Source organism: Lacerta agilis, chromosome 1 (genome assembly GCF_009819535.1).
Source record: "Lacerta agilis isolate rLacAgi1 chromosome 1, rLacAgi1.pri, whole genome shotgun sequence".
Taxonomy (NCBI): domain Eukaryota; kingdom Metazoa; phylum Chordata; class Lepidosauria; order Squamata; family Lacertidae; genus Lacerta; species Lacerta agilis.
The window spans coordinates 84,090,520-84,161,419 of NC_046312.1; the positions used below are offsets into that span (position 1 = coordinate 84,090,520).

The following is a 70,900-nucleotide window of genomic DNA, read 5'->3' on the forward strand; positions in this document are numbered from 1 at the left end:
GCTTGCAGGTAACTGTGTCACATCCGTCACTGCCAAAGTGCTGTTTCCACATGAATCAGGTTTCTGTTCTGTGAGACGCTAGCCCAAGGGCAGCCAACATGGCACTTTCCAGATATAGTTGAACAACATCTCCCACCAGCAGATAGCATGTTCAATGGCCAGGTATGTTAGGAGTTGGAGTCCAACATTGAGGACTGGCAAAGTCCATCTGGCCTCCAGTGGGGTGCATACCGGGTGTACTTCAAATGATGAGGGACTACAACTCCCATCATCCCTGGTCAACCTGGCCCAACGGTCAAGGATAATGGGAATTGTAGTTCAGCAGCCACCACATTGGCTGCCTCACTGCTCTAGCCCATTTAGACTTAAGATGGAGACAGCTTTTATAGTATCAAATTCCTCTTCTCTTGGCTACCTTAGAGTTGCGGTGAGTTATCCTGCCTTTTGATTTTTGAACCAGCAGGCCTCTGTAGTTCTACCTGCTATTTCTGCTTCTCAGCAAAAAGCATTCCACACAAAAGGGTTGCCTCTCAGGGGCAGAAGCCTGTGCCTATGTGGAAGTTGTACATGCACTATTTTGTGTGATTGGATAAATTAACAACTGAAAATGCTAGAGCATAAAAGCATTGGAGTATACCTACTGCGAGATCAGACTAAATGGTAAGGAGATGAGCCCTGGCTATAGGGGCAAGCAACCTTGTTTTGCCTTGGTAATGGACTGGATGAGAGCAAACAGCTAAGACTGAAGCACTGTTGTGGGTGATTCCCTAGACTGGATGGATGGGAGGTTCTTGATGGGGTTACACTCCCTCTGAAGGAGCAGATACATACCTTGGGGGTAGTTCAGGGTCCTTTGCTGTCGCTTGAGGCTCAGGTGGCCTGAGTGACCCAGAAAGCCTTCCAACAACTTTGGCTGATGGCCCTACCCCTATGCCCCTATCTGGACAGGGATAGCCTAACACCTGTCATCTATGCTCTGGTAACCTATAGCAGTGTTTCCCAACCTTGGGCCTCCAGCTGTTTTTGGACTACAGCTCCCATCATGCCTAGCTAGCAAGGCCAGTGGTCAGGGATGATGGGAGTTGTAGGCCAAAAACAGCTGGAGGCCCAAGGTTGGGAAACACTGACCTATAGGTTAGTTTATTGCAATGCATTATATGTAGGGCTGCCTCTGAAGATGGTTTGGAAACTTCAGCTGGTGCAGAATTTGGCAACCAGGTTGCTCACTGGGGCAAAACAGGTTGAGCATATTACATCAATTCTGGCCCGACTGCATTGACTGCCAATTAGTTTCCAGGCCCAATTCTAAGTGCTGGTTTTCATCTATAAAGCCCTAAATGGCTGAAGATTGCAATACCTCAAGGACTGTCCCTCCCCACACAATGTGATCATAATCTGAGGCCTTTCTTTGTGTGCCTCCACAAGAGGCAAATAGGGTGTCAACATAAGAACAGGCGTTTTCTGTGGTAGCTCCCTGTTTGTGAAATGCTCTCCCCAGGGAAGGCCACCTGGAACCTAGGTGCCAGGCGAAAACGTTTCTCTTCAACCAGGCATTCAAGTGATTAACATTCTATAGCCTTTTAAATGTATTTGTGGGAGGGGAGTTAATGGTTTGCTTTTGTTTACGTTTTATTATGCAGTTTGTATTCTCATTTTGTATTTTTTTATTGTGATCTGCCCTGCCCTGGGATTTTCGGGTGAAGGGCGGGATACAAAATTAATTAATAATAACAGTAATAAGAATTGTGCCAATGGGTACATTTTTAAAGGAGGTGCTGCAGGTACCAGTCCCAAAATGGCTGCTGTAGGAGTGTGGCGAACAGAAAATGACTACCACATGACTAAGAGAACAGACAAGGAGGACCATAAATGGTACAGATAGCCCAGCCCCCCCCCCCCAATCATTGGGGGGGGGGGAGAAGAGAACACCAAAAGTGTGTACAATCTTGGTATCTAATGAAAAAAGGTTGAACAAGAAGCTCAAACAGTCTCTTGCATATTATGGATTTTTGAGATGGTGGTTGTTGTTGTTTAGTCATTTAGTCATGTCCGACTCTTTGTGACCCCATGGACCAGAGCACACCAGGTACTCCTGTTGAGATGTTTACTGAGACCTTTTTTGAGCTCCATAGGAGGAACTAGTTGGTGCACTGTCATCTGTGGGTTCTGTGTTGGTGACCACTGTTCTCATCACATTTTTGTGGGGCTATCATCTTAATTGCATCAGAAAAAGGCGTTATGTTTATGGAGGCTTTCAGAATGCCAAGGCATTCCTATTGTGGAAGAACTCTTAATGTTGGTGCTGATGTAGAAAAAGACAAGCTCATCTATAAGAATCTGATCACTTCCTACTTGGAGTTGATTTAGAGGATGATTCAAGTCTAGCCAACATCTTTCTATATAAAAGCAGAATTAGACTGTCAGAGCTCCTTGGCCAACACATACTTGACAGGCAGCCAGTGGTTCTTGAGCTGAGAATAGGAGTTGTTGGCATTCCTTCCATCTTGATGGCAGCAAGGAATCAGTGGGTAAGTCCTTTCTACTCCTTCCCTGAGGGCTGATAATCATAGGCACACACTGTACATCATTTGATGGCTTCTACCTAGCGGTGCAAACTGCCTCCATTGGAAAGTATTGTTAGATACTCTCTGGAAGGCTTTTCATGTGCGATGTCAGTTTCCCAGATGCATGTTGTCAAATGTTCGCTAAGCGATACAACATCCATATATACAAGCACCCTATTAGCTGCTAACTGGGTGGCGGTAACAGGAGGGCTACAACTAGGAGATGAGGAAGGGAAAATCAGATTGGGCAAGGGGAATAAATAGAGCAGGGTTTCCCCTTTCCAATATGCAATCTGCAAGGGAAAAGAGCAGGTGGTCCAATAGCTTAGCTTCTTCCTGTCTCTCTTGCTCAGTTAGAAAGAGATGCTGCCACAAGAGTCAACACCAGAATCCTTTCTCTCTTCTCTCGGTTATTGCCAAATCTTGTCAGGAGCATCCAGGAAAAGCTTGATCAGCTACCTTCTGATTCTGCTTTAAAGGTGGCTGGCAGACTGGACCTACTTCTGGGCCCAGATCAGGAGAGTTGCCCTTGAAGACAGGTGGAAAAATAAAGCCCTTTGGAAAGACTTGATGGTTGGCTGACGTTATTGAAAGAAATTCACTCTTTACTTTTGAATATAGTTAAGTCTGCCTTGGGGTAGTTCCCATTTGCAGCTGCCTATCCTGCCCTTTTTGCACAACGGAGGTAGATTTTAAAACTGAACCATACGAGTGGACAGATTTAGTTGGAGGGTCTGGGAACTGTGCAAATCACAATAGTTTAAATTATTTTTAAAAAAATAGCAGCAAAATGGTACAAAACTGTTGGGTTGGATTTTTGTTTTGAAATAAAATATAAATATATGTAGTAGTGCAAAGTAACTTTTCAGTCCAGTGCTGCGTAGGAACAAGAGAGGCAGGCGGATGGAGTGGGGTATGGCATCCATTCTTAAGAAAGCTCTTGTTCCCTTCCCTCCCCCCACATTCTCCAACCTAAATGGGGCAGAGAGGGAAGAGCTGTATTTGGAGACACAGTTGCTTTAGTCACTCTCTGTTGACAACTCCCTGATTCGGATATGGACAAATAGGGAGGCTGGTGGGATCCCCGTCCCATCCTTGGAAAGAAGGTGGATGTGGCGGTATCCTGCATGGGAGACAAAACAAAAAAAAAGCACCACGCACAGTGTTTGAAGCTGCCTTGTGTTGAGTTAGGCCAAGGGTAGCCAACCATGTTGTTGCGCTCCAGCTGCCATCAGCTCCAGCCAGCATGGCCAATGGCCAGGGACTGTGGGAGCTGTACTTCAACAACACCTGGAGAGTCCCATGCTTGCTATCCCTGAGTTAAACTACTGGTCCATCCAGCCCAGCTCTGCCTACTATAACCAGCAGAGCCCTGGTGGGATCCTAAGAACACACACAAACCAAGATGCCAGGGCTCATCTGCATGCATAGCCTGTGCTTTGCTGAGCTCTGAATAAATAATACAGGCAGAGACATGGGTGTAGCCAAGGGGGGATCGGGGGGGGGCAGCCACTGCCCCCCTCATCCACAAAAAGCATTGAAAGTACTTAATTGATTGAGGATCCTGGCTACACCCAGGGGCAGAGAGCACATTTGTCTCTAGAGTCAGCTTTTCCTGGCTGTCTCTCGAACTTCCTCTGGATAGTTACAAATTCTGGGTTTCTCCCATTCCGTTGAGTAGATTTGATGTTTTATATATTCTGCCTGCCCTACAGCAGATGCATTTATTTGGTTGATCGCAGCTACAGCCTGTAGAAGTATGCATTCTAACACCGATACAGGGCACAGTATTTCTCTTCTCCACTAGATGGAGGCAACATGAGCTCCCTCCCTCCCCCTACAAAGAAATAGATGTATGTATGCACACGGGATGGGAATGTAAAACTCTGCAGTGTGATCTAGGAGCAGCTACAAGTTTGGTAATAACTAATCCAAATACTGTACTAAGGAAGCAAATCCATTGATTCTGAGGATGGAATCATATACAAACCCCACCACCCCATGCTGCAAATTGAGTTGTACTTCTCATGGGGGAGAGTTAACTTGTGGGTTGTGATAAAACGTCAGGCCTGCTTTGGAATTAAAAGTTTAAAAAAAATAATCAGGGAGCAGCTGTACAGGTTTAAAAGAGCAGCAGCTTTAACTGCATTTCAATCAAACTGATTGACTGAATCCAGACTTACAATGCACTCCTAATTCCACTTACCTGGGTAAGCCTCACTGAACTCAGTGGGATTTACTTCTGAGAAGACATGGTTAGAAGGGCCCTGGTAATCATTCAGGGCTCCTCCACACTTCCACTTGTCTTGTGCCTGGAAAATGGGCCCAAGAGGCTTTGCCTTTGCCCCCAGTGCTTTCCCCGGAAAACCTGCTCTTTACTGCTGAATTGGAACAAATGGCAATTCAACGAAAACCCAATTGCTGTTTGGTTCCATTTAGCAGAAAACCACAGGTTTCTCCAGGGGAAAGTGGCAGCGCAAACGGAGGTGTGGATGAGCCCAGAGTCTGGATCTAATCCTATGTACTTTTGTGTTCTGCTGTGGTCATAATATCCATGTGCTGATTTACTGAGTTGTTACGGTCTCTGTTGCAGGGGGTAACTTAGTCTGCCTTCCTTATGGACACAAATAACTGTCTCTAGCTAACTGATCTGCCAGGGATGCATTTGTCTCTTGATCTTCGCAGCAAACTGGCACAAGGTAGCCACACCCCACAGGGCTAAAAGGGAGATGCTCACCTGCTTTGACACTAGTAAGAGGTAGAGTGTACTGTCCCACAAAGTCATTCCGAGATGCCTTGTCATAATCCTCCACCACAAAGCGCAGAAGTGCCAGCTCTGGTACCCAAACCTGGAACTGAAAGGCCTCATTCCATTGTGGGTTAAAACCTATCCAGGGATATTAAAGTGAAGAGAGGGTGTTGTCACAGCACATAATCTCTATGTGTCCCCCAGCCTCTCTCCGTCTTCAATTCCATAAAATCTCACACAACTTCCCTCTGCATTGCTGCTTCTGATATTCCTAAACTGCTCTGGTCAGTTTATCGTCTGATCTCAAAAACGCCTGCCCTCTTTGCATCACTTTTCTCCCACTCTGAATGGTCCAACTGGGCTTTTGGCGTTTTGAACGCCCCAGGAAAAAAGAGAGAAGATGCCTTTAAGTGGGAGGTTGCATATGCATATACTGTTGTGGGACCTTGGTGGAGAATTTTCCTTTTTGCAAAGTTCAACTTCCTTTTCAAAATGACTCTGCAAATTCCTAGCCTGCCAGGGTGCAGAGGAAAATATGAAAATGTAATGGAGAATAGACACATGTTAGTCATGAGCTGAAGCTTCACTTACGTCAATGGGACAAATCGGCTGCAACTCATTTTATTTGTTTTGTTTTAATGTATTTATGGACTGCTCTTTGGGTAAAACATTACAAATTGGCTAAAATAATCAATACAATACATACATAAGAACAGCACATACCAATCCACTTTTTTCAAAGAGGCTTAGTCATACAACTAACTTTTGCTGGATTGTGCCCAGTGTGGTAGGCCACAGACATGGAAACCCAAGGCTTCCAAAGGCGGCTTATATGCCCTACACTTGTACTTCTTTGGGGTTTCAAGTCCCCCTAATAAATCCTTCCTCTGATATCTGTTTCCACCTCTGCTGCTTCCTTGCACTTCACCACCCCAGCTCTTACCAAAAACAAAAATATCACAATTTAAAATCACGCCTGACATGCCTAGCATTTTAAGGACATTCATTCCTATGGAAGAATTTGGTTTTTAAAAATGTAGGATCTGAGTTTCCCTTGGCACAGATAACACCAGGATATTCATTCATTCATCCTTAAGTAATGAAGAATGAGTGGCATCCGTGTTGACACATGCATGAGGTCCACGTAAAAACCCACCTCAGCAGTTCTTTATAATAGCCAAGAGAATTGCCTCACCGTTATCATCAATATATTTGGTCTCTTGCTTGGCACTATCAGCAGGGATCCCATGAATCTCCACCCGCACTAGTGGATCGATGATGGAGCCTTCTTTGCTGTTGGGCATCTTGGGGAGTTGCTGCCCACTAATGATCTGGAAGAGAAGATTATGGTGAGCACAGAAGAGCAGTCAAGTCCACATGTGCGAACTGCAATGTTTCAGTAGCTACACCCTGCCACTCACACAGCTCAAAACAGTGACAAAGGAAGTTGGTCGCTATAGCATATAAGCCCAAAGACACAAAGGGCTTGGAACAACACTATGCCTGCTTGAAACAGTGGTTTTCGAACGTAATCTGCTCCGGAAGACCATTTGAGTTCTGAAACGTTCGAAAGCTGAAAACTCAATACAGAAGCCTCAAAACGGAAAACTCAATAGGGAAAACTCAAAACAGAAGCTGCGTGGCATGTTCGACTTCCAAAAAGTGCTCGAAAACCGAAGCATTTACTTCCGGGTTTATGGCGTATGAAAACCAAAACGTTCATCAAGGAGACGTTCGAAAACCGAGGTACCACTTTATCCCAAACTCAACTTTCCCAACAGAAGTTGATCTTTGACTCAACCAGGTATGGGGAAACTTTGGTCCTCCAGATATGGCTGACCTACAACACTCATCAGCCCCAAGAAGCATGGCCAGTGGCCATGTTAGTTCAGACACATGAGAGTCAAATATTCCCCACATCTGCAGTAGGATAGTAACACTGAGTAGCTATTAAAAGATAGCAGGGTAGATAGAGCCTCTCTCTAGGTTGGACGGAAATTTTCCAAGATGGGGGCCACATTTTCTCATGGACATCTGGAAGCTTCTTATTCCAATAAGTTATTCTCTAAAATCCTAAAAGTCCTGTTAGGTTAAGGTATGGGCAACAAGCTCACACAGTACCTTAATGGCTATGTTCAGGGGGCTACCATTCTCCCTGCTTTGGGGGTTCTCAGGACTGAAGGCTGTCTCTGGGTCTTTCATGAAGCTTGGCTTTAACACGTAGCCACAGCGGCCATTTTTACTGAAGAGCCCATCGCACAAGTCCATCTCTGTACCAGCCGTTTGAAAATTCAAGGCCACTGAGAGGAGGAGGAGGAGGGGGAGACAGGAATCTTTCAGACCAGCAGCAATTGGAGGCAAACGAGAGAGCAGTCTTCTAGCTCTTGCTAGCTTCTTCCATGCAAGGTATCTTAGAAATACAAATTAAAGCCCAAACTGCACATTGTGGAGAGAGGGCCATCAACCCACATCTCCCTAATAATGGGGGGGGGGGACACATGACATATCATTGTCTTAGTGTTTCCTTCCCTACACCCACTTTCGCTGGCTGCTGCTTATCCCATTTCTGGATCTCTATCTTCCCTCAGTTCCCGCCTTTCAAATCTGCATTTGCAAGCTTGAAGAAAGCTGAGGAAACCAACATTCAGAAGAGTTGGGGGGGGAACCCTTCCCCCATATAAGAACAGTCATGCTGTAAAGCCCAGTTTTGACCGCTAAGGCTTGGCAATAGCAGAATAATTAACAACTACTATTTATATAAAGCACCACTTTGAACACTGTAAAGCACATTGCATATTTATTTTACACCTTACCTTTCTGCCATCATAGAACCCAGTGTGGCATACATGTGGCTCCCAGACAGTCACCCCCAGACCTGCACTGTCATAATCTTATGTGCCTTCAGACGCTGGGATCAGGTTTACTCACTTACAATATCCAAGGGTGGAACTGCGTGCTACTTCAGCAAAACATGATCCTACACCTGTGTTCGCTGAGACACAAATGCAGGAGGGGACTTCCAGGAGAGGACCAGTGTAGTAGGAGTAGTTAACCCTTTCCTAGATTGCCATCTTGCAAAAAATACCCCCCTCTCCCCGCACCACACATGATAACTTGTCTCACTCCCACAAAGCAGGAGTCTGAGACTAGGCAAATGAAGGGGAGACGGTATTTATGGGAATAAGTGAATAAATAGAACCCTGTTGGCTCAAGCTAAAAGCCTGTTTAGTCAGCCTCCTGTTTCCCATAATGGTCAATCAGATGTGCAAGTGTGCGCTCTCTGTCTCTCTGCGTCTGTGTCTGCATCTCCCTCTCAGTTCCCCAGTGACTGCTAGTCAGAGGAAAGCTGCTGCTGATTCTCAGGTAGCAGTCAGACATTATGACTTACAGCCATCAATAGCCTTATCCCCCAGCAGTTTGTCTAATCTCCCTTTTAAAAGCTATCTAAAGCCCAATCTGCACTTAAAGCAGTATTGTGCCACTTTAGTCCTGGCTCCCCGCCCCCCCCCACAATCCTGCAGTCTGTTAAAGGTGCCAAGAGATGCTAGGCTAGGAGACTCATTCCCTTCACAATCCCCAGAGTTCCTGGGGAAGAGGGCCTGATGGTTAGTCCACTCTGGGAGCTGCAGCTCTGGAAAAAAAACACAAGGGTGACTTCCTCACCCACCCACCCCTTAAATCCTTCTGGCGCTGGCATACCCAGCTGGCACCCCACATTCCACATCGCCTGGGGGTTGTAATTGGAGGAGTCCGTCCGCAGACCGCTGGGGAAGATGCGTGTCAGCTGCCAGGCATTATGGCGGATGAAGTCATTTCCTGCAGGAGGTAGTTAGCACATCAGAAGTTTAGAAATCTGGTATTTGGTGAACCCTCTCTCCAGTTATTAGTGCTTGGAGAATGTGACCATCTGCAACTAAGTGGTGTGTGTGTCAGAGAAACAGTTTGCATCCAGTTTACCTAAAATGTAGACAGAGAACGTGGAATTTCTAGCTGGGAATTTCTAGTTGGAATTAGGGTGCACACCCCACCCCAATGTGTGCGTAGGTCTTCACAAACTGCTTTCTGGGCATTTGATGCAGAATTAGAGTGGCTTTGCTGGCTGCTTACAAGAGGTTGTTTGCTTCCACTATGCTGTGCTGGTATGTTCTCTGACCAATGGAAATTGAATTGGGGAGTGCTGCCTCTGACTTTCTCACTGCTTGGCAATCTGGGGCAAATCATTAACATCTTTGTGTATGTTGGGGACGAGTCAGAGGAGTCACAGGCCCATCAATGCACATTCCTAATGTCTTGCCTGCCGGCTGCCTCCATCCCCCCGGTTTCTCACCAGCCTCTCGGATGAGCTTGCGGGCCTTGGATTCAGCAAAGGAGGACATCTCGTAAGACTTGTAGTGGCTGCGGGAGTGCTGGAAGCTGTGAAAGGGCACGCTCTTGCAGTAGACAATGCAGTCAGAAAGCTCTTGGGAGAGGGACTGTTTGGCCTTCTGCAAAGAACGTGAGACCGACTTGTAAATGATGACCGTGTGTACTGCAGACACGGGAATAAGATTGAGTCCCACACCTGCTAAAAATAAAATCAAAATATCAGGCTTTGTGGGGGGGAAGGCTCCTTTTGCCTTTAACTGGTATGGGGCAGGTAGAGTTTTGGCCCCAGGAACTTTACCTGTCTTTTGTTAGAATGTTTGGGAGGAGGCAGGGAGCCCATGTGATTTGCATCCCTTGCATTTCAAATTTTTAAAAAGACTACCGGTAATTTAAAACCCTGCCTGGGAGCTAGGAGAGAGCTGCTAGTCAGAGAATACAACGGACCAGTGGTTTGACTCACATACAAAGGCAGTTTCACATATTCCTGCAATAGGAGAAGAGCCCCTTTTTGCTTCAGAGAAAGAGCCACCATCTCTAAATGGTTCAAAGGCTGTAGTGCAGTGTAAGCACGTTTGCCTTCTCTTCACATCAGGGTCTCGGGGTTTCCCAGTAGAATCAATGTAGCTCACATTCTATCAAAAATTCACCTGTATGTCTATCTTGTCATCAGTCACTCCTGCTTATGAAGGCAGGTGCCTCCCACCTGTCAGTATCTGGCAGGTGAGGTTCAAGCCCATATCGCTCTACGACGCTAGTGCAACAATTTTTTTAAAGCAAACAACCCCCGGACTTTTAGCAGTTTGGGAAATGATGGCGAAATGCATTGAAATTGGGGGATGAGCAAACGATTAATGGGAAGACATATCAACACTTGGCTGGCAAATTGTTGCATAACCTCCCCACAAACACATGACAATGAATGCTCAGTAAAGACTGGACGTAGCTTAACTGTTACGTAAGCTTTGTATAGGCAACTCTGGGATGGATGCTAAAAACATAGGTTGTCTGGTGGAACCCTGAGCTGCCACTACCTCTAAAGAGCCAACTAACCAGGGTTTCCATGTACCTTCTCTTTCTTCTTGTCTTCATTGCGCAGGACTTCTTCCTCTGCCTCTGGTCCCTCTTCCTCCTCCTCCTCCTCTTCCCGCTGAGGCGGCTCACCCAGATGCCCATTCAAAGAATCCTCCAGGTGTCCAATCTTCTTCCCTTTCAGGATGATCTTGCCCTTCAGCTCCTGCATGAAGACACAGGGTGGGTCATATCAGGGCAGACATGGTGGTGCTTTGAGTTCAGGCAATGGGGAAGGGCCTCTAGCAACATCAGCTCAGCCAGGCTGTCCTGTAAAACTCTGCCTTTCTCCACAAGTATGTCAGCCTCTTAAATATGCTCACAGCAAATATCCTGCTCAATTAAAGGTCCCCCAATGGACTTTCACTCAATATTTCACCATGACTTCAACTATCAACCACTAAGTGTCCCCAATACGTCTCCCTCCAGTACCTCTGCTTCTCCAGTGCAACTGCTCCTTTCCGCCTTTAATTCTCTTCTTGAAGTTCCGCTTAGTGGTTCTGACAAAAAATGCTTTAATTCCCACAATACTTCCTTTGGAACCCCCTCCAGTCCCTTCATCTGCCTTGACCTTCACCCCTCACCTCTGGCTCCTCCCCTTTCTATGGCCACCATTTTAATACTTCAGACTAATGAAAGAATTTGGGTCACCTGAGTGTTAACATAACAGTGCTAGGATTGCAATCAAGCTCTGTAAGCCCAGGTTAAGGAAAGACAATTGACAACACCATGCCCCCACCTCTGGTGAAGGCAACTGCACTGGGACACGTCCATCAATGGTGGTGGTGAGGAGCTGCTGTCCCAGAATCCCCTTCAGCTGCTGTGCCATGATGTCCTGCTGCTCTATGCTGCAGTGGTTCTCAAGAGACAGGATAATGGGGTATTTAGAAGCCTGGGAGAATGGAGACATAAGAAGTTAGAGACAGGGAATAGCCCTAAAGTGTGGGAGGTTGAAGGTGGAGTCTGGTGACATAAAGATGGGAATGGAGCTGTTTGAGGGATAGCGAGCCACCTTTTAAACTCATAATTCCTGGAGAGCAGACAAGTAGGATAGAGGGAAATGAAGCCACTGCTGGGATGTGGCAAAACTGTGGAACCACAGCCATTTGGAACAACAAGAAGGAAAGATGGTGTGCCCAATTTAAATCTAAAAAAGGGAGGAGTTTGGGGACAACTGCAAATAAAATTAGGCTCTCACAACTTTGATGTGCTGTCTGGAGGATGGAGGAATTTAATCAAAAGCAACACCTTGAATTTGGCTGGATAACAAATCAGCAGCCTTCACAATTCCACCCTACTGACCCCATTCCTTGTGGCAGATAAGTCCAACCTACCAGGAAGGCATATTTATCGAGGGTTGTCACAACTTCCCGGAAGGGGATCCTAGAGGTGAAGGTGTGGCCATGGTAGACAATGGGCTCCCCATTAGATCCGTCCCAACAGTCCACCTCTAGGCATCGGCAGCCCCGCTTCAGAGCCCTGCAGAGGAAGAGAAGGCAATTCACGAGCCCTTCCTAGCCTCTCAGTGTGTGAGCAAGCACCCTTTGCTGCTAGCTTGAAACATGGGGTGGGGGAATCACTTTTTACAATGCCAAATCCTTTGAGGCAAAAAGGCTCTCAGGTCATACTTTGCCTGTGCTCACCTGAAACCAGTATTGATTGCACCAGGCATTTCTCCACTTTGGAGGCATTTCCAAATGGCAATTCCCTGTGCTCTCAGCTCAGTGCTTGAATATTAAAGTGGAGGGGGTGAAGACCAAGGTAATATAAAAGGAGAGGTCTGAGTGGGTCCCTGAGTTACAGGGTGAAAGCCCAGCTTCCTTCCAACTTCATCACTGAAATGACAGGTGTACACACCAGCAAATCAAATGATATCAAATGCTGGGTCACCTACTAGTTTTCACTTCTTACCAGGGTTCAACTGGGGGGGGGGGGAATAATAATTAAGTGCTGCATGAATTTTCATGCATTTTATCAATTCATTAATCACATTATTATTTCAAAATGGGCACTTCTGAAAGTACAAAACTGCTCCAGGGATTGAAGGGTCTTGGTAACATTACAGGAATGGGTGGGGAAGCCAGTCAGCACTGTACACAGCTATATTCTACTTGAAACTTGCAGAACCATATTTCAGAGGAAATAATAAGTAGCATTTCCAGCTCAGCCCCTCTACTCTGTACACATTACATCTGTCTTCAATCTAAAGGCAGGAAGTAAACATTGTGGATAACATGAAAATGTGGGGTACCTATTTGTGAGCCCATAATTCACACTTTTCAAAACAATACACAAACTGAAACATAGTGCTTCTTTGAAATTCACATATCTCTGAATTTTGCAGTGTAGTTCTCCAACCATATAATGTGTACAAAAATGTAAAGTAAGCATAAAAACGCATATATTCATGAAAATAGCACACCGAGATGCATTATAGTAAGGAAAGTTGCTTTGCAAAAACTTAGATTAGGTAAAATTGCATACAAAATGTATATTGGAAGAAATCATCACTAAAATGCTGATAGATTTTCATGAAGACACTTAAAAAACAAACAAATGCAAACTGATGTGGAAATATGATGTGGAACTGAACTTAAAATTTAAAAAATTAGAAACGGAGAGAAATTGACAGATTCCTCTATCCTTAGATTTGCTGAACCAGGAAGTGAAGAAAGTGGGAAGCGTAAAACAGCTGTGGGGAACATCTGGCCCTCCAGATGTTGCTGAACTACAACTCTCTTCATCCCTGGACATTGGCTATACTTGCTGGGACTGATGGGAGTTATAGTTCAGCAACATCTGGAGAGCCAAAAATTCTACACACTTTGAGTAAAGCCAAGTGTGGCTGTTCTGCCCTCACAAGGGTCAGTTATGTAGTGATAGCAAACCTGTGTATTGGTATTAGGTAGAAGGAATGACAATGCTGCCCCTTTAAGAAAAGATAGTGCCTTTTATGGATTTTGACTTCTTGTAACCCTACCCTAGAAGGCCTGTGGCTTCCAACACACAAGCAATGGTTCTGGAAACTGGGCTCCAGGCCTGGTTCTGGAAGGCCCAGAATTGAATCCATACCACCAATGGCTGACATCTCTGGCATTCTGGTGCCTTTGTCATGTCATTACTTTACTGCGGTGGAACTGCTCTCTCAGGCGTAATAAGTGAGGAAAGTTTTTTTGGGGGAAGAGGTTGTAATGTTGAAGGAATCCAATCTATGCATGAGGTTCACCAGTGTCTGAAGCAATTCCAGTCAGTGTTTTATAAAAAGCTCAGGAGATCTGGGGACTAGGCCTTGAGATGTAGATTTCTAGTGGGCTTTTCTTCTGCTTAAACATGTATTTGAATTTGCTCAAGTGGTTTGGTCACCAACCTTTGTGTAAAGAGTACATCTTACAGAGGTCATAATTGTGAAAGGTATCTTCTGAGTCAACTGCCTTTTGATTGTGATTACCTGATATATCCTTCCACACTGCTTTGTCCTCTCAGCTGGTCCTCCATCAGGTATGTGTTGTGGGAGGAGGAGATGAAGTAATGACAGAGGGGCTGAGACATATCCTGAAAGACTGTCCTGTGCTCAGGGTTGAAGATGGAGCCATCAGGGGAGCAGAGGTACGTGAGGAACCCATCAATGCTCAGGATGTGGCGAGCCTTGGCTGTGGGAAGAGACAGCCAGTTGGAGAGAGAACAATATTGAGGAGGAATTAGCCTCCAAAAACAAACAAACAAAAGACACTGAACTGGACAAAGCTAGTGAAAGAGGAGCCTTTGGAGTGCTGGGGGAAAGCATCGGTTTCTATGGCAATAGGTGTCATGAAACTGATACAGGTGGTGATAAGTGCTTTGTGGAGATCTAGTGGGACAAGAGAGACACACAGACACCCTCTCCCCCTCAATGCCTGGGAGCTCCTATTCTGAGACAGGATTTGGCACTATTCGAGGGCCAACCTGTGCTAACCGTGGGCACTTGTCCAGGTTGTGGGCCCGCCAGCTCTCCCTCCTCCTCCTCCTCCACCCCCACCCCGCCAACCTGTCTCAGACGGCTCATATCTGTCAATCAGCTCCATGGCGAGCTCATCAATGCCAGCCCCCTCCATCTGCTCCTGTTGCAAGAAGTCCACAAACTCCAACAGTGTCATCTTTTTGCCATCCTCGGAGTACTCCTGGAACAACTCGAGCACCTCGTCCCGCTGAGTCAGTGCTTTGTAGAAGAGCACAAACTCCTCCCCCTCCAGTGTACCTGTCTCTGATTTGTCGGCCATCTGCAAGGAATGGAAGGGTCTCTGACCAAGGGGGTCCTTTGTGCAGAAAGGAGAACATTGCGATAAAAGCAATGGCAGAGCCAGCCAATGAGAGGCCTTCTAGATGGCTTTTACTACAATTCCAACCTGTCAGCTTGGCCAGTGGTTGAAGGATGGTGATGGGAGTTTGTAGTCTGCAACATCTGGAGGGCACCACATTGGCTACACAGGCATACAGGATCGGAGGTTTACTCATGAAGATTCTTGAGACACACTGCTGCTACTACTACTACTACAGCACTAAATGTGCCCTAGCTGATGTACATCATAGCCATGTGGTCCTTGCCCAAGGAGCTTTAAACTACCATAAAATGACTAGATGGAGGCAGGAGTAGTAAAGGGTCAGGGATTAAATGAAGAGTGTGGGTAGGATGGGGGGCAGCTTCTGGATCTGGGATGATCCACCACTGCTCTTGCCATAGTCCATTGTCAGCCCCCACTGGGATCAACAACATGATAGAGAGACTTGGGGATGCCACAAGATGTCTCTGCAGGTGACCTGCAGTGATTTCTGTTCTATATCACTGAGTTTGACTAGACAACAGACAACAGACAGAGATGGGCAAGGAGCCACAGCCAGGTGGATGATGCTTTGACGGAGAGATATCATGATACTGGACAACAGAACAGCCAGGTTTGGGGGCACAGCGTGTAAGCAAAGAAAAACAGAAGTGAATATATGTGCACTAGGGTGTAATCATGGGTGGAAATGAGGTGCTGTTATCTTTTGAAGAGCAAGCTCAGGGATCCCTCTATGTAACCCAGTATCGTAACTTCCCCACCCCAGCACCCAAATTTACCTGGAAGAGCCGGAAGGCATGGTCTTCATTCATAGCCACGTTCATCATCTTGAGCAAGTGCTGCACCTCCTTGAAATTCATACGTCCATCTTTGTCCTTATCAGCTTTCATGAACCAGTCACAGATCCATGTGCAGCCCAAGACATGGGTCAAGGAAAACAGTCTCATAGTGGCCGAGCAAAGCTAAGTCTTCAAAACTAGCGATAGCGCAAAAGCACACGCTAGTGTTGCCAAGTCAAGATGCTTCAAGAAACGTGTGTGTGTGGACTCCTCATCAGCCTAATCCCTAGAATTTGGCAACTATTAACAATTGCATCTTGTTGAGATGCACCAACATGGGTTTAATTTTCATAAGACTAAGACCTTCATTCAAAATGTTACCTATTTATTTGCCAGTTCATTTATGTATTATTCTCCATTTAAAATCACAGAGTAGTTCACAGCAGAAATCAATAAAATACAACAACTGGCACCACCTTCCCCCTCCCATACATTCTATTCAAAATCTGTTATTTGCAGTTTTGCATGGCTTCAAGTAGTGTTTATAAAAAGAGGAAGAGCCAGAACCAAAGCAGACTGGAACAATGGGCAGTTCAGGCAAGATATGGCTGGGTAGTAGTGAAGAAAGATTGGTTCATTGCAGGGAGAGGGACACGGTGTGACTGCAGAAGTAATGAATTGATAGGGAAGTACCACAGAAGAGATAGTGGAGACAGCTGAAGCTGTGAAGGAAAGGAGAGAAAGAGATCTAAGTGTCAGCAATTGAACAGTGGGTCAGACCTTCTGGCCCTCTAGTTCAGGATCATTTCCATGGGCTGACAACAGCTGTCCAGGATTTAAGGCAAGAGCATTTGCTAGTGCTACCTGGAGACACCAGAAATTGAACCCAGTATTTCTGTGTGCAAAGCTTGTGCTCTGCTACCAAGGTACAGTTGATATCAACCTCATATTTGATATGAATCCTGGGTCGTATGTCCAGTATTAGAGAACAAATACAAAGTTGAGCTCTTGAGGTTAACATTTACAGGCATGGAAATGGACAGTGAATAATTCAACGTAAGGATATTGATCCATCTTCTCCTTCTGGTCCATGTTAGTGACAATCTGCACAAGGCGCCGCAGGCCTTGGATCCAGCACTGAGCTTCCTCCGCTGAGCTAGCAATTAGGTCTAGATTGTTACGGCGCCCGTGGAAGACGACCGTGAAGCAGCATTCAGCTGGGAACTCCTCCGCTAGACTTTGCAGGACCTCCGACTGGTGTCCCTCACGCACGGTCTCCACATCACTCACTGAGACTTGGGAGAGAGGGATAACCGCCAAGAAACATCAGCCTTCATGCAAAGGTTAGAGCTTAAGGGACAGAATTAGACCCTTGCTTCTTAGGTTGGACCCCACACGAAACAGCACCAGCATCATTACCTAGCATTACCTATTCACCCAACTCTTTACTAGAGGTTATATCCAAAGCAGCACTACATGAAGATGCCATCAGCACAAGGATTTCAGCTTGTGCAGTGGAACCCTCTCCACTTCTTCTCCCCCGTGCATGCTCCCTAAATATGTTCTAGGGGTTTTCCCCAACCCTCTGGAACTGATTTTGTGGGGCGCAGGACCCACATTTGGGGAGTAATGGGGTGTGTCCTGTTGCACAAGTGGAAATCCTTGCACTGATGTAAATGGACTTAACCATCCAGGGGTCCTTTACCTTTACCTTAGTTGAATAACCCCCTAAGAGCATAGAAATCTGCACTATACTGAGTCAGATCATTGATCCATTTAGGCCTGTATTGTCTATATTGGCTCACCAGGATTTCAGACAGGGGTCTTTCCCAGTCCAATTTAGAGATGCTAGGGATTGAACCTAGGATTTTCTGTGTCAAAGGCAGATTTTCTATCACTGAGCTAGAAGCTCTTCCTATCCTGTCCTGAGCTACTGTGCTGTCACAGAATTTTGACCTCCGCAGATCACAGGGGAAGAGATGCAAAGACATTTTATTGGATCAATTAATGTTGGGACATAATGTACATCCAGCATAAACTGATGGCGGAAGACATCTCAAAGGCAGTTGTGGGCAAGATAGTTTCACCCAGTGGACCATTAGTCTGGGGAAGTTCCAACAGCACGGCGAGCATTCAGAGAAACTCCAAGAGAAAATTAAACATCTCTGTGGATGACAGAATGAAAACATCCAGTACTAGAACAGATTATGCAACAAACAGAGGGAGGATGCACAACTTCCAGCACTCAAGGCTAAATCCAAATATAGTATATTCTCTTCTGGCCAAACATATTTTTGTGACCAAGGCAGGAAATCTAAATTGCACCATATGCATAAAAACTTCAATTAAATTGGCTGGCAATTTGATGTTCAATACCTGCCGCCTGTGGTCATCACCTCACTTTACTTCGTGACAGGACCAGTCCCACTTCCAGTGTCACCATATATGAATGTCAGCCTCAGTACACCATGCCCAGTGCTCTTTTAGTTTTCAGACAGGCACATCTACAATGCCCCTTGCAAGACATTCTGAACATAACATGCACACAAACAGATGCACACAAACATTTCGCTTTGTAGTACACATTGTGATGATCTGTTGCTGGATATCAGATGACGACAGGGACTTGCAAGTAAGTATTGGCAACAGCTGGATGGAGAATAAGTGTGTGTACTTGTGTATTTGTGTGTGTGTGTGCGTGCACGCGCACGCACGCGCACGCACGCACACACACACACACATGAAAGAAAGAGAAGTCATATTAGATATCAGATAAGACTTGCAGTTTTAATAAGTACATAAGCAGCAGTATGTTGAACCAAATGTGAAATGTTTTGGAAGGCATGCAAACACCATCTTGGTAGTTGAGATAACCCCAAACTAATTGGTAGTTGTTGCAAGAATGAGCTCATGTGTGTTTACATCCACTTGCTTTGATATATACTAAGTGGCTTGCTTCAATGCTATGCTTATCTGTGAGCCTTGGGATGCTGGGCTCTAGCCCCTGACAGGGGAGAAGCCTTGGATAGCTGCCACCCATGGCCTCACCGGCCAGGTGTGATGGGAGCTTCTGAGTAAACTGATGTATGTTGTTTTGTACATAAAGGATATCTACATGTTTGCTTGGGTGCGGACAAACCATCTCCTTGCTGCAGTGTCCATCCTGCATCTGTAAAGACTGGGAGATGTGGCAGGCTGATTCGCTGTAAGTCTACACCTTCTTTTAATAAAGCACTAGAACTGACCACTCAGGTGTTTTTGACATCCTTCTTTGGTATCCCTGCAACCAACCACTCCCACAAGCCCTCCTTTCGGCTGGTGGATCAGGACAAGCCGTTCTTGCCAAGAGATTGACGGTGGGCCTAAGGGTCAGATCCACTTGTCCTGTTCCCAGAACATTCTGTTGGCATCCATGACATCAAGAGCCAGAGTTTTTACACCCTAGTCTGAAATTCAATCTAAATTTGCATCTAAATTAGCATTCCCCATTGGAAGTCTGCTGCAGCCCAGCACTTTTCTTAAAATCAAGCTAAGTAGTCTTTTGGCTTGGAATTGTGTAAGTTTTGCATTCTGATCTCTTCCAATGACTGGTGTTTGCCAGACTATCATTAAACAGTTTCATGTGGGAGCTTCTGCAATCTGGACATGCTCCAACCCTTATGAAAGGATCCCCACATTGTGCTATATGCTTGCCTGAAAGTGCAAGCTCAAAAACAAGGTGACATGGAAACCAGCATTGCTATCTACCATTCAGAGCAAGGAGTGGAACTCACAGGCAGACTTGGCTTTGCCAGACATCTTGGATTTGTACCAGACAGTCATGCAGTCATCCTGCAGCATGAAGTACCGGGGTTTCTTCCAGTTCTTGGACTTAACCTTGCGCATCATTGTCCCCTGTTGCATCAGCTCCAGGTTCTCATCCAGCTGAAGGCCTGAGCAGGAGATTGAGGGGACTGCATTTCACATCAGAAAGTGAGTGAGGGCCACACAGGATGGGGAACACAAGGAATATTTGTCTGTATATAAGCATCCAGATAATGAACAGAAACTGACCCTATTGAGATGGGATGTCAAATCAAATTCAAGATCAGAAAGACCCAGCTTCTGAAGGAAACATTATGCTCTGACTGAAACAGCCATTACATAGCATCCTTCTAAGCAGCCTACCCCAACCTGGTTCCCTTTGATTGTTGTTGGACTACAACTCTCATCATCCCTGTCCATTGGAGATGGACTCAAACAAGATCTGGAAGGCACCAGGTTGGGGAAGGCTGCTGTAGGGCAAACATATTGATTCTACATTCAGATCTCATTTTGCTTCCGGCAACAGTAGTCACAACCTGCCTGGTCCCCTATATTTCTCCCTTGGACCCAGAGGGTGAGTGGAATGTATTATTACTAGAGCAGTCAAGTACAACATTTTCCTTTTGCCTAGAATGGACACATAGGGGGATGGGGCTCCAGACAGGGAGGACTTCCTGTCATACCTGCTCTGGAGTTTCCTCCCCCTGTGTGTGACCAGGTAGATGGGTGTGAGTGACCCTAACTGACCAGATAAAAGGGCTGGCCATGCAACCATCTCACTCTTACCCTCTTACTCTTGCTGGCTCTTAGCCAGCACATGGGTCAACCTTCACATAGGATGGAGCCCACAAGCAGAAATTCTGAGATGTAGCTCAGACTTCTTTTCACTGTAACCACAAGATAAAGCCTGCCTTCAGATTACTGCTGTGAACTGAATGTGAGTAAAACACTATTCTTGCTTTTAATGAAGACTGTGTTGTGTTATTATTATTTTAAGAGGGAAATAAAGGGAAAACTTACCAGGAACAATCCAGACTGGACAACCCAGACTGGATTGCTTAATTAAAGGATCCTAATGAATCATCAACTTGCTTCTGATAAGTTGCAAAAGGAATGTTGCTCTGCTGTTTACTCACTAGCATGAGTGAGGAGAGATAATATCAAAACAATGTATCCTCTCCTACCTACCTTAACATTCCCACAGGGAGAGGATGAGCAAATGAGCTAGCACCACTGATGGCTGTCACTGGGGGAAGATCTGCAGGTGGCATCTTGCTGAAGGCCACCCAAAACCTGGAGGTAGCAATCTAGAGGTTCCCTGGAGACTCAAGAGAATACTCACGGACACTGTAGAGAACTGAAGTCATGGTTCTTCTTCCTGTGGGTTGGCACAACGATCACCTAGAACACAAGAGAGTCAATTGGTTTCAGAATTGCCATATCCCATAATTTGACCTAGCACTCTCTGAAGTCTCAGTATCTGATTTATTTTCTGATGTATTGCATAAACAACTCTAGTCCCACAATCATACAGAAGTGTCTTTTTATCCTTAATCACCTTATCAGTCCTTTGATAGAAGTCACAAAAATACTTTAAGGTCAAGAAATTATTTCTGGTTTAAAAAGGGGGGTTTATTTGTTGCTGCTGCTAGGATTTATTTTCATAACCTCTTAGCATTACCATTAGCAGTAATAAAAATATATATTCTCTCTTCATAGCACTTCAGGAAAATATCACAATAAGCACCCACATTTTGATGCAGTTTTCTCTCAGACATGGAGCCACTATGTACTTATCTGTGTGGTTCCACATATGTTTTCATACTTGCAATGATGTATCTTTTAGAAAATTTCCATTAAATTTCATGGTACATCCTGCTTGATCCGTCTTAATGCTCAATGTAATACAAAAAAAAAATCTGGGATAATGATTTCTTAGGTTTGTCCACTAAGACTTGTTCTAACTGGGTCAGTGATCAAAGGTTTATTTACTTTGCTAACCCATTAATACAAAAAGTGCCTGGTTTCAAAATACTGGGAGAGGGAGGGAGAGTGACAGGTCAAAGCACCACCAGTGACCAACCAGATGCCTATGGGGACCCCACAAGCAGGAACTTCCCCTCCACCCACCAAGTTTTTATTAGTACTGCAGCACACAAAGAGAGAAGGTTTAACCTTTTCCTCCACAGCTACAATTTTAATTAAAATAGCCCCCAGCCACAGCAATTAGCTTTTTTTGGAGGGGGGGGGATTTGCTCCTCCAGGGCAACTTCTGTCTGGATCTCAGCTGGGAAACAAAACCAGCTCTCTTTCAATGCAGAAAACCTTCCCAACACTATCAGATAGAGATTTTTTACTTGCCACTGGCTACTAGATGAATGGCCTGCTTTAACATCTGTAGATTTAAAAATGGGCAGCACATTTACCTATTTAACTCCTTTCAAACTCCAAAGCAATTTAGAGAAGGGGAAGGCTATCCTTTTTACAAAGGCTTTTTTTTTTTTACAAATTCCAAACAGGTGGCTATGCTAGTCTGGGTGCAGCAAAATAGGAGTCTTGCAGCAGCTTAAAAACTAACACATTTATAATGGCATAAGCTCTTGTGGACCGCAGTCTACTTCCATCACATGCATCCATGAAAACTCATGCCATAACTCTTCTTTCTTTCTTTCTTTCTTTCTTTCTTTCTTTCTTTCTTTCTTTCTCTCTCTCTCTCTCTCTCTCTCTCTCTCTCTCTCTTTCTCTCTCTGTCTCAAAAAATGCACTTCTCAGTCCCCCAAGCAACAGAATGTTCCAGGACAGTCTTTCATGGGGTCTGTTTCCTTGTCTGGAGTGAATAACTGGAGGCACAAAAAAACAAAAATGCTAATTTAAAAGTACAGCAGGACAATTGGCAAACATGCCAGGAATACTAATTCCCAAAACAGCACCAGTCCACCAAAGCAACAGCATCTGCCCAAAATTACTCCATACCAGCCAGTGGCAAAATCCTTTTTCTCTTGCTAAATACAAAGCTGAAAAATTGCTTTTTTCAGGCCCTACTGAGCAAAACATAATCCAAATCCCTGTAGCTGGAAGTAGTCACCAGCCATCAAGGGCCATTGAGGTAAGTGCTTTCTGCCATCAAGCACTACAACAGCCTAGAGTGGAAAAAACACACCAGTTATGCATATGTAAAGAGTTCATTTGAGAAGCTGAAAGGTACTTCAAACAAAAGATAGTGTCTAGAGAGGGCGCACATTTGAGCAATCTTAACAGTTGCCTGTTAATCAAAAAAACAAAGATCATGGCCACTGGTCCCATCACCTCCTGGCAAATAGAAGGGGAAGAAATGGGAGGCAGTGAGAGATTTTACTTTCTTGGGTTCCATGATCACTGCAGATGGTGACAGCAGTCACAAAATTAGAAGACGCCTGCTTCTTGGGAGAAAAGCAATGACAAACCTAGACAGCATCTTAAAAAGCAGAGACACCACCTTGCCGACAAAGGTCCGTATCGTTAAAGCTATGGTTTTCCCAGTAGTAATGTATGGAAGTGAGAGCTGGACCATAAAGAAGGCTGATTGCCGAAGAATTGATGCTTTTGAATTATGGTGCTGGAGGAGACTCTTTAGAGTCCCATGGACTGCAAGAAGATCAAACCTATCCATTCTTAAGGAAATCAGGCCTGAGTGCTCACTGGAAGGACAGATCCTGAAGCTGAGGCTCCAATACTTTGGCCACCTCATGAGAAGAGAAGACTCCCTGGAAAAGACCCTGGTGTTGGGAAAGATGGAGGGCACAAGGAGAAGGGGACGACAGAGGATGAGATGGTTGGACAGTGTTCTAGAAGCTACTAACATGAGTCTGACCAAACTGCGGGAGGCAGTGGAAGTGGCGTGCTCTGGTCCATGGGGTCACGAAGAGTTGGACACGACTAAATGACTAAACAACAACAACAACAGTTGCCTGGGATGTAGGGAAGGAGATGATCCAAGGAATACATGAAAGCAAATTTCCTATCAAAACAGTGATCTGGGAAAACCAAATGCTTTACCCTGGAGTTGGGGGTGGAAAGAAAATAAAATTCTTCAGCTGCTGAATAGACAACAGAGAGCAATGGGGAAGGATCTCAATCAAGGCAGAAAAATCTGGTTATTTGCTTTTCCCATGTAATTTGGCAAAGTGCATGTCCAATCATTCCAATAATGTACCACTTCATTAAATTAAACAGAGGACCAGGCTTCCTGCAGTTAAGGTAATCAAGGAACTGCAGCATCAAAAAGACTAGCTGTGTTAGTTTGGTAGAGCACAAACAGCAAAGGGTTTTGTGGCTCCTTCAAGGCCAACACATTTACTAGCTTTTGTGCACCAGAGTCTGCTTCTGTCAGAAGCCTGAAGGGTAATCCTGAGACATGAGACCACCCTGAGACCCCTGGAACCACCCTGAGACCTCTAGGTATAGGTATAAATTACTGGCTAAAACTTACTTTCTTTCCTGTTGGATTGGCACCCTTAACACTTCTGGACGCTTTCCAATCCAAATGGAAAGTCACTCTGTATGGAAAGCTAAGAGACTTGGGATTCTCACCTCAGGCCTTGTTGGCTGCAGGATACGAGAAAGCAAGAGCAACCATTCGCCAACGAGTCTGGGATGTGGAACTCCACCGTCATACGAGTGAGATGAACAAACATCTAGCTATAAGGGACAATGGGAGAGGATTTTCTCCAACAAAGTATTTGACAAAATTACAAATACCCAAATATAGACGGGCATTTACCCTTGCTAGATTTAATGTATTGCCATCTGCCTTACTGCAGGGAAGATTTGCAGGTAAACCATATGCGGAACAACTCTGCCCCTGTGGCCTGCCGGAGGTAGAATCTGTTTCTCATGTTTTATTACGCTGCCGCTTTTACAACGACATACGTCGGGTTTTTATTTCCCTGGTCACACAAAATCCTTTAAATGAATTCCTATGCCTTAAATGCCTTGTAGAAGATATGGACCCTGAGATTACCCCGAAAGTAGCTAAATACTGTGTATTACCTGTGCCATAAAGCTCAGAGAACAAGCGGTGTTATCGCTATGAATAGGACCCTAAATGGCAATTTTTAGGCCATATTTTAATGCCCCAATTCTAATCTATATATTTTAAATGCTGCTGTATACGTATATATACATGTATGGTTTTTGTTGTGCAAATTTTAATGTATTATTTTTGTATTATTGATTTAGTAAGTTGGTCTGTGACCGTAAAAATAAATTCATTCATTCAATCATCATCATCATCATCCTGAATTAGCAAGCGTACTCTGGGTGAAGAGATGTACAGGAGTGACTTCAGACAGAAGTGAAATGCAAAAAGAACAGGCAGTAATGTTTACCTGAAAGGAAAATAGTTACAGTGTCCAATTAACAAGGCAGTAGTGGTAGTAAGACTAATGTTTTGTCACTGATAAGTTAATGAACCCATGTAGTGTGATGTCAGAACAAAATCAAGCCGACAATCTGGATTCAAGCTGCACGTGACCTGAATGAATTGCCTGATAAATTGTAATTCAGCAGTTTCCTGGCAGAATTTCATTTTGAAGTCCATGTTCAGACTTCATCCCAGCTTGATGTTGCTTTTGCTTAATATTAGCATTTCAGGAAAGGATGAGAAGTGGGCAGGGGACTGCATCTCTGGAAATAAATTTGACCCTTGATGGTGACCCCTCTTTAAATGCTGAGCCTTTCTCCTCCTAATGTACCCAGGAGGGATTTTTTTGTATCCTCTCAAAAATGGGCTCTTAGGCGAAGAAGGCGCACTGGGGTATCAAAATCAATGGAACGAAGCAGCCGACTTCTGGGAAGAGGTAAAAGTCTGTAGAACATGCAGTCCTTTCCCCTGCATGACGGCGAAAGGCAAGTGCAATGCTTTGCCATGAGAAATCATCATCTCCATGCATAAGCTCATTCTTTCCCATTGCAAAGCCAATCTGTCTTCCCCAAGGAGATGGCTATTCAGAGAGAAAGGGCAGAAAAGGATATGAAGCTTGCACAAGCCCCTGAACATGCCATCTTTGTGCAATGTGACAGCTGTGAGCCGACGCTGACCTTGAAACAGCTCAAGCAACAAAATATAGACCATGTCAGGAATTGCAAGGAGCACCCTAGCTGGCAAAAGTAGGTTAAATTAATGTTAGTTTCTCTTGTTAATTTTCCTTGCCTTGTCCAAGGTGCTTTGTAATCATTACTCTTAATAATTTACACAACACTTTTCATGTACAAAAGTGTACCGCAGTATTTTAAATTTATTGGTTCTCTCCTCCCCCAGTAATTTGAACCTAATAATAATAATAATAATAATAATAATAATAATAATAGGCATTATCTGAAAGAGCATCCCAACTATTGACTGGGACCATTGCTTTTAAAATTAAAAAATTAAAAAGCTTATCCATGAGGACTAGTGGGGTATAGTGGTTACAGTTTCAGATTTAGGTGGTGGAAACCTGAGTTGAAATCAGTGCTCAGCCACAAAGCTTACTGGGTGACCTCAGGCCAATCTGTCTTGCAGCCTAGCCTAAGCTCACAAGGTTGTCGTGAGAATAAATGTGGTTTAGGGTGAGAGGAGAGAGAGCAGTGTGTACTGTCTCTTAGCTCTTTGAAGGAAGGAAATAATGTTTAAAATCTGATATGTAGAACCCATTTCCACACACCCCTTTTTAAAAATCATATCTCTTTGATAGGGAAAAGGTTTCCCACCACGTGCTAAGCCAGGGTAGCCAATGTGATACCCCTCCAGGCGTTATTGAACTACAACTCCCACTATCTCTATCCTTTGGCCAGAATGGCTGAGGCTTATGGAAATTGTAGTCCCCAACACTTAGAGAGCACTACATCTAACAGCATCAACATCTGCAGTGCACTACCACAGTTCTTAGGCTTCCATGGGTAACACGTAACAGACAGGATGACACTTTTAAGGAACCAGGATATCTGTGCCACTATTCAGCTTTTCTTACAAATCTGGCTAGATGTAGCCTCATGCAGAAGACTCATACAGTAGATCGTTCACCCCTCCCCCCTCTTTTGGAAAGCAAATAAAATAAAACTTAAGAATAGGCGCACAAAGGGGAACAGGTCCAGGTGGAAGGGAGAGAGTTCTGTTGCAAATGACATCACAAACAATGGCACAGAGATGTCCATAACACTCACGTAACAACATTCCACGCAGCAATAGCATCAGACATGTACATTGAGCTCCTTGGAGAAGAGGTATAAATGCACTGCATTTTCTCAGGCACAAAGCATCACACGTCAGATGCTCAGAAAAACTATGTAACACCACAACACAAGCACTACCTTTAGGGCAGAAATGTAGATTGTGTGCTACATTTGGGAAGCACGTATCTTATACTGCATAAAAATGATTGTGCAGAAGATCCTGAGGAGTAAGTTTTTCCTCCAAAGCCACTGAATAAGCCCGTGTCTAAGGTGGGTTCCAGGATTCAGCACTCTGCATAAAAGTGTGAAGGAGACCCACTTTTGCTATATTCATTCTTCCATTGTTTCCATTGGGACCTCTGGAAATTGTCACACTGTGGTGTTGTTTTCCTCCAGAAGAAATCGCCTTACTTGAAAAACCTATTGGGTTGAACGCAATATACCTTATCTGGAAATAATGGCTCCTGTGCAGCAAAGGTTAGCCCTGACTAAATATTGTTAGAGTCAATGAAATAAGTTAAGCCTAGCTCTGTATCTGGAATACTGGGATGTCTGCAGGTATATGCATAGTCAGTCATCAGCGCTCACCATCCATCAAGGATGGAAACCTCCACCCAAATTATGCATCGGAAAATCCCTTTGCACCCCTACTATCCATGGAAAGCAAACTTCGATTCAGCAAAAGCTCAAAATACCTTCCTCTCCCCCCTCCCTCTGTCCCAAGAAATGCTCTTCCTTAGATGATCAAACCCTTAAGAGTTTTCTCCTCTAAGCTGTCAGTGTCCAGATTCAGGTTGCTCAATGCTATCTATGTCAATAATCAATCCTCCTCTCTTTATAATAAACCACATATTCTTCAAATCCAACATCAGGTTTGTTACTAACTCACCCTTGTATAAGTTATCCCATGGCATGCTGTTACTCAAACTAGCTAAAAACCTCAAACGTGTGTTCCTGCTGTGCACATGTAATCACAGACATGTGTGGACGAGGACATGCAGTAACAATCCAGGTTTATACCACAGTTTATTTCACACTGTCATCAGTAATGGATATTCCTAGGATCTGGACCTCAGTTGCCTGTGATCTGGAAGTGATTGATGAAAATGGAATTCTATTACAGCCCAGAGCTGATAAACATTTCATCTGCAGTACTCAGAATAATAGCCATTAGAGGATTCCAAAACCGTAATGTTCCTGGCAAGACTATGTATATGCTGAGCTTCTTGGCTAGTAGCCATTTGATAACTGTATGTTCTTTGCATTCATCTGGTCTGGGGGGATTTAACCTTGCAATCACCAATGGTCTTTGCCATTACTGTAAATGTCATTACAACTGTTAAGGGGCTTCTAAGGACAAATATTTTAGTTGCTTTAAACCCTGCATCATAATCCTCACGCACCACACCATTTGTAAAGGAACAAGGTTGCTAGAGATGGAAGAATATTCAGGAAAATCCTATGGGCTTTTTAAAAATCAAAGGGATCTGTTGTCCCTCTTAAAAACAAAAAATCTGATCCAGCAAGTGATGCCTGCACAGGTGAGTGCTTCCTTCCACCACCAAATGTTTCTCAGGCTTACACTTGTATTTGTTTAATTGTGAAATGAATGTGTTAAATCCATGAAAAGCACATTCATTTAAGCTACATTTCATTATCATGTTGTTTTTTAAGTGGATACATTTGCAACTCTCTCACACCACAATCCTGTAAGACATTTTGGTGGTTCAGAAGCTCCTCAATTCTGTGGGTTTTAAGCATAACAGCACTCTCGATCCACAACAGATCTGTAGAATGTTGCTGTGTGTTCTCATCTGTTTTCAGATTATTACTGGTTTTAATTTTTATTTTGTTTTAAATAGTTTAATGCTTTTCATTGATAATTTTAATGTTTTATTTGCTTCGTAAACTGCTTTGAGGTTTGTTTGTTTGTTTGTTTGTTTTTACAATCAAGCAGTGTATATGCTTTATGAAATGAATGAATAAACTCCCTCTGAATATCAGCCATATATAAAAAATGTATGGTTATTAAGATCCACCACCAGACCCACTGCTACTGTGTTTACTGGAGTAATAGGGCTCCTGTGCCTTTAACAGTTGTTTGGATAAATGGATTTTACTATCATTTCACAGTGCTGCATGAGCAAGAAGGACTGCACTTGCCAAAAAATTCCTTCTAAAATGCAACGCGTGAAGGTACAGGAGCCCTGTGCTCCTTTTGCATCTCATCAGCCTAGCGGCATTCCACACCACAAAAGCGATCCAGGCAAAATAGTCCGTCTTGCCTAGGCAACCTGGAGGGAATTGGACTAGACAGTTGACTCAGCCTTTTCATGCATTAGCAGCAAGCTCGAGGCGACTAGCATGGGTTTGGCCAGGCTGCGGGAGGCAGTGGAGGATAGGGGTGCCTGGCGTGCTCTGGTCCATGGGGTCACGAGGAGTCGGACACGACTGAACAACAACAGCAGCAAGCTCACCAATTACATGTCCAAGTCTGGTTCTTGGAAGTTCTGATGCTCTTAGTTTTGCAGCATCCAGTCCCTTTTCCAAACCCTGAGCTCTCTCTCCAGCTCTTCTCAATCTAATCACCTCCCTTGTGCAGTTTATTGATGCGTCATCCATGTTACTAAGCATGTGGTTATGTTGCCTAAGGCTTCTCTGTGCCATTTGCATGTGGGTTTTCCCCAAGCGAGTTCTCTTGCACACTGACACTTGCTATCAGGAATGGGCTGCTTTGCTGTGAGACAGAAGCTGACAGAAGCTGACACACACACACACAGTAGTGGGCCTTAGGGCATAGTGCTGTGAAAAGGATCCAAAATAGCTAATGGGGCATGGAAACCTCTGTGAAGATGGAAGAAGTCCAAAGAGATTAACACTGAAAAGATGCAGTTACAGGGTAGGTAGCCATGTTGGTTTGCCATAGTCAAAACAAAATAATAATAATAATAATAATAATAATAATAATAATAATAATAATAATTCCTTCCAGTAGCACCTTGGAGACCAACTAAGTTTGTTCTTGGTATGAGCTTTCGTTTACCCTGAGGCCAACATAGTGTGATTTCTGAACAAGACAGCTTTATTAGCGTACATAAGGTTTCAATTTTTTACCCTGGTCAGGGATCTGTCACATGCATATTTTTGTCAGTGTAGACAATACTGAGTTAGATGAAGCAATGGTCTGATTCAGTGTAACGCACTAAGGAGGCTTCCTAGTGTGGTGCCCCATTGCTGGTGTTGAACTGAGATTCAAATGCCCCTCTCATCAGCTTCTGTACATGAAACAGGAGGTGCTACCTTGTTGCCTCAGGCAGCAAAAAGCCTTGGGTTGGGTCGGCTTGCCAGGGATGATGATGATGATAACAACAACAACAACAACAACAACAACTATTATTATTTATACCCCGCCCTTCCCGGTTCAGAAACCCAGGCTCAGGGCGGCTAACAACAAATTTAAAACACTTAATGGTAATACAACATAAAAGCAGCATAAAATACAGTATAAAAGCATGAATAACAATAAAATTCAAAGTTCAAAAATCAAATGGGGAAATCCATCCAATAAACATTAGATAGTCACCAGGGCCTGCTGGCTAAATTAGTCCTACTTGGGCTAGCGAGGAGGTTAGGTAGAATTAGCTGTGGAGTCCCACAACAGGTAATCTTCATAAAAAGGGGGGGGGGGAGAAGGGAAATAAAAGATCAAGCTGAGTTCAAATTAAAGGCCAGACGGAATAGCTCTGTGTTACAGGCCTGGCGGAAGGAGGTTAAGTCCTGTAGGGCCCTAGTCTCACGGGACAGAGCATTCCACCAGGTCGGAGCAATCACTGAAAAGGCCTTGGCCCTGGTGGAGGATTGTCTGACTTCCTTAGGGCCCGGGACCTCTAAACTATGGTTATTCATGGACCTTAAGGTCCTCTGTGGGGCATACCAGGAGAGGCGGTCCCGTAAATACGAGGGCCCTAGGCCACAAAGGGCCTTAAAGGTCAAAACCAACACCTTGAACCTGACCCTATATTCCACTGGGAGCCAGTGCAGCTGGTAAAGCACTGGGTGAATATGCTCCCATGGCATGGACCCCGTGTGAGGAACCTCGCTGCAGCATTCTGTACCCGCTGGAGTTTCTGGGACAGTTTCAAGGGCAGCCCCGTGTACAGCGAATTACCGTAGTCAAGCCTGGAGGTGACCGTCGCATGGATCACTGTGGGCAGATCGGGGCGGGAGAGGTAAGGGACCAACTGCTTAATGCGGTGAAGATGGAAAAATGTCGCCTTAGCTGTTGCTATAACCTGCACCTCCATGGAAAGGGAGGCGTCAAAGATTACACCCAGGGCCGTCTCATCCATAGGGGCTGGTGGTGCGGCGCGCCAGGGCGCCGGGCCCGCCGGCATACCGGCCGCCCCCACCCCCAACCCGCCCCCGCCCCCACGGAGTGCTGGAAGGGTGCACAAAAGCCCCGCGCTGCTCCAGCGCCACGCCCCCTCCCCCGCTCGCCCACCCCCCTCCCGAGGGGCGGCCAGCGCGGGAGGGAGGCGGGTGGAGAGGCGGCACGCCGGGGGCGCCGAGGGATCGCCGCGCCATGGCAGCCAATCCCTCTAAGACGGCCCTGATTACACCCAAACTCTTAACAGAAGGCACTGGCACTAATTGGGCCCCCGCAAGAGAAGGATGCTCCCTGTTATCTGGTACCTGTTCCTGATACAACAGTGAGACTATTTTGTCTCTAACTACATTTGGGGAGATGTTAGAGATACTTTTTAGATGTTGTTAGTTTGTACCCATAGGCACTAGAGTGGTCTTGCCTCCCTCTCCCTGTTCTCTGCAAATCAAATGGGAAGCAGGGGAGCCTATCTCTAGTGAAGGTTGGTGGGGGGAACCTTTGGCTCTCCTATTGTTGCTGGTCTAGGACTCCCATCTGCCCTAGCAAGCATGGCTAATGGCCAGGGATGGTGGGAAATGTATTTCAGAAACAATTAGAGGGCCAAAAGTTCCCCACACCAGTTCTTGTGCATGTACATGGGCATAAACAGCAAAAATGCTTCCATTTCCTCTCTCCCCAATAACCAAAGCTCAAAAATGTTTCTGAATGTGTCTAAGTATTATTATAGTGGACATTTTGCAGTGATTACAGTGTAATCAACACAACCATTGTAAGAGCAAACGATTAAACATTCCTAAGGGGATGATCAGTATATTAACACACTCTGCTTCAGAATTTATTGCAGGACAAAAATAGCAGCTATTGTGGAATAAACAAATACAAGATTTAACAGCTAGCAAAGAGTCTGCAGCAATACATAATGACTGGAGTGCAGGGAATTGTTAGACTGATATGGTCATATAAGTAGCTGTAATCAGTGCTTTTTTTTTCAGCCGGAACTTGCTGGAACTCAGTTCCAGCACCTCTCAGGTGGGCACCATTGCTGTTATAAGAGTACAAGGGACATGTTCATGGCGAGTTCCGGTACCTTTTTTTTCTAGAAAAATAGCACTGGGTGTAATAAATGTGCAAGTATCCAGAACAGCAATGAGTAACCTGTGGCCCTGAGGATGTTATTGGAGCATACTGATTTTGTTTGTGACACTGATCCCAGCTGGTCTACAAGCCACACCTGCAAAGGAAGAATTAGGAGCTCACTTTAAACTCCCCAACTGTTCCTTTGTAGCCACATCCTTATGACAACATCACACATGACATCAGGTATTGAGCAGGTGGGTGTGGTTTGGGGAAAACAGCCTTGTGGACCAAATTGGGACTTGTGCCCGGTCAACTTAGAACCATAGGCTAGAGATTCCCTAATATTGGACTATAAAGTTCATCATCTTCAACAGGTTATCAATCTCTGGTTTAAAACATAAGGAAACCCACTCTGGACCTGATCCAAGCTTCACCTAGGTTACATTCACACCATACCGTACATATGAAGTACTATGATACCACTTTAAACAGTCACGGCTTCCCCCTAAGAATCTTGGGAGCTGTAGTTTATTAAGGATTCTGAGAGCACTTAGGGGATACTTATTCCACTCACAGAGCAACAATTCCCAGAGTTCCCTGGTAAGAAGAAGTGACTGTTAGAAACAGAATCCAGTGACCCTTTACTGTGCTGAAATTGCACAATAACTCTGGACCTCATAGCTGAAGGGCTCTTTTAGATGTCAAATGTGGTGAGCCACGTCAAAATATGGCAAGCCATTTTGACATTTCCCCAGAGTGGTTTGAGAGGGCAGTAAGGTGTACTGCAATGAAACAGTAGAATTATCTGTACATACCAGGCAAGAGAGGGGTGGGAAGGAAGGAAGGAAGGAAGGAAGGAAGGAAGGAAGGAAGGAAGGAAGGAAGGAAGGAATTATCTGTTTTTTGTGATGAAAGAGACAACAAAATTATTAAATACAGAGTCCCAAAACAAACTGAGCTGCCTTGCAGGATTCACTTTGGGATACCAAGTTTGTCTTGTCTCAAATGTGCCTTGCTACAGGCTTTCCCAGAAGCTGAAAGCAACTTATCCTGGATTGAACTCCAGGGCTTATATTTAATTCCACTGAGGTCTGGCAGAGTAATGCAATCTCCTGTCTCAATCACGCAGGAGGGAGCAACACACCACCTCCCCTTTGCATACGCAAGAAAGGAAGGAGGACTCATCATTTGATTTCACATGTTGGGCTGTATGGATTGTGAAAGCAGGAGGCCCAGGGTACCTAGACACACAGGCATCTTAATAGCATGTACTGCTGCCTCAGTATAATACAAAAAAGCAGTCTGTGCTTCTTGATCTTTTTATGGAGAGAGGACAGCTTCTCCCAGGGCTGGGTCAAGACATTTCACTGCATGAGGCAAAGGGTGAGATGGCAGCCTCTTCCATTCCAGACTGGGAGTTGAATCTCATGTCAGCACTGGTGATGGGCCATCCTCCACTGCATCTAAGGGCATCAGGCTTGCCTAAAGGGTGCACATATAGACCAGTCCTCCAGCACCTCACCGCACAGCAGCATTTCCCATCTGAAATGGTAGCCTCACTCAACCTCATGGTAGCGCCGGCCCCAACATCTCCCATCTTCTACCTTTTTGCTGTTTAGCTTAACATCCTATCTGATGAAGACTTGTGATGAACCCCGAGGCCTGCTAGTTGTTTTGTTAACAGCTTCCAAAGGCAGAGTCTGTCAAGATTGTATATTTTCAAGGGATCCACCTGAAGATTAATAGTCTGATGCAGCAAAAGCAACAGGCTTGTAGTACCAGAAAGACTAATGAATTTATTCTGACAGAAACACTTGTAGACTAGATACAACACATTTGCTGAAGCGAACCTTAAGCCACAATAAACTGACTAGCTTTTCAGGTACAGCAAGATTGTTGCTGTTGTTTTTTGTGATGTTTTAGTTGGTTCTATTAAAGGAGATGCCCTGCTGTAGGATTTCAAGTGACACTAGCAGGAAGCAAAGATGGACTTGGGGTGAATACATAGTAATATTGTCATTAAAAAGCAACAACCAACATTTCAATGTTATGGGTATGCCAACAGGAGTATAAATGAAGAACAGCTTGTGGGAGAGATGAATATGTGTCACCTGGAGGCTGTCTTTGCAAGAGGGGATCTAGGGGCTTGCCTAATAGAAGAGCCTCGCAATAACCTCATGTCCAGTTTTGCAAGATCTCCAAGTAGTGATGAAATTGTTCCCTTGCCTTAACAGCTCTAGCTGTGCCTGATCCACAATGGAACTCTAGTACACCCCCAAAAAAAGAACTTTTAGTACCAGAGACAGAAAGAGATGGGAAAGTGCTCAGGGGTGTTTTGGTGTTCCTTACAACCTTGTTCTGCTGCTCAGCAGTCACCCTGACCACAAATCTCTGTTTCTAAACAGATGCAAAAAAAAAACCCCTCTGCTTTTGGATCAGGGTTCAGATCCCACCTCTTGACAACTCATTGGCATGTCATTACACAATCTTAGTCCTGTGTCCTTAAAAGGGTTGGGGGGGGGAGGACAGACAATGACCCTATCTCTCAGAGTTGCTGCTAGTATGCAAACTTACTAGGAAGTAGATCCTACTTAAATCAATGAGGCTTACTTCCGAGTAAGCACAGAAAAAGTCATCTTGAAATCTGAAAGACTGTAAAGCACTTTGTACATTAAAAGAAAGCAAAAGTACCCTTGGCCTCATTGGTCTCCACACCCCACCCCTCTTTCCCAAAGTATTTTCTTGTCTCTTTTTCAAGCTTTTTCAAGCTCCTTCTTCTGTCCCCTCACATTTTTCTTCTCAAGGAAAATCTAGCCATTCTCATTTCATTTCTCGCAGCTCCCATCCCTCACACTCATTATATTTCCCCATCCTAATTCCTTCCTGCTTTCATTTATTTATTATTCACAGAAATGACAAAGGCCAGGAGGAAGATTTACTGACCCTTAAGCAGCAGCCAGCAGAACAAACTGCAGCGTTTAAAAAAATGCCAGCTTTCATTTACAAAACTCTCAGGGATTTAATCTCTCCCCTGAAACATTTGCCCTTTTCAAGGCAGCTTTCCACGGATGAGGACTCAGCCTCATTTCTGAATTTAGGCCATACAAATGCATGCATAAACCTCCAGAATAAAAAATGCACATTGGAACAAAAGCAGAGTTGAGGCGGCAAATGCCTTCTCAAAGGCTTTGCTAGCAAATGCACCTTGTGGCTGTCAAGCCCCTGGATCAGCAATTAATTAAATTTGCTCTGTCCCCTTGTGGCTTGCTTCAGTGCTTCACCCAGATGTTTGGGATTTTCTTGTAATAAACAATCCACCCCTGCCTGATGCAAAATAGCTTCGGCTTTGTTCTGTTCAGTTTTGTCTTCAACAGTCAAGAAAGAAAGAAAGAAAGAAAGAAAGAAAGAAAGAAAGAAAGAAAGAAAGAAAGAAAGAAAGAAAGAAAGAAAGAAAGTTATTTCTAACTACTACGTTTGAGCACAGATGTTTGACATCCTGCCTCACATCAAACACTGAGCATCACCCACACATGCTCCAAGTAAACAAGCACACATTTCTCATCTCCATGCGAGCCCTCAGTGAGCTTTAGAGCTCACATCCAGACTGACACCTATCTGCATGCGTGCTCATGAGCTCACATCTGATCAATAACCCACTCCACTCAAGGCTTTCATTTACCAGAACCCATTTTCTGGACTATCTGTGCCTCAGCCAGGGAACAGGAGAAAACAGCCATACCTCTGAACACACACAGAGTGCTTTTTCCTTGCCACCAAATAACCACAACAAAATCCTGTGCATTCTGAATTAGGCTCGAAGCTGTCCAGGGTAGATAGTGTCAATTCTGTGCACACCAGAGTAACTTTGTCTCTCATTTTAGAAATATAGCACACACTCGCGGCTTGTCTTTGAGTGCTTGTTCCTCCTTCCCTCGCTGCCTCTCTGTTTCCAGCGAGCACTGCAGCAAAATGTCCCAATTTCCCCTAGTTGCACCAAGTCCTTGCAATATAGCTCTCTTACCAGTAGACAGAAGATCCCTGGGTTGGAACAAGGGCCCTGTTTCAAAGTGTCTCCAGGTCTTGGAGTAGCATGGCGGCGGCGGCGGAGGCAGATCCTGCTCCGGGTTCCCCGACTACTCTGCCTTACCACCTCATGCTGTTGGCACACAGGACTGCTACTGACGCAGCAGCTGAGCTTGTACGAAGGAAAAGGAAAAATGATCTCACAGCAGTTCAGCCCTGCCCAGTGCTTTGCCTCTTGACTTAAAGGCACAGAGCTAGAGGCTTACTTGTCACCCAGCCTCCTGGCAAAGCTGATCAGCCTTGGCTCAGAGTTGGAGGAGTCAAAAATAGCCTCTCTGACAGTTACAGCATTTGGATGAATACATATACCTATACATATGGATGCATCTAATCAGGCAGGTGTTCAGTCCAGTTTGGGGGCACCTCCAGACTGCCACTGTTTTATGGGAGAGATTCACATGCATCCTGGGAAATTTAAGTGCACGTGGGTTGATGTGTTCTGCCTCTCTAACGCGACTTAACACTGCCTTTTTCCTGAGGTTAGGAACGTGACCAGGGAAAGGCACTGAAAAGGGTGGGATGAATGAATGAATAAATAGCTGGAAGACGTATAAACATGCGGCAAGCAAATCAGGATGGATGCTCATTGTTATATAGCCTCCCAGCAAACAAATCAGAACAAATGCTCAGTAAAGACCAAATGTAATCTAACCTCCATGCAAGCTTTGTGCAAGTGAATCAGGATGGAGGCTGAACAAGCAGGTCATCTGGTGGAGTTGTTAGTTATTAGTTCCTGTGAAGCATTCCTGAGCATATTACCCAATTCTCGTTAGCTCTGCCACCACTTAGAATTACTGAGGGTCAGTGAATTAGCAAATCCAGAGGGCATTTGGGAATACAGGGACTAAGCAATTTAGTTCTGCCCTGAGCGATACGTCATTTTAGAATTGCATATATTAAGATGCATAGATATTTGTAAATGCATTAAATGAACAATAAGCAACCAGTCTTTCCTACTGAAGATTTCTAGACCGTCAAATTAATGGGAATATTCCTTGAGGAAGCCTACACCAAAGGCCTCCAACGTGAAGATTAATGCTCACCTCCAGTGCCTTCCTTCATGAATAGCAGAGCCTTGAATATCCCTGTTCACATGCTGAATTTCAGTATTGTTATATGCCACCCCAGCCTCTCAGTGGTGTTAGATTCCAGGGGTCCAGCCCAGGGTCTGTGTTTCCTTTCGAAATGAGGCACAGGAGAGACTTGGTGTCTTTATGATATATGGTTTATTTACACATACAGTATATACAATCTGAGCCCAGATGGAGGGAGTGCAGAGTATTTACATCCCAAGAGGGTCCTGTTCCTTCCATTACTGCAGTTTCAGACTATAGCATCAAGCAGACTGCTTGACCACTGACCATGCTGGCTGGGGCAGATGGGAATTGGAGTCAATTGTTGGGAAGTGTAGGGGGAGGGAGGAGAGAAGGATAATGGTCCGTCCCCCCCGAAGCATCAATCCTAAGGCTGATGAAATGTTGGCTTAGTGCTATATTGCATTCCACCCCCAGAATATTGGTGACCTACTGCAAATAACCCAACAATCTACCACTCTACCTTCTGCTTGCCTCATATAGATGACAAATTACTTGCCCAAGCCTGACTCAGCTTTCTGAAGTGTTGCCCAAGTCCAACACACACACACACACACACACACACACACACGTGTGTGGAGAGAGAGAACACACTACACCACACTCACCTGTGGTAGTTGCAGTGGATTTCTAAATCCCTGTCCTACCCACCGGCAAAGTATAAGTAGGCCTGTTGAACCATAGGACAAGTTCCAAGACTACATTAGGGTGATACCTTCATTAGGGCAACCAAAGGAGTTTTTCTATTATCTGTAAACAGGGAAAAAATCGGCTGTTTTGCAAATTTGTCTGCATCCTTAGGCAAACCACACAGGTTCCTTGCTATGTAGAAAACAGCAATAAAGAGAAACTTGCTTTGCTGAATAGCTGGAAGGTTCTGAGCTGTTTGGCGGTGGTACCCTAAACTGGAGGAATAGGATTTTGCACCACCTGAAGATGGGGCTAGGCTCTCTGAGGAAACATATTGTTTCCAAAGATTGAGAGGCAAACATTGTTATGCTTCTTTTCCCCAGCAGACCAGGTGTGGGAAGCCTTGGGGCTCCCAGCTGTCGCTCAGCTACAACTGCCATCAGCCCCTGCAAGTATGGCAAAGAGGCAAAGATAATGGGAGATTGGGAGGCATTGCTGCTCAGGGAAAGGAGAAGAAAGGCAACCCCATCTTGTGATATATTTATTGCATTGCATTGCATTGCATTGCATTGCATTAATTGGTCACTTTTTTCCTTCAAAAAATGAAAGTGACTCCCCCACCACCACCGCATTTCTCTTTTAAAGTGAGCCTCACATAACAGCTGCTCTCTGGAGGATTGTATCCAACTTCTACAGCCACAGGATGCATTTTCAGATATAATGTGTCAGATATAATTATGCAGCTCAAATGTCTCTGAGAGACCTCTGAGCAAATAATCATACGCTCAGCCCTCATATCCATAATCACCTTTATTCAGCTTGTGACAGTAGTGACACCTTTGTGGTAAGTTTGTTTTAAGTGGTCTATTACTTGACATAAAGTTGTAATGTCTCACTATAAAAACATTTATGGAAAGCGCATGCCTCGGGTATGTGAGATCTAAAAGATCTCTTGCGATCTGAAAACTGAGTACCATTTAATATAATTCTTAAATAAATATTAGTTAGTGGAAACATGCTTATTCTTATTGTTTTTGTGAAAACCTCTTAAAGAGTTTTATAGTATAAATTTAAGCAGTATAAATTTTTGAAAACTAAATATTAATACTCAGTTTATTAGTACTAATTAATGAGGGTGTATGTGTGCTTTGCAATGTATAAATGATTGTACCACACAGAAGGATCTGATCCAAGCAGAGTAACCTTACTGGGCTAGTACAATGAAGCTTCCCCATTTCTCCTCCTCACAGTTGCTACTCAGATTATTATTTAGGACTGTGAGGAAAGATGCCTCTCTCAGCATTTGAACTGTGGCTTTGATTTAAAGATGTCAGCATGGGATGTAAGCATTTTTTGCTTAAGACTGTACAGGCCCATTAAGAGTGTATGTGAATCCTCATTCTCCAATATATGTTTGCTGCAAAGCTCATGCATGTAGGTTTAATATGCACACTGAAAGTTGACTTGAGTACAATCCAGTATAGAAGAGAGTTTGGATTTGATATCCCGCTTTTCACTATCCGAAGGAGTCTCAAAGCGGCTAACATTCTCCTTTCCCTTCCTCCCCCACAACAAACACTCTGTGAGGTGAGTGGGGCTGAGAGACTTCAGAGAAGTGTGACTAGCCCAAGGTCACCCAGCAGCTGCATGTGGAGGAGCGGAGACGCGAACCCGGTTCCCCAGATAACGAGTCTACCGCTCTTAACCACTACACCACACTGGCACCACACTGTATATACAGTAATCTGGTATTGGGAACATGGGGAAATGCCTTTTGTCTTTCTCTGCAACACAACCCTCTGTATAAAGGTGTCCCAGTTTTATGAATGCCACCTGAAGTCTGCGTGTTATAAAGGTGTCCCAGTTTTATCTATGCCATCTGAAGTCTTTGTGTCTGCCTTTGATAAGGAGATAGCCTTGTGCTGTGAGCCAGGGCAGTCTTAGGGCTTTAGAAGGCATCTTTTGTAGCAGCCAAGAATTAAGGGTCCGTTTTTGTGAGTATGGAACAACTGCCTCAAATGAAACACCAGTGTCTTTTTTATTGTTCAGTTGTAGTTCAAGAGATAGGTGACAGAAAGCTACAATGATTCTGAATAGCTTGAGACATTATACACACCACACTGCTCTGGTCTGAAACCTGAGTGTCCCGATGACTGCTTTGTTACTTGTGGTGCTTTGAAAAGCTAGCTGGGAACAGAAACTCACAAGGAGCTTTCCAGGGAGTTTCATGAGCCTCATGACAAAGCTCACTACAGACATGCAATTCCCAAGGGGCATGGGAACACCCTCTGCTGCCCATGGCAGCTGCTTTTAGACCAATCGGAAAGCTACTTGATCAAATACCATCCATTAATTATAAAGGGCGAGTCTGTAACTCAAGAGGGGGAAAACTTAGTGCAGGGAACAGGAGGGGAAGGTAACACAGCCAACCTGGTTACTTGCGCACTTAGGATCTTCTCTTTCCCTAATCTCTGACACGGAGATTAATCGGAGTCAGGACTCACCTCTAGAATCAGTTTTCTACCTAAGGGTGTTTCAAATAGAAACAATTGGACTGCCTCTGAGCATGCAGAGTAATCCCATATTAGAAAAGGTGGATTCCAGCTAAGAGATGAGATGTGCTTTGAGCATATTTTAGAAATTAAGCACTGATCACATCCACTGTAGTTTTGGAAGCATGACCTATTCAAGAAGGCAACTAGGAAGGCACTGTAACTAGGTAGTTTTGTATATGTATATGTAATATATGACCTTATCACCAAGAAGTGGTCTTTCCCCCATACCTGCTTTTGGATGCTAGTGGGCAAATTTTAGGACATGCAATCCCTTTGCTCAGTTCAGGATGTAGTGTCACTTGGTTAATTCATTCATAAAATTGTTCTACTATTTTTGGGAGAGCAAGGAAAAGCAAAATAAAGGTTATTAAGAGCTTTCTACATTCATGTGCTATTAATGCATTAAGAAACAAATACACATTGGTTGCCGCAACAGATCACCTATATATCTATTAAAAAAGAACAAAGTACCGGTAAATACTGGGCCGAAGCCAACAGTGTGTGGGCAGAAGGCTGTTCAGCTTGTACATGGGCAGTAGTGTTGGATACAACCCACTGAAAATTAATTCGCAAATGTTATGTCTTTGCAGTCAGCTGTGAACACATGTATGCACCCGGTTTATGTCATATGGTTAAGGTGACAATCCAGAACCTTAACATCAATGGACATTTTGCCAGTGGCTAGAGTGGGATGAGCCTGTACCTTTACTTTGGAAACATATTTCATTCCAGCCTGCTGTCCCTCAAGCACTGGAATCCCAACTCTCATAGTGCCTTACGCTATGAGAAGGATTAAGCCAGGGGTCAGCAAACTTTTTCAGCAGGGGGCTGGTCCACTGTCCCTCAGACCTTGTGGGGGGCCGGACTATATTTTGGGGGAAAAAATGAATTCCTATGCCCCACAAATAACCCAGAGTTGCATTTTAAATAAAAGGACACATTCTACTCATGTAAAAACACGCTGGTTCCCAGACCGTCCGCGGGCTGCATTCAGAAGGCGATTGGGCCGCATCCGGCCCCTAGGCCTTAGTTTGGGGCCCCCTGGATTAAGCTTTCAGCAGCACCCACTGCTGTTGTATTAACTGAACATTTCATTGCTATTCTTGGTAACAAATAGAAGACAAGATTCTGAGGTCATGGCCAGGTGCCTGCAGAAGCGATTCAGTGGCAAGACAGAACCCAGGTCAGAATAGAAGATCCACGAAATGCCATTCTGATTGGAACAAATGCAACTCGCTGGCCAGGATACAGCCTACAAGCCCATGGGTATTGTATTCCATAATTCTGCAAGGCAAGGGCATAATGTGGTGGTGCAGTGTTAGAACCAGATTAGAACCCAGACCAGGGTTCAAAATCCCCACCCAGCCATGATGCTTACTGGCTGACCTTGGGCCAATCAGTCTCTAGCCTAACCTACCTTACAGGGTTGTTGCAAGGATATAATGGAGATGGGGGAGGAAAATGTATGCTACCCTCAAGCTTCTTGGAGGAAAGATGGGATATAAATGCAATAATCATAAAATTATGTTTTATTATGCTGAATCCTATTTATTTTAGCATATTGAAGATTCAGGTAACATTGTTATATAGATCACTAATCTTCTTTGAATTGCCTAGTCATAAATTAACATACCAAAAAGGCCATATTGTAAGAGATGTATTTAAGAGTACACTTGTTGTTTCTCTTACACCCTTCCTAATCTATGTATCTTGCTCTGAACGTTAAGCATGCTCAGAACAGATCACATGGGAAGCCCAAAGTAGCTTTCAAGCAGACATTATTACACCGGCCAATATCTGCTCAACTTTAATAATGGCACTTCATACCTTCCCAGTTACTCACTTTTATCTCTTTCTCAGATCACACTGGCTTCTGCAAACCACAACATTCAAGTTATTTAAGGATCTTGCTAAAAGCATGCTATACCCCCTTTATGTCCGTGATGCAGTGAATAATATTTTATTGTACTTTTTGTCACCTGCTTAAAACATTTTTTAAGGCAAACCTATCCTGCCAACCGAGCAGTTCGAAAGCACATCAAAGTCCAAGTAGATAAATAGGTACCACTGCGGCAGGAAGATAAACGGCATTTCCGTGCACTGCTCTGATTCACCAGAAGCGGTTTAGTCATGCTGGCCACATGATCCAGAAGCTGTACGCCGGCTCCCTCGGCCAGTAAAGCGAGATGAGTACTGCAACCCAGTCGTCCGCGACTGGACCTAATGGTCAGGGGTCCCTTTACCTTTTATCCAGACATGTAGTTGTTTTGATCTCTTTTACTGTTCATTTTAATTATTTCAAAATGTTTTCAGTGGTTTTAAATTTATTGATAATTTTAATATTTCTTGAAAACAGCTTAGGGGTTTTATTGCACTCAAATGGTATATATATTTTGTTAAAGAAAATGACACTATGCTCTTGAACCATGGTTCTCAGTTTACCAATACAGGATATATGTGCAGCACGCACACACACACACACACACGTACGTTGTGAACTGCTACCCAGCATAGTGACACTCACTCCAACCCAACAGCTAAGGGCTCTCTGGGCAAAAAGCACAGCTCTCTCAACCGGAGGGAAATGCTATATTGCCCAGTGATAAAAGGCTTTGAGAAAACATTTTTGGTAATGTCTACAACCCTCCCTGCCATTCTTCCAAGCCATTATTTTAAGTCAAAGAGGATCCAGAATCATTTGGCTTATTTTTTATTCAAGTTACAAAACAGAAAGCAGTTGGTAAAGTCCACTCAAGGCAGGGATGGATAAAACAAGGCTGTTATAAAACGGAGCCGCTGTAAGAGCAAAAGCAGTCCATGGAGAGGGAAGAGTTAAGACACCCTTGGCATGGCATGGCCAGCCATCAGCAAAGAAAAGAGAGGAAACGGAAGATAGGTTCCTACCCAAAACAGCAGCAGGTGCTGAGGCCAAGGGATTTGGCAAGGGACCAGAAGCCACCTGCTCCCAGCCTTGTTGTGCAACTGACAAACAACTTGAATTGTTTTCCCCCTCCCTCAGAACTCCCTCCCCTTCTTTTTGTTTGCTTCTCTCATTTAGAGGGCAGGGGAGAGGCTGTCTCTGCTGACTGCTTAATAGCTCCTCATCCATCGTAGACGCCAACAAACAGGAGCAGGTTCAAGGTGATAAATTGGATGCACTTAGCCTGGTAGCAGGGGAAGGATAAGATAAAGAGCATGAGAGCCCTTGCATTTTGCAGCCATTACGCTTTCCAGCACTAGCCAGCAAGGCTGAAATACCTGCAGCCTTTACCGACTGCCTGAAATAGCTCTTGGTCCCTGTCTGTTTTGTTCACCCTTAGGGTTAACCCAACCCTAACCAGAGGCATGGGCTGCTACAAAATGGAAGGCCACATGGCTTGCTGGCCATGGCATCCATGCAACAACTTTCTCCTCTGGCACAGTTTGAATGCTGAAGGAATGTTTTGGTGGCATTCTGGATCTTACTGACTAGGTGGTGGAGGATCATCCATAGAACATTTGACACTGGTTCAAATACAGAGGCAGGTACTGTTCTAATGTGTGGCCAAAGGAATGGAGTCCAGGAAGTCTCTGCCTTCTGACATACCAGGAACAATCCTTTAAGAACCTGTGGATATACTATGTTATCATCCCTCTCCCAATCCCCCCGAGATTGGGCTTCAGCCCCAAAGGCTGAACTTTTTTTTTTTTTTTTTAGGATCAATGGGGCTCCTCTTATGAAAGCGCAATTCCCAGTTGGGAAAAGGGAAACAGGCCTCCTCTGCTTAGAGCTAGATTCAGCTCAAAAGGTACTCCTAAGAGGGTCAAATGATCAGACCAACCTTTATTGAACTTACATGTAAACACTGAATAACAAAGAAACTGAGGAATACTTCCCAAGCCTGCCGCACCGAACCACAAAGGTAGATATGCCATTGGTAGCAGCACTGCCCAGCTTGGTACTCAACTGATCATCGTAACAAAGCCCACACCCTAAAGAGGGCTTCTCTGTCCCAACTGTGTTTGCTGGTGTCATAATCCTCAGAGGCATGGTGAGACATTGCTATAGAAAGGGCCTGCAGTCCAGGTAGCTACTGACAGTCCAAGAAGCTGCCCAACCATGCCTGACAGGATCTGGAAGAGGTCATTGGTTCCTGGCTCTCTGTAAACCTGAGCTGTTTCCTCCTGGGTTCTGCCACCTCCTTGGCTGTCACTGCGGAGGAAGGGGGATGCCCCTGGGGTCGGTGACTTGGCCTTCCTGCAGATTCTTGACCAGCTGTGCCAGCCAACGCTTGGTGGTAGTATCGTCTTTCAGAACCTGGGCAAAGGTGGTGTCTTTCAGCTGGTCAGGAAGGCACTGCCTGAGGGCTTCCCGTGCCCTACATCAGGAGACAAGAAAGAGGGGGGCCAACAAATAAACTCACATGGACAAGAGGGGAGCAAGCCCCCCTCTTGAATACTTAAGGCTACAATTGCTGTCCTTTGTATCAGAGGCATCTACACATACCTGCAGAGTACGACCACATTCTTTATACCAGGGGTGGCTAAATTGTGGCACCACAGACATTTGCTGGATAACTCACAGCATCCCTGACCACTGGCTATGCTAACTGGCACTGATGGAGGTTGGAGTCCAATGACATTTGGAGGCCACAGGATAGTCACTTCAACTCCATACACTATCCTGCATCTTCTCCACCTTGACCAACTGAGTCAGAATGTGACTTATGAAGGAAGATTAATGACTTGCCTAATGTTAGGCATCCAAAACAGTCAAGCACATGATGACTGCTGGCTGGCTTAATAAACAGAGACATGTTTGCAGTTAGAGACTGAAGGGGAAAATATTATAAACTCTATCATAATTACTGTCAATACATGCTCCTGAACAGTGAGAAGACTCTGGCGCTAAAATAAGTATAATCTTACATGATCTTGCTTCAGTCTTCAGAATCTTGATGAGGCAGTCAGAAGAAACTAGTTGGACTCTAAGCTCCTGGCATTTATTGTAAGAATTGCCAGGTTATGCTTGATTTGCTCTGGAGATACAGAAGGAGCTGTACCCCCATCCTGGCACTGCAAAGTGCAACTGTCCCTGGTTCTGCAGCGCAACACCAACCTGCACCCCACCCTATCAAGAAATCCCAAGAAACTTCTAAGGTGTCTACCTTGGATTATCAGAAAGGCGGAGGTAACAACGGACCACATGTTTCAGCAGCCTGGCAGAAGGCTCCTTGGAAAGCTGCAGGACCATTTTACCCTGGTTTAAAAACAGAGAATTTAGAACAAGGACATTTGCTGATTAAGTATGTGTAACAGCATTTGTTCACGTTTATTCTTTGTTACCTTTTGCTGCTCCTCATCCCCACCACAGTTTAATTTAAATTGTAAAGTATAAGCTCCTAAAAAGCAAGGCAAATGTCTGGAAAGCTAATTCTGTCTCTAATATTTCTCACCCCATGAAACACTGTCAAGCATTAGCAGTGACTTGCTCCTTAGGTGTTGGAGAACCAGTCTCCTCAAAAATGGGAGTGCTTTCACACAGACATAACACCATGAATTGTGTTGCTATGTAATGCTCTGGCATATTTCTTCCTTGAGATTAGGAGTATGAAGAGGTGGCCCTGCTGTTATGATTAGACATGTCTAATACAAAGATCCAAACTGCATTCACTTTCCACCAAAGAGCATTTAGTTCCCCTAAATGCAGGAGCAATGCTGAGTTACCAAGCCCTTTACAATCAAAGCCACATACCAATATCATTGCAACGTGAGAAAATCGTTCGTAAGTCTGACAGATATAAGCCAACCCCGTATCATCCAATAAGATCTTTTGTAGAATAAAAGTAGCAACCTGAAAGACAGAAGAGAATTGGGTTGAACAAACACTTGAATTGCAGACTGTGCAGGATTAGGGTGGGATGTTGTATCACCAAAAACTCAGCAAAGCTGGAGGACAAGGAGCTTGTTGGGAGAAGAGCTATGAGAAGAGATTTTGCCCACTATGAAACCAAATAAAACCTCATATAGCACTGACAAGAGGAGAAGCGGGTACTGAAATTATCTATCTTGGTGCTAGCAACTAAAATTTTATTGATCCTGTTGACCAGAGGAAGAAACCTGCTTAAATTTTGCAGACAAAAGTTACAGGTTGGTGGCTAGCTAAAATTAATAACCTAATGAAGAGTGACAGATGCATAAAGGTTTGACTAGGAATAAACTGACTCGTGGATGTGACATAAAAGATGCTAAGGATCTTGAGAAGCACACAGGCACCACCTGCAGGCTTCTCAAATAACTGATACTGGTACTGCAGAGTTGCAGCAAGAAATGAGTATAAAAGCACATTGGGTGAGAAACTGCACAAAAAGAGAATAAATGTCCTATCCAGCTTTCTTCTCATAGTAGTGTTTTGAAAGAGGCAGCCAATCATGACAATTTGAAGTGGGTACATCTGCAATCACTCCTCAGAGAGAAACAGCCAGCTAACCTCAGATGGAGAAGTCTGCTGCATGCAGGAACATGATGCATTGGAAAGTAAAGAGAAAACAGTCAAGAAACTAAAACCACTTCATTACACTAAAAGCAATACCGTTTTGGAAAGTTCGCTGCCAGACTCCATGATGCGTAAGCACAAAGGGATAATTTCCGTTGTCAGTAAAAAGTTGATTACTTCTTGCTCATCTGTCTTCACCAGGGCGCCTTTGAAATATAAGCAAAAAACCCAAACTGCTTCATATAACTTTGCAAAGGCCTAACAGAAACATGTATACAGGAAACAACCAGGGCTAACAGAAAATCAGTGCAGTCTGGAGAAGAAGTGGAAAATTACTGGGTAAGCACACGGTTGAGCTCCCAAGAACTCAGGAGCAAATACTAAGGATTATTATTTTATTGAAATAGCAGCCTTTTAACCTTTCCTCCACCAATCACAAATTTCTCCTTTAGCCAATGAAGCTTGTTATAATCTTACCTATAGAACACAGGAAAATTCCAGCAATTCCATTTGTCATGCTTGCCAATGCAAGTATAGCACTACCTTATGGCAAGTAGCCAGTCACACTTTCCATTGTGAAGCTGCAGTGGCGGGTAGAGATTGCTCTGGCAGTTGTGCTGCAATCTCTGTCTTCTCTCCAGCTCCGAGGTTCAGAGGAAAGGTGTGAGTTGTTGGGCAGTGGCATGGCTGAATGTTACTACTGCAAGATGCTCTGTGCATCTTACAATTGTGGTATCCAACTGGCTGCTCTTCTCATTGGTCCTCCACTCCCAAAAAACAGATGGGGGGCACTGATCTGCAATGGTGCTAGGATGCTTTTAAGCAGTGGTACTCAAACCAGAATACTCTCCTTGCACTGTGTGTGTGGTTTACCAGGGTAGGATGGGTGTGAGGGGAGGTTGGCAACTGCAAGTTTTGGATTGTCCATCAAAGTTAATCATGAAGACCACTGAACATAATACACTAAACCTTTTTTAACTCATTGGGTTCAATCACCCAAAGAGATGCTGCTATGATCTTTATAGAGCTGCTAGCCCTGTCAGCTAGCTAGGAGCCCGTGCAGCTGCTTCTGCATTGGCTGGCTATGTGGCTTCTCAATGCCTTTAAAAAGGCAGCTTGTTGCATGCTGCACCAAATAAAGCTTCCTGAAAAATTTCAGGTGTGGTCCATGAGGTTACAGTACATAGTTGCAAGTACTAACCATTACCTCTATGAGCACACTGAAGTTGTGTATTTGATTGGATAGATAGGGTGCGCATTGGTAATGATTCCTTCAGTGTTCTAGGATTCCCAGCCCTGTTATTTCCATCTTTCCCTAAGGTAATTTGAGATCATGGGACTGGAAATTTGTCATTCATCTGAGGATCACAGGATTTACAATATAAAAACACAAAAATACATAACTTTGAATTGGGCCCAGGACTGGTGTACTTCCCAAAATCCCAGGTGCTAACAGCAGTAAAGAGGAACAACATGGAAATTATTTCTAGAAATGAGAGTCTGCTACATGATTCTGTATTTCTCTGGAATGTTAGAATTCCCTCTTTTACAATGCATGGCTGAGTCTCAGAAGAGTTCAAATCAGATCAAAACCCTTTTCTGACCCACAAACTGATGAGGACTTACCATTCCCAGCATCACAGTCACTTACCAATTACTCCAAGACTTGTGAGTCGTAGGTACTCGAAGGGCCGAGTCTTGCTGACAGTGTGCAAGAAGGGATACAAGAAGAGAGGGATGTGAGCAGCAAGGAAGGCTGACCTAGACAAAGGGAGAAAAAAGCATTTGGCAAAAGAGCAAATTTGGAAGATACAATTTAGTAACGTAATAGCCAAGAGCTGTTAAAGGTGTTGTAGGTATTAATACTCAACAACACTGTGGCAGCAAAAACAATAAAGAGGAAGTATCACTAAGTATTAGACTATGGACAGCAGGAAGATCCCAAAGTGGGAAAGTGGACACAAATTCATGTGAACTGGGACATTTTTTGTCTGGAACCACCTTTTTCTGCTGGTTGCACTGACATATTAATTCTATCCCAGTTCTCACAGAACACAGCTCCCTATCCTGTGCTACTTATCTGATGTCATACTCGCCTTGATCATTACTGGGAAAACGTAAGGGGTGCAATGTCACACAAGCTATTCTAGAACCAGAAAAGTACTAATGAATGTTGCCAATGTGCTTTTAGCTAGTCTAGCTAGTGAGGGACCATAGTTCGACAGTAGTTCATACCATTTGCAGGCAAGTACTCTGTTTCAACCCCTGGCATATCCAGATAAAAAGGACCAAGTGGCCATCTAACCTGGTATTAAGGCCCTAGGGCCCTAGCTCCTTGCCCTTAAAGCTTTCCAAGATCTTATCTCACCTTTTTGCTCCTATATCTCTCCACATGATACAGTATTTACTTCTGCTTTACTACCATAAACCATCTTCTTATTCTGGGAACTCCCTCCTAGAACAGACATGATGCTACATCTCTCTCAGAACTTATCTCCGCCACCACCACAATGCATTCACCGTAATCACACTGCTCCCTCAAAAAAATAAAAATAAAATTCAGAGCTAGAATGTATCTTTTGGATATTTGCTTACAGAGAGTTACTTTGTGAAGGCTAGAGAACTGAATTAGGACCTCACTTTTAGAAAGAGAAGAAATATGAGGAAATATTGTATGCCTGTAAAACTAGTTTTCTTCACTGAGTTGATTCAAGTCACTAATGCACTCTAAAAACAGTGTAAAAACCAGGAAGTTACAGATACCATGTGCTTTTAATGTATGGTGTGGATTTGACTGAGAATATAGTTCTGCTACTGTACTACCGGTAGATATGGATACAGAGTCCTGCAGATAAAGAGGCTTGGCAGCAGCATATTTTCTCTAATCTGGGCATATTCCTCACTAACCAAAAGTTATTTTTTCCAGAGATCCAATACACCCAAGTATATTAACCTTGTTTCCGGATGCGATGCAACACACTGCAGAAGTGCCAGAGCATTGCAGACTCTGTTGGACTGATGAGCTGTCAAAGTTGGTGGATTTATAGATGGATAGATATTTACAATTTCCTATGAAAGAAAGGAAACAGGAAATATTTGTGTGAAAATTTTACCACACATTTAAGCACTCCAATATTCAGAGTCAAAATCCTCCCACTAATTACTTATGACTCAGTTTGATAGAATTTCTGCCCCCACACTAACAGCACAGAGCTAGCTACAAAAGCTGCAACATATCAGACAGGAACTAAAATACATATGCCCCAATAAGATTTCTTACTTAGGTGGCTCAAGTTCTTCATTGCCATCTTCTATTGTCCCAAACTTTTATTAGGTCAGGAAACAGAATTTCAAGACCCTCAGTATCTCAAGACATTCAGAAAGACATCTAGCAGATTGCTTGCAAGAGTCTAGCAAGCTATTTCAGTTAAAAGTAATATCCTACCTACCTGTAAGAGAGCTGCAATTGTACCAAAAGAGTGCCACAACATTGGTGCGAGATCAGGGACAGACTCTCGCTTTTTACTCAGCTCCAGCAGTGCATTCTCACGAGTCTCTGGGCTGGAAAGCTCATTGATCCACTGATAAATCTTCTCTCGATCAACCTGAGCCAGTGCCGTTGGCACAGGCTTTAAAGGAAGACAAAAGGTTCAAGTCAAGGCCTTTGGTCCCAAGTCAAATCAGTATAAACAGTAATACAACCTTGTACAAAACTCAAGGGTGATCAGGAGTGATTAGTAGACACTTCCAAGTAAACATAGTTGAGATTAAGTCCCACATATTTTAGTGGGACTTGCTTCTAGCCAAGGCACAATAACAGCACAGGGGAAGGAATATGTCACAGCTGGGGGGGGGGAATAATTGTGTTTAAAATGGCTGTGAAATAATTGTGTTTAAAATGGCTCATAGTGTCAACATGTTGAACAGTTGGCTCCAGTCACAGAACAATAGATTCAGGGACAAATACAGGAGTGGAAAGTTGCAGGAAAGAAAGGCTGATAACACCCCATGATCCAACTGTGGCAGTTCAACACGGAGATCAGTCTGAAAATATGTTTTATCTGAGCAGCAGCATAAGAGACAAGCTTATCTTTCCATTACTTATAGAAATTCAGGCAACCACAGTAATAAAAAATTGAATATAAGAGACCTTTTTCAGGATAATTGCTACAGTATTGCTTTTGTAAGCTAGACATTTCTAGTCACTTACTATTTCACTTGTCTTAAAGCATATGAAGGTACTTTGCAAAGGAAATTATTTTTATAGCCCTTCAAGAGGCCTCATTTCATAATTACCTTCATGGTAAATGGAAAGATCTTTAAAATTGTTTTTCCAGTGATGGATGCTGTAGTGGTGTGCCTACCCTATCCATTAAATATCCACAGTTCCAGAACTTCAGCATGAACTTGATAAAAATAAATGCACTAATTAGACTAAAGTCTGCTATTAAGATTGTCAAGACCTGAAAAAGTCAAGTGTTCACCATCTGAAGTGGCAGATCCACTTAAAACTACAGTAAGTATAATACAAGTAAGAAAATGCCTAAATATTATGTCAGACAGTGGTACTGCTTATTAGTGGAGCTAGCACAAATTCTGTTTCACCTGAGTGAACTGTCAAAAGACCAGAACTAGGTGAGATAGAGCTGCCACAAAAAAACAGCAAACCTGTGTGAAGTTCTCTCTACCCTCCTGCATAACATGATCAGCGATATGTATTGCAATATTATTCTATCCAAAGTTAGTCACACTGAGCAGACACATTAAGGTTAGTGGACATGGCTAACTAAGGCTCATAATTTTCAGTGGGTCTACTGAGTAGAACCTAGTTCTACAATTCATTACATGTTCATGAATACAATTCATTACATGTTTATTGTTTTATTTAATTTCTATACCGTATTTCAATTACTGTACTGTACAATATAGAAAGGATAAGGAGGGTTTTTAACATGAAACTGCAGTTTTTAGAAGCAATTCCATGTTCTTCGTTATGTACAGTTTCACCCAAAGTTGATATAGTGTTTACTATATATGTTGAAAGCTGCCAAGAGTGGCTGGGACAACCCAGTCAGATGGGCAGGGTATAACTAATTAAATTGGTATTATTATTATTATTACTACTACTACTGGTGATTTTTACTGGGTAAAACCCATAAATACTAACTGAGCCAGAAGAGACAAACTACTTAAGTCAGCCTAGCAAAATAAATCAAGTTATTTACATATCTCTACTTAGCAAGCAGCCTTAAGAGTATTAAACTCAAAGCCAACAAGCAAGTGCTCAAACTGAATAATTCTGGATTAATTCGCCTACTGGTGGCTAGAAAGTAAACATTGCACAGCAAGTCCTGTGAAGATGCTGCAAAGGGGTACCTAGTTATCTAATATGGGTTTTTGACTACTACTAACCAAGTTATTTTACTTCCCATTATCATCACCACTTCTCTCATTACAAGCAATGCACACGAGCCACGTCACTGTTAAATTAAAACATGAATGAGTGTCCCACGTGGAATGTTTGCATTTTAAGGCTGCAATCGTAAACACCGAGAGAAAAATCGAATTCAACTCAGTGTCGGGCTTACTTTCATGCAAGCGCGGTTATGAACAGACTTCCAAGACAACAGATGAAAGAGAAGTAAACCCTGCTTTGTGGCGGCACATTATTGCAGACGTGAAACTATTTAAGAGAGAAGCTCGGCAAGCCTTGTTGAGAGGCGCTTGAATGAAAGTGGTCGCGGTGCGCCCGTCAGGAAACGGGAGATACGTGTCTGTCTATATGCATCTGCATCCAGCCTCTCGAGCCACTTTTTAATCCAGCAGCATTGAGCAATGGGCAATTAGGAACCCGCATAGATTAGCATATGGAAAACGCACACAAGCGACGCTTGGCTCATGCAAGAGCACCTGAAGGGAGAAGCCTGCGGAGAAGCTCCTATTGCCTCCCCTTAGAGGACAGCAAAGGCCGCCGCCTCGCGCAGGAGGAAAGGCCGTTAGAAGACGCCCGTTCCTTAGGAGGGCAATTTGGCGGGAAAATAGAGCCCCGCTCCGTTCTGTGCCCCCCTCCCCATATCTCTCCGACCAATGAGGAGAGAGAGAGGGAGAGAGAAGGGGGAGGGTGCCTCTCACGCTTCTCAGCCAAGGCCCTCGTCGCCCTGCGTGGAAACGGCAAGCGGCACGGGGCCTAGACTTACCGCGGCCGTTGCCAAGCTGTGCATGGTCGGAACTTCTGCGCGAAGTAGAGCTCAGGAGGCCTCTTCTACTTCAGCCGCCGCCATCATGGATCGAAGCAGAGGTCGCCGCCTCTTCCTCCTGGCTCTGCCGCCGCCGCTGCTCCTGCTACTGCCGCGACCTCTGACCTCTCTCTGGGCCTCAGCGGTAGGCCCAAGGAGACTGGCCGGACGCATGCGCCATGATATCTTTGAGCGAACTAAAAAAAAAGAAAAGCACGAGTATGCGCGTGCGCAGAAGTTACGAGCGTCGTCGTCACTTCTCGAGTAAAAGTTGCTTCTTTCGCTAAGCCTTGTGGACGGCGGAGAAAGCCAGCCAGCCGTCGCCGTGATGACGTAGGGATTCCCCCCTCGTCGTTCCTCTTCCTCCTCCCGTCGCGCGGTTGTTTTTTTTCCCCTTTTTTGCGTGCTGCGTGCTTGCGTCAGGCGGACTGTGGCGCGGCTGATCTGGTTCCCGCCATCTGCCCTTTCCACTAAGCTAAGAGGAGGCCGGGCCGCGGTGGGTCAAAGCGAGCCAGGCCAGGCCGGCGCCGGGGCTAAAGTGGAGAATAACCCCGAAGTAGGAAGGAAGGAGGCGGCAGTGGCGGCGGCGGCAGCAGCAGCAGCAGCAGCAGGGAGACAACGTCCAGGCCGTGAGTGGTCTGTGAGGAAGCGGAAGGTGGAAGGGAAAGCTGCCGCACGCCCGCCATCGCCGGTGAGTGCGCCCGGGCAGTGGCGGCGGGTCTTGGGGCATCCTTGGAGCGGCTGACTGCGGGCGAGGGCACGAGGGAGCCCCATTGGCACTCGCGGAGCAGGGAAGGGTCGGGGGGGGCGGAGGCTGTGCGTGGGCGGCGACCGGCCGGCCGTGGAGGCGGAGGTGGGGTCTCCGTAGCAGCTGAAGGGGGAGGGTCGCCGCGCCTCAGCGTCTCTCTCTCTCCCCCCCACCACCCCGCGCCCTTGACCTTAGCCTGGCCCCTTTCGCTTCCTCAGGCCCAGCCGGCTGGCCGCTCTCCGACTACGGTGCAGCTGCTCCAAAGCTGGCCCTCCTCCCTCTGTGTTGCTTTCCCCCCGCTGGTTTAGCTGCCCCTCCCAGGCGCACCCAAGGCCCCAAGACGTAGCGGCCGGTTGGGTAGCCAGCTTACTAGCCTTGCTCCAGGCAGCACGTAGAGATGGTACGAGAGAAGCTGTTGCTTCTCCTCGTGGGGAATTTCTGTTTGCCGGGCTGCTCGCAAACACACGACAAAGGCTAAGAACAACGCAGCTTCGGCAATTAGTGCTTTCCCGGTCCTGCTCTGTTCCTCTTGGGATTGTTCACGTCACCCTTCTGAAATGTAGACTTGGCTGGTTTTAGCTTTGTCCAGCTGATCAGAAATTTACTTGCAAGGGTCAAGCAACCACTTTCCAAGTCAGTGTACAGTATTCAGGTGACTGGGTTCCTGCTGGCTTTGCAGTGAAAGCATTCACAAATACAACAGAGTTTGGTGAGGAAATGATAGTAAGGGCACAGATCTCCATTAGGGTTCCACCATGTCTTTTACCACCGTTTCTTTGTTTGCCTTGAACTCTTTGCTGAGGTGATATATGTGTTGAAAATCCACCCAACATTCTTTACTGTTGACCTTGCAAGTACACTTGTTTGCCCTAAACAGTTGTTGTAGATTATGATCTGTTTGGAACAAGTGGTTCCTATTTTGTGAAAATAGGCTGGGCTGAAAAGTGCAATGTCTCTGTACTGTACCTGTTAAAATAATGGATTGTAATGCTGTTATATTTAGAACATTAAGGCTCCTGATGGTCTTTGTGACTGCTGTGGAGTTTAGGCACTTTTTGTGCATAGTTCTAGTGCATATAAGGATTTACACTCCACTTTTTTCAGTATGTGCTCACTTACTGTGCAATTCTGTACATGCCTGCTCTGAAGTAAGTCCCATTGAATTCAGTGATGCTTACTCCTAAGTAAGTGTGTATAGGATTGCATATTTAATTCTTCCTTTTTCTTTGTTAAATACACATATCAGGTTTTATGGTCCCAGAAGGCTCTCAAAGTGACTTGCAGAATTCACAATAAAATAAAATGCTAAAGAAACAACTTTATAGTACATGCTGATATACAGTACTCAAATTCTAATAATGAACCAGGCAAGCCAGAAGACAGGACTTGGCACATGCCTACGGTTCCCTTAACATATTAAGAGAGTGGTGGCCACTTAGCTGCAAATGCTCATGAAAGAGACTGGTTATCTTGATCACTTTTAGTCTTGTTTGGGACTGAAATTGCTTTGGTCACCCTGATAGATGACCTCTGGGAGTGAGGCAGGGTAGTGTGACCTTGTTGAGTCTGCTGGATTTCTCAGTGGCTTTTGTTTAGTGGAGGATATAATGTTGCACTGGTTGTACTTCAACTTATGGGACAGTACTAGAGGGGTGTAATGAGTGTTAGAAACTAACATATGAAAGCTAGGAGCTAAATGGCACCTTAAACCTAGGTTATGGGTGCAACAACAGAATGTCTAGGCAATCTTTTTTAAAAACAAGAAAGCAAAGCTGAAAATGAATGAACTGCAGCTAAAATATTATGTTCATTTTTCACATGGTCTAGTCCTTTCCCTGCCCACCCCCTAATATTATTAGTGTGTCTCTTCTCTAGTCCTTAGAGAGTAGCTGGAAGTGGGGAAGCAGAAAAAGTTCCTCCTTTCCTTCCACTCTGCAGTTTTAATCTGAAATCTTAGGCACAGTACTGCGCCCAGAACTCAGAAACTGCTCATGCGCCTAGAACAATGAGAGTTTCGAACACTGGAGGGGTGGTGTTGCAATACAGTGGTGCCTCGCTAGACGAAAATAATTCGTTCTGTGAGTATTTTCGTCTAGCGATTTTTTCGTCTAGCGAAGCACCAATGCAAATCGCGGTTTTCGCTAGACGAAAAAAAAAATTCGTCTTGCGAGGCAGCCCCATAGACTTTTTCGTCTTGCGGGGCAGCTTCCGCTAGATGAATGCCGTTCGTCTAGCGAGTTTTTCGTCGAGCGAGGCATTCGTCTAGCAGGGCACCACTGTACTTTGTTCATCCGCATGGAAGTTAATCCATGGAGTTCTTCAGGGAACTTAGTGCCACCAATGTGTGGATGACTTTGAGCTTTACTTACATTAGTCAGTTGAAGTTATGCAAATTCTGGACCCATTGCCAGGCCACTGTAATGGGCTGGATGAGGGCAAATTGAATTGAAGTTGAATCCTGCTAAGAAATGAGATGCTGTGGCTTGTTGGTTCCAGGAATGAGGGGAATTACCTCTTAATGGGGTTTACACTGCCCTAGAAGGAGCAGGTGCATTGACTGGGCGTACCCTGGATACAAACCTCTCACTGGAGGCACAGGTATCTTCAATGGCACAGAATGCCTTTGCTCAGCTGTAATTGATGCAGCAAATACAACCAAAAGACAGCTTGGCCACAGTGATTACGGTAGCAGAGTGACCTGCTGTACATGGAAACTTGAAGAGTTCCCAAGTTTCCCTAGAAACATGTTGGTACATATGCCTTCCCCATCAACTTCAGCAGTGGTTAAAATGTGGGTGGTGCTAGTAAATTGTCAAGCGTTATCAAGTTTAATTCCATACTCTATTGGTTTTTTGTGATACCTGTTCTCAATTACCTACTTTGTTTTTTTTAAAAAATGACTTAAGTAACATAGAGCAGATTTAATAATCTTTGGGGCGCCAATACTCATTTCAAAAAGAGTCTGTGCACACTGAGTACATACCCTGAAAGATGGGATAACAATCTGTAAAAATAATATAGCTCTTTGATTTAAAACAGTTGCTTAGTTTTGAAGATGGTTATTGAGAAGCTGCTAACTTCGTTCCTTTCTTTCTAAAACAGGATTTGTGTTTAAAAGCAAACTTCATTATTTTCATAAACTAGTTGTATGAAAACATGGCTCCACTGAAATTACGTGGGTCTATTCGCTTGCGCAGCATACAGACTGGGACTACAAAATGGAAAGAAGGGACATTCGAAGTAGTTGATAAGGATAGCAAAGTGACTCTGGCGATTCACTACAATGCTGGAGGAATGCCAAAGATATTTCAGGTACCTCAGAATCTCAAAGGCTTTTTGTTTTGAAGTCATACAGGAGCTGTGTGCCTCTGAACAACTGTCCTTTTCAAGTCCATTTAGCTGTCACTTGAACTTTCCTTAGAGACTTACTCTTTTTCTGCTTTCTAGAACACTGATCCTACTGTATTGCACTGTGAATTATTGAGGTGTCCTGTTCAAGTGTACTCATAGAGCAAGGAGGATAAAAAAAACACAACTCTAAACCTTGGGAGAAAATAATACGTAGATGTTTCATTATTTAGTTACTTAGAATATTTTAATCCTGTTTTGTGGTTCCAAGAGGCCCTCAAACTGGCTTACAAAAGATTATCAATGAGATAAAATATTTTAGGTATTAGGATACTACTGGCACTGGTAATAAAGAAAAGTTTATTTGTTGTCTGTTTCATTTTCTGCTGGTTATAGTATTGAAAATTCTGAATGTAGATTCATTGTTAGATTATTCCTCTGTATACACTCTTCCCATAATTAGCTGTGAGTCATAGTGGCATTTTATATTCATGGGGATTTTGTATCCAAGGCTACAGTCTTATCACACTAATCTGGAAGTAAGCCCCAATGGCCACAGTAAGACTCCTGCATAAGATTTCACAGCATTTCTAGCTGGCTGCTGGTGCACAGCTCATCTCTTTTCTTCTATTTACAACATTTTTATGTTGTCTAGTTTGGAAAGATAGCCAGCATTGCTGCTATTGCTTTGGGGGGGGGGGGAGAAATCCTAGAGACTAAAACAAATCTATTATGGTTTAAAAGTCCTTCATAAATGGAAACTAAATTTTTCTTTAGTAATTTTTTTTTGTTATATTCACTATCCTTAATGTGTACTCATAAGTGTTGCAAAAATGCAAAGATATGAGCTGAGGGAATTGTTTTTTAAAGTGTACTGAGTAGGAATTGTTTACTGGTGTGGGATAGCATATGAACATACATAGTCTGTCAGTGTGAAGCATATTTAAATGCATCTTTCTTAGTATGGAAATGTGTATCTTTTAAACTATCCATATGATGCTTATTGTTTTACAGCTAAACCATAATATAAAAACTGTGAATGTGCGACCAAGTAGAGGGAAACTGTGTTGCTTGATGATATCATTAAAGGATTCTAGTTTCCTGACTGTGGATAAAATACCACCTAAGGATGCAGAGGAAATGAAGCAGTTTCTGGAGGCTGTTCAAAATGGAGTTCATCCAGGTTAGTGTTAATTGTAGATTTGGAGTGTGGGGAAATGACTTCACTACTTGTTTAGGCTAAAATCTAGTAAAACTTACTGTATATACATTTAAAAATCATTAAATGGTGTATTTTTGTTGTAGCTGTGAAATCATCCCAAGGGTCTGGCAGTTTTGGTGTTCTGGGCAGTAGAACCACGCAGAAGGATTCTAACAGGCAATTCCCATATATTGAAAACCAGGTATTTTAATCTTTTTCCTTCTTTTCTTATGCTCCTTTTTCTATATCTGCTGTATACAATAAATATTTTCTGTCCACATATTTAGTAGTGATAAATGGGAGAAATTTGAATTTGTGTATTTAATAATCTTTGATATCTCCTGATAAATTTCATTCCAGAATAAAACAGCCTGTGGGCATTCCCACCAGATATGGAAAAAGTCCCTTTATTCCCACAGGTTGATATTTCACTGATCTCAAAGGTTAAAACTATCTTCTACAGAATAAAGTAACTTTGCTTCCTGTCCTTCTTCCCCAAATTGTTGCACCTAAGAGAGATTGGGCAGAACCTTCTTCGTGTCTGTAGGGAAGAATAAAATAGTTTTTTTATTTCATTCATCTATTCAGGGAGATGACATTTTTAAGTTCACCTTCAGTAGGTGGGTCTGTCAGCCTTGGCTACCAGTTTCGACTTCTTCCAATCCCAGAAGGTCTCTTGTCCTGCTCAGTCTGGGGAACAGCCATATTGGTGCCTCTGACACAAATGCTTTCCTTTTCCTGAAGCTTCAGATCAATTTAGAATGCCACACTGGACACATTTGCGGCAATTGTTTCTAAATTTTGTCTTCGAACTGGGAGGAGACAGCCCCCCCCCGCCCACCAAGAGCGGAGATAGGAAGTTCAGTGTAGCCCTTCGTCTGGAGACTGATGGGTGGAGTAACTCTCGCAGGATGCCCTCCCATCTCCAAGGAGAAGGAACACTCACGATAAGTTCAAGGTTCCGTTTCAGGCCACTGTTCTTAAAGAATATATATTGCTTCTGACTCTGTATCACTTGTAGTCTAGTCCACCGAATAAAGGAATAGTAGTTAGAGGCTGATTGAGACTAAATTTGAATACCACACCTGTATCTTACTTTTATTTGGACGGTAAGGAGGTGCCTTCTAAGATCTTGTTCTTCAAACTGTTCTACTATTCTTTTTGCATTTCATTTACAATATGCAACCCGGCCAAAGAGGATTTCTGGTGTGAGTTGGTTACATATAGCCAGGCATCTGGTGAACCTACACAGGTAATCTAGCAGGTTCACAGTCCATTTGGGATCCTATGCGTGAATCAGTGACTGCAGCGAAGTCTGTCATCATGGCAACTTGAAATATGGCTACTGCAGTAAAATTATGGCAGCTATTTATAAGTTCTGTATGAAAGTGCCAGTTACTACAGATGTAATCCATATGCAGTCTTTGTTGGGTTGCCAGGTGGCCTGCTGATAGCATATGTGCCACTGAATCTATGAAATGGGTCCATGATTTGAAATACTGTATGCTGTACTGATTACAGTGTTTATGATTCTCATAGACTCCTTCAAAAAAAGGGATTGTAGAAAATAAAGATGAAACTCAACTTCGTAAGGTGCTGGGCACCCCAGGAAGGGCATCAATTAAGAATTCTTCAGTAACTGGAATGCCTGGCTACCGAGTTACCATTTCTAGTCCTTCTGCTGCTTCAACACCTCACAGAACAGGGCTGTTGGAAAACCGGTATGAAAATAAACTTTTAAGGCACTGCAGCCTTCGGTATGCATTCATTAAAACATCAATAGCTTTGAACATGGTATTAGTAAACTGCTTTTCCATGTCTTTATGAACACTCTTTGGAAAATGTACGAAAAGCTTTAACTCTAAACTAGCTGGAAGGCACTTAACCATTTTTACATTTTATGATAAGGCTTATGGAGGTTGCATGAGAATGTGAGTTGGGCTCACATTGTTTCCCAGTTGACTAAAGGATTCCCCCCCCCCTTTCTATTAAAACAGTGAAAGAAGGAAAAGGACACCACCTACCTCTGAGATGAATGAAGATTACCCAAAAGAGAATGATTCATCAACGTATGTTGTTATGGTTCTTACTTTTTATTCCTCTCCCCCCATATTAATTCTGTTGAAAAAAAACTCCTTAATCTCTCTTCACTCTTATTTCATAATGCCTTGCAAACATGAAGTGTTAGTGCACTAGAAAATTGTAAGGATTCAGAAATATGGAATGTTGTATGTTTCTAGTTTAGTATGCCAGTTTAAAATGTTCTTCATAGTTGCCCTTCATGGTGATTACTGAATGAGTGATTTGAATCTAATGGTCTTTTATAATTTTACTATTAAAATGTAAGGTTAGATTATTATTTTTTAGAATCAGTGAGTGTAGTTAGGGTATTTTTAACAAGATGTATTGCTGTGGTTGCCAGTGGAATCAGTGGCATCCTTGAGGACTTCCCATGAGGCCCACAAAGTCTTTATACCTTCTCCTCACTCCTGCAAACTATATGGAGCTTAAAATGAAGTTAGAAGAGCAACACCCTTTCCTTTTAATTTAAGCTCTCTGGCTTTTCAAAGTTACAAACTGGCACCTAAGAGCAGCTGAACAGAAAGAAGAATGACTGAGTAGGATAAAGGGAGTGATCTGTGAGACGGGACGGAAACAGTAACCAGAGGGGAAGCAGGAATATGAGTTGGAGAGAGCAGAAATGGGAAGAGTACTATTGCAGTCAAGTCCTGCTTGTGGACTTCTTGGAAGCATTTTGTTGGCCACTGTGAGATCAGAATGCCAGATGGATCATTGTTTTCATCCAGCAACGCTTCCAATGCTTTTAAGTTGTAGATGGGAAGAAGAAAGGGGGATCCTATATGAGTCAGGAGGGAGAGCATGCCAAAGAGAAAAAGAATGGACTGTCAGAAGTAATGTGTGCACACACACAAGTTGGATCTACAAAAATGATTCTCTTGAAATTGTTTTATGATTTTTCAGGAGTCCCCCAGACCACAGGTATCTGTGTCCATTCACTAAAACATAAAAACAATGTTGCAGATATGTTACAAAAACGTGGATCAGAGGCACAGATCCTTATAAATCATTATAATTTTTACAATGTATCTCCTCAAAATTACAATCATATCATAGGTCACCTTAGTGTCCAGAGGTGTGTTTTGTTTTTTTGTTATCATGTCCTATACAAAAATCATAAATGTCTATGCCTTGGGTCATTATATTTGTGGTGCTAGCAGTTTCTGGATCTCTGACTTTAGTTTTAGTTTTTATTTATTGTGTGCTCTGCCATTGTAAGCTGCAATTTGATGCTATTTTTGGTAAAACCATGCAAATTCAGAAGGATCCGTTTTAGTTCCACTAGATCTGACAGACCCTATGGAAAAGCAAAAGTGTGTGTGTGTACACGCTGTCTGTCTGAGGGAGTGGTGGGGAGACAAGTGAGCAGACAGGTTGGTGCACCCAGCACCCTCTCAAAATTCCATATAGGCCCCCAAAATTTGACAGTCACCGAATAGTATACAGTGGTACCTCTGGTTATAAACTTAATTCATTCTGGAGTTCCCTTCTTAAGCCGAAACTGTTCTTAACATGAGGTGCGCTTTTGCTAATGGGGCCTCCTGCTGCTGCTGCACCATTGATGCACGACTTCCGCACGCATCCCGGGGCAAAGTTCGCAACTAGGGGCATCTACTTCTGGGTTAGCGGAGCTCGTTACCAGAAGCATTTGTAAGGAGGATGGTACGTAACACGAGGTTGCACTGTACTTGAGATTTTAGGGAACTTGTAATGGTGGTTAATACATGTAAACCAAGGGAAGTGATGTACAATATTGTTTTACATAACTTATTTAAAGTTATATGGGTTTATCTGCAGCAATAACAAAGCCATGACTGATCCAGCACGGAAATTCTTATATAACAGCAGGGAAAAACAGATGAGCTTGAAACAGACTGAGGAGAATAGGACATCAGGTAAAAAAATGATACTGTTTTTGACAATCTTGTACAATGTCTAACAATTCAAAACTAAACACATTTTGTTTGTATTTTGAAAACTGAGCTTCTAAAAGTCTCTGTATAATGAAATTATTTTTGTTCTCACTTGAGAAACATTAGAAGGGCAAAAATTTAAATGTAAACCATATGCTTGAGGATAGCTGAAAGTATGGAAGTCCAAATAAGAGTTTTATCTTGATAATTGTTTAAATGGGGGAATTAGAAGGAGGAGAGTGTGCTACGATTGCATATTACATAAATGAGTCTGTAATTTTTTTTCTGAATTCCCACTGATTTTCCTTATTATTCCACCATGTTGATCAATAAATTAATTCCCCCTATAGATAACAACTAAATTAGGCATTCCATATTACATTGAAATTTAGGAGATAGCATTTTAAATTTATTGTGATGAACAATACACTGTGTATTTTCAGTAAAAAGTAAGACTAAAGTTGACTGTTCCAGGTGTAATTATAATATAATCACTCAGTAGATGTTTGCTGGAAACTATGTTGGTTAAACCACAGAGCCTAGGGCTTGTCGATCAGAAGGTCGGCGGTTCGAATCCCCGCGATGGAATGAGCGCCCGTTGCTCGGTCCCTGCTCCTGCCCACCTAGCTGTTCGAAAGCATGACAAAGTGCAAGTAGATAAATAGGTACTGCTCCGGCGGAAAGGTAAATGGCGTTTCCATGTGCTGCTCTGGTTCTCCAGAAGTGGCTTAGTCATGCTGGCCACATGACCCGGAAGCTGTATGCTGGGTCCCTCGGCCAATAAAGCGAGATGAGCGCCACAACCCCAGAGTCGTCTGCGACTGGACCTAACAATCAGGGGTCCCTTTACCCTTTACCTTTATGCTGGGGAAAGGCATTCTTCTTTCTTCTTCTGGCTTTGAATCTGAAGTTTCCAGATTAGCAAAGCAACCCTAATAGTCTACATTGTGCCTCCACATATAATATAAAAGCGCATATGTCCTGTCTTGGAGGGTTTTAAAATACTTTGTGTGTAATATAGTTACACAAACATCCACTTATATTGCATAAAACTAAGCTTTCTGGAGGTTAAGTGAAGCCATGATGTAGCTTATAAATCTCATTGCTGTAGCCAAAGCATAGAGTTTTGAGAAGTGATAAGGGCAAAAGATTCCCAAGGTTCATATGATGTGAAATATCTGTATTTTGCCTAACAGATATATCCATTGCAGTATTTTATAGCAGGGATGAAGCTTTTGGCAGAAACTAATCACAATTTAATTGTTGCATCTCCTTTGAAATGTTGACAGTTGAACAGTTGTATAGTTGACTTTCTAAGACAGTTCTTACAGAAATTGATTTCTTTTTCCTTTTAAGGAGTTTTGCCTTTACAATCCTCTTCATTTTATGGTAGCAGATCATCTTCAAAGGATTATTCAGCTGGAAGTTCTAATTTGGACAGGTAAGTACAGTACAGCATTCCTTAGCTATTTTCTTTCAAATTATTGGTCATTGCAGTGCTCCATTCATCAAATGGTGTAGTTCGTTCATGAAAACAGCTTCTTATGTTACTCTTAGCACAATTTCAAAACTTTTCTGCACAGGAGTAAGCAAATCATAAAATGCTAGGTGCTGTGCTAATTGAATACATCTAGGTGATATAAGAGTGCATGCCCTTTCCTGTATAAATGTGTAAATACACACATGCAGATCAGACCAATACTAGTCAGCAAGACATTTTGGCAGACCTTTGTACCCAAGCAAAAAAAAAAAAATTGTGGCTTTCAGGTTGTTGCATCTTCCTCATCTACTAGCTGCGGCCAGGGAAGCTCCTTTTCTACAGTGACAGAAAACCTCTTGGTTGTTTAGTACATACAAGACTAGAGTACCTAATGGTTTATATGCCTTATGGCTGCCATCCAATGCCTTTCCCAAAAGGTAGTAATCATCCACTACAGTCAGGAAAAACCTTTATGTTAAGCTTTCTTGGATAGAGTAATATTGATGATAGTCTACAGAAATGTGCACACCGTGTTGGTGTAACTAGGAGGAGATTAGAGCAGGGGTGGTAACCTGTGGCCTGCCAAAGGTGCAGCAATAAAACTGCTAGTACATTTGCAAAGCTAAGCAAGGTCCAATATAGTTTCAGATTGGATGGGGGGAGGAGCATGTTTAGATTCCTGCATTGTAGGGGATTGGACTAGATGACCCTTGGGGTCCCTTCCAGCTATACAATTCTATGATTCTATGACTACAACTCCCTTCAGGCTCATCTGGTATGACCAGTAATTACATCCATGGGTTAGAGAGATAGAAAGCAGGTATTATTTTTGCTAAGACTGGTCTAGCCTGCTTCATCTAGTATCTGCTACAACTGTGTATTATGCTTCAAACTCCCATGCCTATGGGGTATTCAGAATGCTAGCCAAATTTTATTTCTGCTCATTTAGCACTGTGAACAGCAATGGAAGTGCACATATTTTAAGTGTTTGGGGAACAGATGACATTTATTTATTGGGGAGGTTATTGGTTTTTGTTTGTGTTTTATTATGTATTTTATATTCTTCTGTTATGAACCACCCTGGGATCTTTGGATGAAGGGCGGTATACAATATTATTATTATTATTATTATTATTATTATTATTATTATTATTATTATTATTATTTTATTTCACAATGCTTTATTCCAAAAGTGAGATCTTCAACTGTAAAGTATTTTTATGCAGAACTTGTTATACATGCTTATAAACCGTGCAAGTTGAAAAATGAATTTAGAATTATTTTTACTTCTACTTTCAGCAGGTTTATCTATAACAGGGAGCTGGAATTGTGATGCTCTTTAGTGGGGTCTGTGACTAATATTCAGAGGAGTCTTCGTAGGCTGTATAAATGTGATTCATAATCACTTATGGCCCTTCTATGGATGCAAAGCATCCTGCGTGTGTGAGAGGAAGAGGAAGAATGAACAAACATTTTGGGAGGCTGGCCACCTTGTGATAACTTCGTTTTGATGCATCCCCATTCGAAGCATCCTCAATGCTCATGGAATATGACTGCTGCTATATCACTGGCAGCAGTAGCTGGCATTGTTATTCTTGAGATGGATTTGATTTCTATTTATCCATCTCACCTTGTAGGACTAATCTGTTGAATCAGACTCCTTCTGCGAAAAGAAGCTTGGGGTTTCTCTCTCAGCCAGCCCCTCTCTCTGTTAAAAAAATGAGACCTAACCAGGATTACATGGGTTGGAACAAGCCACGAGTTCCCCTTTCCACTCACCCACAGCAGCAACTGCAAGGGTAAGTTTTTAGATTTTCAGTATCTGTGTGTGGGCACACTGTGTGCTCAGTTTAGGTAATGGTTACACAGAAACAAATCCGACTTGTCAGCTTTTTCTACAACTAGATACCTTTCCAGCACCATATCTCCATGTCTTCATTTTTAAAAACTATTATTCTTTGTGTTTGTGCTGTATGTTTAACATTAAGTTAGAGTCCCTATGAGCAAGGGCTGCCACTTATGTTCATGCAAACTCAGTATTTAACAATTTAATAGCTTTGTAGATTGAACAAGGGTGGACCAGAGTTACCACATTTTCCCGTGTATAAGACTAGGTTTTTCCCTTAAAAATAATGGAAAAATTAGGGGGTGTCTTATACACGGATACATCATACATCCCCCCCCCCATTTTCTTAAATCTGAGTCCCCCTAAAAAGGGGGCATCTTATAGACGGAAAAATATGGTACTTCCATTCTTACAACATGCCCTGTTTTACAATTAGGGTTTTGAATGTATTTTCATCATCCTAAATCTTTTTCTCTTCTATTTCCTTTTTTACCTGTTCGTCTGCAAATTAAACATGTGAAGTAATGATTCCTTGTATTGAGGATTGCCCATCAGGTTTCTAGGAACAATCTGTGATAATAAGGAATCTCAGTGTGTGGCAAATCTATTCATTTCCCCCTCTTCCACATTCCTTGCATGGTTTCAAGAGCCTTTTAAAAAAAGAAAAAAAAAGAAAATCATTTTTTATGTTTGAAGAAAATTAATAACATCTTCAGATTGATTTGTCACAAGCATCTTCTGGGTAATTTGGATGACAGTTTATAAGATCATGCTTACAGACCTTACAAGTACAGGTCTACTACTTAAGATGCCTAAATGGAATCTGGGGTCTAATTGGCTCTTATCTATAAGCATCATACAAACGTTTGTTTAGAAATCTTTCCACACTGTTGTGTAATGTTATGATTGTTATTCATTGCATACTTGAAGCAGACAGACTCCTACCCCTAATCAGTGTCTGCACACTGTTGTTGTTGTTCAGTCGTTCAGTCGTGTCCGACTCTTTGTGACCCCATGGACCAGAGCACGCCAGGCACGCCTATCCTTCACTGCCTCTCGCAGTTTGGCCAAACTCATGTTAGTTCTGCACACTGTAGTCAGCGTAAAATATATGTGTTGGAAATGTTCCAGTGTAACAACTGTATCACTGTGTGCTTCTTCACAGGTTTACAAACTTGGGGAATACCTGTTACATGAATGCTATTTTACAATCTCTATTTTCAATTCAATCATTTGCTAATGATCTTTTGAAACAAAATATCCCATGGAAAAAAGTTCCAAACAATGCACTTATCAGGTAAGCACCAGCTTTGTGAGTTAAGTAAACATTTTTTCCTAGTACAGCTTCAAAAGAAGCATTCAGATTTGGCGTGCTATTTGTAACTGTTCTTGCACATATTTTTTGATCAAGTCCTATATTTTCTAAGGTTGCTGCTTTTATTACTGCAGTTCCTCATTTTTTGAGCCTCTGCTCTTTCCTCTTTCTTTGCTATGGTAATGAATAGATGTGTGCATTGTATTGGAAAAGGTTTTGCAAGCACAATTAATGGATGCTTAGAAAAACAGTAAGTCATAGGTTTCCTTGTTTTGTGGAGAGGGGCATACCAAAGTTTGAAAATACATTCCTATAAAAAGGGTATTGGACCAGTCATTTTTACACTGCTCATACAAGATCCTACTAATAAGCATAATATATTTTATGTGAGTTGATTTTAAAATATATGCAATATAATGGGAGGGAGTGCAAACAAATTTCTAAGGGTATGTTAACTTGCCTAACTTGCTTTTTGACATTTAAATGTCACTGCATGAATTTGTCTAGGCGCTTTACCCATCTACTTGCTAAAAAAGATGTTTGTAGCCCTGAAGTAAAGAAAGACCTACTTAAGAAGGTGAAAAATGCAATTTCAGCTACTGCAGAGAGATTCTCTGGTTACATGCAAAATGTAAGTATTGCGCTTTCTAGCAGCTGAAGTATTTTAAGGAGTGATGTGACCAACTATGGAAATATTGACGCAAAAAGAGCGGCATAACAGAGTCCGTAGTTTTTCTAGGCAGGTCAGGAAACTTGCAGAGTTAGTGGCATGTGACTGACTATTGACAAGCAGTGGCAGATGTTACAAGGACAGGAGGGCTTGTGGGTAGATTTTTCAGTGATCATTTTCCAAATCTTACTTATATATAAAAATAATAATTTATTATTTGTACCCTGCCCATCTGGCTGAGTTTCCCCAGCCACTCTGGGCGGCTCCCAATCGAGTGTTAAAAACAGTACTTGGTTGTTATGCTTATATGTTTTGTTGTTCACAAAAGAAAAGTACAGTGGAAGCATGTTTTTCAAAAACTTAATTCTTTCCCTGTATTTTGATGATACAACATTTCAAAAAAGAAAAGAGAGATGGAAGCTCCATTCTCTTTTCGTTACTTTTGCTGAGTTCTCTTCTCTTTCTCCCCCCCCCCCCCCAAATCCTTTGACAGTTGTCAAATTGCAAGTTGATAGGTTAAAGGTTTGTATTCAACCAAAATATCAATATACAATAAATTACACTGTAGAATCTAATAATATAATAATGTGCAGAAAATATATCAAAGGCCTGAATACATCTCAGCTACAAAAGGTGTTCATCCTCGTCCTCTGGTTTTTCTTAACAGTAGCTGGTGACTTGATTTAGGAACTGTAAATGTTACCAAACTTTTTACTTGTTGGCTTTGGGTTTTTCAGTAATTTATGGGTTTGCTTTTTAAATTTTTTATAATTTTCCACTGAAAAATACCCTTTAAGCATGAGATGCATTTGGTCCCATGGTATCTTTCTGTATACATGTAATGTGTGTTTTGGTTTAGTAAATATGTTTAGTTCACTATTGTTTTTTGCATTCTTTTTTCCATAGCCTCTCTCTTAATTTGCTTTTGTTTGGTTAAAGCTAGGTCGTTTTTCTGTTTTGTTGTTTTTCACCTTAAATAAACAAAGTTGTGATTATTGGCGGGAAATGAAAACCACAAGTACACAGACCTAGTAAGGAAGAGAATTTTAGGTTTTATTAGAACTATGTTTTAAAACTTAGTTATTTGGGTTATTTGTAATTCAAATTGAGTTGAGTGTGTGGATTCTGGTTTGAATGTATTGTTTGGAACCTCACCCTCTTGAAGAAATTGAGGTAAATTTGGTTTATATATAAGATACATTTAAATAAATGTGTGAATGGGCATTGAAAGTCACTATTAATGAATACATGGTTTTAGGATGCTCATGAATTCTTAAGTCAGTGCTTGGATCAGCTGAAGGAGGACGTGGAGAAGCTGAACAAAACTTGGAAGACTGAGCCAATTTCTGGTGAAGACAGCTCTCTAGGACGTATATCTGATGACTTGTCAGCCACCAGAGTGTACACATGCCCAGTAATTACAAACTTAGAATTTGAAGTTCAACATTCTATCATATGTAAAATGTAAGTATTTTAACAATTTCCCCCTTGTTCCATTGTTCTACACTTCTGTCTCCCTTCTTTCCCTTTTCTCTGCTGCTCCAGAGGTCAGGGTGGGTTTGTTGTTGTTGTTCAGTCGTTCAGTCGTGTCCGACTCTTCGTGACCCCATGGACCAGAGCACGCCAGGCACGCCTATCATTCACTGCCTCCCGCAGTTTGGCCAAACTCATGTTAGTAGCTTCGAGAATACTGTCCAACCATCTCATCCTTTGTCGTCCCCTTCTCCTTGTGCCCTCCATCTTTCCCAACATCAGGGTCTTTTCCAGGGAGTCTTCTCTTCTCATGAGGTGGCCAAAGTACTGGAGCCTCAACTTCAGGATCTGTCCTTCTAGTGAGCACTCAGGGCCGATTTCCTTGAGAATGGATAGGTTTGATCTTCTTGCAATCCATGGGACTCTCAAGAGTCTCCTCCAGCACCATAATTCAAAAGCATCAATTCTTCGGCGATCAGCCTTCTTGATGGTCCAGCTCTCACTTCCGTACATTACTACTGGGAAAACCATAGCTTTAACTATACGGACCTTTGTTGGCAAGGTGATGTCTTTGCTTTTTAAGATGCTGTCTAGGTTTGTCATTGCTTTTCTCCCAAGAAGCAGGCGTCTTCTAATTTCGTGACTGCTGTCACCATCTGCAGTGATCATGGAACCCAAGAAAGTGAAATCTCTCACTGCCTCCATTTCTTCCCCTTCTATTTGCCAGGAGGTGATGGGACCAGTGGCCATGATCTTAGTTTTTTTGATGTTGAGCTTCAGACCATATTTTGCGCTCTCCTCTTTCACCCTCGTTAAAAGGTTCTTTAATTCCTCCTCACTTTCTGCCATCAAGGTTGTATCATCAGCATATCTGAGGTTGTTGATATTTTTTCCGGCAATCTTAATTCCGATTTGGGATTCATCCAGCCCAGCCTTTCGCATGATGAATTCTGCATATAAGTTAAATAAGCAGGGAGACAATATACAGCCTTGTCGTACTCCTTTCCCAATTTTGAACCAATCAGTTATTCCATATCCAGTTCTAACTGTAGCTTCTTGTCCCAAATAGAGATTTCTCAGGAGACAGATGAGGTGATCCGGCACTCCCATTTCTTTAAGAACTTTCCATAGTTTGCTGTGGTCGACACAGTCAAATGCTTTTGCGTAGTCAATGAAGCAGAAGTAGATGTTTTTCTGGAACTCTCTAGCTTTCTCCATAATCCAGCGCATGTTTGCAATTTGGTCTCTGGTTCCTCTGCCCCTTCGAAATCCAGCTTGCACTTCTGGGAGTTCTCGGTCCACGTACTGCTTAAGCCTGCCTTGTAGAATTTTAAGCATAACCTTGCTAGAGTGTGAAATGAGTGCAATTGTGCGGTAGTTAGAGCATTCTTTGGCACTGCCCTTCTTTGGGATTGGGATGTAAACTGATCTTCTCCAATCCTCTGGCCACTGCTGAG

The 70,900-nt window shown here is 43.3% G+C and overlaps 3 protein-coding genes across 9 annotated transcripts in view; 1 reads left to right on the forward strand and 2 right to left on the reverse strand.

Annotated features, from left to right (window-relative positions):
* Positions 1-3,565: 3,565 nt before the first annotated feature.
* Positions 3,566-36,566, reverse strand: PLCD4 (phospholipase C delta 4). 4 transcript variants are annotated; one of them, XM_033160936.1, is made up of 16 exons: positions 36,319-36,561; positions 20,988-21,046; positions 19,615-19,773; positions 16,908-17,136; positions 15,842-15,971; positions 14,771-15,002; positions 14,195-14,396; positions 12,081-12,225; positions 11,486-11,638; positions 10,745-10,912; positions 9,608-9,797; positions 9,013-9,129; positions 7,435-7,613; positions 6,509-6,644; positions 5,302-5,451; positions 3,566-3,687 (listed from the first exon to the last, which is right to left on the reverse strand). In XM_033160936.1, the coding sequence occupies exons 2-16, from the start codon at positions 21,010-21,012 to the stop codon at positions 3,584-3,586; spliced, it is 2,319 nt and encodes a 772-aa protein (XP_033016827.1). In that variant the 5' UTR covers positions 21,013-21,046; positions 36,319-36,561; the 3' UTR covers positions 3,566-3,583. The 4 variants fall into 4 exon arrangements, 3 of the variants coding, with proteins under 3 accessions (XP_033016827.1, XP_033016844.1, XP_033016835.1); XM_033160953.1 differs by having other exon boundaries at positions 9,641-9,797; positions 36,319-36,560; XM_033160944.1 differs by lacking the exon at positions 36,319-36,561 and having other exon boundaries at positions 20,988-21,248.
* Positions 36,567-43,353: 6,787 nt separating this feature from the next.
* Positions 43,354-53,479, reverse strand: CNOT9 (CCR4-NOT transcription complex subunit 9). Of its 3 annotated transcripts, none has more exons than XM_033161011.1 (8): positions 53,332-53,479; positions 50,584-50,763; positions 50,088-50,203; positions 48,786-48,895; positions 47,231-47,340; positions 46,394-46,492; positions 45,807-45,898; positions 43,354-45,017 (listed from the first exon to the last, which is right to left on the reverse strand). In XM_033161011.1, the coding sequence occupies exons 1-8, from the start codon at positions 53,353-53,355 to the stop codon at positions 44,849-44,851; spliced, it is 900 nt and encodes a 299-aa protein (XP_033016902.1). In that variant the 5' UTR covers positions 53,356-53,479; the 3' UTR covers positions 43,354-44,848. The 3 variants fall into 3 exon arrangements, with proteins under 3 accessions (XP_033016902.1, XP_033016891.1, XP_033016883.1); XM_033161000.1 differs by having other exon boundaries at positions 43,354-45,020; XM_033160992.1 differs by having other exon boundaries at positions 43,354-45,023.
* A 290-nt stretch (positions 53,480-53,769) lies between these two features.
* Positions 53,770-70,900, forward strand: part of USP37 (ubiquitin specific peptidase 37) — a 32,654-nt gene continuing 15,523 nt past the window's right edge. For both annotated transcript variants that reach the window (XM_033160970.1, XM_033160979.1), the window contains exons 1-12: positions 53,770-54,061; positions 57,221-57,430; positions 58,481-58,649; positions 58,772-58,869; positions 60,207-60,388; positions 60,665-60,736; positions 62,544-62,641; positions 64,016-64,100; positions 65,777-65,938; positions 67,151-67,282; positions 67,808-67,931; positions 69,229-69,434. In XM_033160970.1, coding sequence (XP_033016861.1) covers positions 57,275-57,430; positions 58,481-58,649; positions 58,772-58,869; positions 60,207-60,388; positions 60,665-60,736; positions 62,544-62,641; positions 64,016-64,100; positions 65,777-65,938; positions 67,151-67,282; positions 67,808-67,931; positions 69,229-69,434 — 1,484 coding nt within the window. In that variant the 5' untranslated portion in view covers positions 53,770-54,061; positions 57,221-57,274. The remainder of the gene's footprint in view (positions 54,062-57,220; positions 57,431-58,480; positions 58,650-58,771; positions 58,870-60,206; positions 60,389-60,664; positions 60,737-62,543; positions 62,642-64,015; positions 64,101-65,776; positions 65,939-67,150; positions 67,283-67,807; positions 67,932-69,228; positions 69,435-70,900) is intronic.

Bases quoted from the DNA above. Each gene is read 5' to 3' on its own strand.
- CNOT9 (XM_033160992.1), bottom strand. From the start codon at position 53,355: ATGCACAGCTTGGCAACGGCCGCG. The intron at 48,896-50,087 runs GTTAATATACTT...CCCTTTGTCTAG, and splicing joins GCATCGCATCCGGAAACAAG to GTCAGCCTTCCTTGCTGCTC. The intron at 46,493-47,230 runs GTATTGCTTTTA...TCTGTCTTTCAG, and splicing joins GCAGCGAACTTTCCAAAACG to GTTGCTACTTTTATTCTACA.
- PLCD4 (XM_033160936.1), bottom strand. From the start codon at position 21,012: ATGACTTCAGTTCTCTACAGTGTCC. The intron at 19,774-20,987 runs GTGAGTATTCTC...TCTCCTGCTCAG, and splicing joins TTCAGTTCTCTACAGTGTCC to GCCTTCAGCTGGATGAGAAC. The intron at 17,137-19,614 runs GTGAGTTCCACT...CTCTCTCCCAAG, and splicing joins TGGCAAAGCCAAGTCTGCCT to TCTCAGTGAGTGATGTGGAG.